Source organism: Salvia miltiorrhiza, chromosome 5 (genome assembly GCF_028751815.1).
Source record: "Salvia miltiorrhiza cultivar Shanhuang (shh) chromosome 5, IMPLAD_Smil_shh, whole genome shotgun sequence".
NCBI classification, from domain to species: domain Eukaryota; kingdom Viridiplantae; phylum Streptophyta; class Magnoliopsida; order Lamiales; family Lamiaceae; genus Salvia; species Salvia miltiorrhiza.
In genome coordinates this window covers 52,075,694-52,129,199 of record NC_080391.1, presented here as the reverse complement: position 1 = coordinate 52,129,199, position 53,506 = coordinate 52,075,694, and the positions used below count along the sequence as shown (strand labels likewise).

The 53,506-nt window shown below is 36.3% G+C and overlaps 5 protein-coding genes across 9 annotated transcripts; 3 read left to right on the top strand and 2 right to left on the bottom strand.

Annotated features, from left to right (window-relative positions):
• Positions 1-6,552: 6,552 nt before the first annotated feature.
• LOC131024907 (probable 1-deoxy-D-xylulose-5-phosphate synthase, chloroplastic) lies at positions 6,553-14,088 on the top strand. 3 transcript variants are annotated; one of them, XM_057954460.1, is made up of 10 exons: positions 6,553-6,823; positions 8,558-8,677; positions 8,778-8,939; positions 10,986-11,130; positions 11,256-11,524; positions 11,618-11,900; positions 12,113-12,405; positions 12,502-12,780; positions 12,868-13,152; positions 13,705-14,088. In XM_057954460.1, exons 2-10 carry the CDS (start codon positions 8,636-8,638, stop codon positions 13,852-13,854), a joined length of 1,908 nt encoding a protein of 635 aa, XP_057810443.1. In that variant the 5' UTR covers positions 6,553-6,823; positions 8,558-8,635; the 3' UTR covers positions 13,855-14,088. The 3 variants fall into 3 exon arrangements, with proteins under 3 accessions (XP_057810443.1, XP_057810442.1, XP_057810444.1); XM_057954459.1 differs by lacking the exon at positions 6,553-6,823 and adding an exon at positions 7,183-7,566; XM_057954461.1 differs by lacking the exon at positions 6,553-6,823 and adding an exon at positions 7,427-7,561.
• A 991-nt stretch (positions 14,089-15,079) lies between these two features.
• On the top strand, positions 15,080-19,618 carry LOC131024911 (boron transporter 4-like). 3 transcript variants are annotated; one of them, XM_057954468.1, is made up of 14 exons: positions 15,080-15,289; positions 16,107-16,218; positions 16,309-16,391; positions 16,474-16,660; positions 16,743-16,881; positions 16,953-17,118; positions 17,202-17,368; positions 17,501-17,674; positions 17,767-17,862; positions 17,952-18,068; positions 18,154-18,467; positions 18,601-18,877; positions 18,959-19,096; positions 19,217-19,618. In XM_057954468.1, the coding sequence occupies exons 2-14, from the start codon at positions 16,115-16,117 to the stop codon at positions 19,244-19,246; spliced, it is 1,992 nt and encodes a 663-aa protein (XP_057810451.1). In that variant the 5' UTR covers positions 15,080-15,289; positions 16,107-16,114; the 3' UTR covers positions 19,247-19,618. The 3 variants fall into 3 exon arrangements, with proteins under 3 accessions (XP_057810451.1, XP_057810450.1, XP_057810452.1); XM_057954467.1 differs by having other exon boundaries at positions 15,081-15,301; XM_057954469.1 differs by having other exon boundaries at positions 15,082-15,301; positions 18,962-19,096; positions 19,217-19,617.
• A 323-nt stretch (positions 19,619-19,941) lies between these two features.
• Positions 19,942-24,025, bottom strand: LOC131024902 (potassium channel AKT1-like). The gene is made up of 12 exons (XM_057954450.1): positions 23,584-24,025; positions 22,944-23,300; positions 22,808-22,865; positions 22,404-22,721; positions 22,077-22,322; positions 21,887-21,985; positions 21,775-21,807; positions 21,470-21,655; positions 21,186-21,380; positions 21,029-21,104; positions 20,368-20,946; positions 19,942-20,295 (listed from the first exon to the last, which is right to left on the bottom strand). Exons 1-12 carry the CDS (start codon positions 23,793-23,795, stop codon positions 20,042-20,044), a joined length of 2,613 nt encoding a protein of 870 aa, XP_057810433.1. The 5' UTR covers positions 23,796-24,025; the 3' UTR covers positions 19,942-20,041.
• Positions 24,026-31,252: 7,227 nt separating this feature from the next.
• On the top strand, positions 31,253-33,518 carry LOC131024998 (cytochrome b-c1 complex subunit 7). The gene is made up of 4 exons (XM_057954597.1): positions 31,253-31,540; positions 31,615-31,772; positions 32,336-32,383; positions 33,102-33,518. Exons 1-4 carry the CDS (start codon positions 31,444-31,446, stop codon positions 33,168-33,170), a joined length of 372 nt encoding a protein of 123 aa, XP_057810580.1. The 5' UTR covers positions 31,253-31,443; the 3' UTR covers positions 33,171-33,518.
• Positions 33,519-33,917: 399 nt separating this feature from the next.
• LOC131026101 (transcription factor PIF1-like) lies at positions 33,918-38,225 on the bottom strand. The gene is made up of 5 exons (XM_057955874.1): positions 38,049-38,225; positions 37,864-37,965; positions 34,602-34,667; positions 34,458-34,523; positions 33,918-34,385 (listed from the first exon to the last, which is right to left on the bottom strand). The coding sequence occupies exons 1-5, from the start codon at positions 38,223-38,225 to the stop codon at positions 33,918-33,920; spliced, it is 879 nt and encodes a 292-aa protein (XP_057811857.1).
• Between the last annotated feature and the right edge of the window lie 15,281 nt (positions 38,226-53,506).

The following is a 53,506-nucleotide window of genomic DNA, read 5'->3' as shown; positions in this document are numbered from 1 at the left end:
AAATTCTTTTTTGTCGTAATCAATTGTGGCAATCACGACATTCAATGATGAAGCCCATTCATCGATGAGACCCTCCTATTCTTTGAAACTGGCTTCGTCGAGGTTGAGAATCAATCCATATGGATGGATTGGTTCTAGTGTGACCTTTCCTACAGGAGTATCCTGCATATGAGGCCTCCGTCTTTTGGTCCGCCTGAACTGGCTAGTATTGTAACACCCCACATTTTTTTTTCCTTATTATAAGTACCTTGTGTTTTAAGAGTACTGAGATATAAAAATAAGCTATTGATGAGATGAGATTTCTAATGGTTGAGCTATTATATTTTCGATGATGGAATTAGAGAATGAAATACTTTGAGGAAATAAAGATGTATAGAGATGATGGTTGAACGAGGATGAAGTTAATGATATCTTTTCTTTTGATAGTATGTTAGCCGAGTTCTGGCCTTGGAGATCTGTTTTGGCCTAGGAGTTTTGCTGTGGCTTGCGAGCTCTGCTCGGGATGCGGGCTCTGGAATGCCATAGGTGAGGCCATTCCTCTGGAATGCCATAGGTGAGGCCATTCCCTATGGAATGCCATAGGTGAGGCCATTCCCTATGGAATGCCATAGGTGAGGCAATTCCTATGGAAATGCCAGAGGTGAGGCAATTCCTCTGGAATGCCATAGGTGAGGTCATTCCTCTGGAATGCCATAGGTGAGGCAATTCCTCTGGAATGCCATAGGTGAGGTCATTCCCTATGGAATGCCATAGGTGAGGCCATTCCCTATGGAATGCCATAGGTGAGGCAATTCCTATGGAAATGCCAGAGGTGAGGCAATTCCTCTGGAATGCCATAGGTGAGGTCATTCCTCTGGAATGTCATAGGTGAAGCGATTCCTATGGAATTGCCATAGGTGAAGCCATTCCTCTGCATTGGTAGAGAAATCACCATTTCTCTGCTCTGGTGCGGAACTAACTTTAGAGAGAGAGAAGTCAAAGCAAGTGGATAAGCATAGTTATCGGATAAGATATTTTATGCAAGTGGATAATCAAGCATGTGTTATTTATCCAATACTTGTTGGCTAAGTAAATGGTGTTATATATATATATATAACACCTTTCTCTTTCATCCCCCATAACAGACGTCCCTTTCCTCTCTCTCCTCTCTCTTCTCTCTCTCCTCTCTCGACTGTCATTACCAACGCCATTGATGAGCTGGTAAAAAGCTTCGTAAGCTACGTGTATCCCATAACCACCGATTAAATCTAGCTAAAAACACTCGTAAATCCATAGAACAAGAGCTCGGGTGAAGGTTCGAGCTAGGAGTCAAGGAAGAGGAGTTATACTTTTTGTTACAGATCATAAGAGTAAGCTTCTAAACACATGAATTTACTTATATCTAAGCTTTATGAGCATGTATATAGATGAGTGAAGCATGAAACCAACTCCTAATTCGAGCTGGTAATTTTCGAAGATCACTAGGGTTGGAAGTCTTATAAAATTTTGTCGTCTTCTAACTTTAAAATGGAGCGTATATGCATGCTATTAAGATGTTATTTATTGGTCTTTGTATGAAAAGCATGATTTGATTTTGAGATATGGTTTATAAAGGTGTTAGGTGGTGTGATGTTGGAGTTGAGTATGAAAATGAGCCTATGAGATTGTAGTTATGATGGTTGATGGATTTAAATGATGATTAGAATTGTTTGATAACGATAATGATGAATTGGTTTGACAAGAAAATAGAGTATGCTTGGATATATGTTTAGGATGGACTAGTTGATGATTTAATTGGCTAGCTTTTAAGCTACTGACTTGATGGTTTTTGAAGGGGTTTTTGATACCCAAAAATCGTGAAAATTTTATGGTAATTATATATAAGTGTTAGGAAAGTTCATGTAAAATTTGAGGTCATTTGAGCATCGTCTGATAACCTTTTAAATTATGAGTCTCCAACTGCAACTGTCTACCGAAAGGGTGGAGGAAACAGATACTAGAATCACTTTTCTAGTAGTTTTTCGTGAGTTTATGGTTTCCAAATTTTTATATGAACAAGATGAACATGTTAGCTAGCTACCCATAAAAGTTTAAGTCTTTTTGACAAGATCTACTATTTTTATAAAATCAAAACTTTCAGTTGCACAAAACTGTCGAATATGGTAGATTGTAGGAAAATGATCGTATCTCCTAAACCACATAGAGTTTTGCAACCTACTTTTTTTTAAATGAAACTAGACGTTAAGAGGTTTCAAATGATATGAGTCCCAAACCCAGGAGAGTTCCGAGGTAAAGCAGTTTATTACTTGAAGTTGGGACAGAGTATATGAAGTCAAGTATGGTCTTTCACTAATTACACCTACCTTGATCTAGTAAATTGCATGTGTTAATGGTGATAACTATACACCTTAGTAATTCATAAAAAGGCTAAAGGAGTATATATGTATGTTAATATATGTATATAGATGTAATACTTTTCCGTGATAAATGTACTTAACCGAATTTTGGTTCTCTTGAGAGATTTAACCACATGGTGAAGTTATTAAGCATTATGTGAATTATCATATATATGTTAAAGAATGTGTTATAACCCCACAACTTTAGTATGTGATTGTTAGATGGGTTTGAGTATTTAGGAGTCGTTCCTTAATGGACTGATTAGACTTAAAATTTGGTGATGCATTGGAAATAAAAATGATGAATATTTAGGATTTGTTATAAGAGAGTTTTGTTACGAAGAGTGATTAGTTACAAGGGAGCAAAGGAAGACTAGTACTTAGATAAGAATAGTAAACCTAATGAGGATTTGTCTAATTGACGTTATTTTATTACATGACCGTCTATGCCAACGATGATATCTGAAGATACGAGTCAAGGGCATAAGTAGGATTTCTCTGAAGTACGAGGACTAAAGCTAAGATTTCCAGGTGGGCATTATTTTCTAATACCCCTATTACTGGTTTTCTAAATGATGATTATGATGATGTCTATAAGTTTTTAAGATGATTTGAGATAAATTGATGTTTGAACTAATTAACTTGCCGAGTTTTGATGACGATGAGCCTGTACGTTACCCTCTACGGATGAAACGATTTCGGGTCCTGCCAAAGGCGGGATTGTGTACACGGAGGTAACCGTGAGCTGTATACCGGGTTGGCCGGTCAAAAATGACTGTGAGCCGACTGTCAGGTCGGCCGGTTACGGTGCTTGAGAAGGAGGCCTACTTCTCAGTACCATGATGATGATGATGAGTTGTAGAAGTGGTACTACATGCTAATTATTTATGACTGCAGTCTATTTTTTTGACTTTATGATGCTTATAATTTATCAATTGCTTACACAGGTTCTTTTTAAGTAAAACCCCTGCGTGATGTATAAATGGCAAGTTAAATGTATAGCTCTAAGAGCGAGATTGTTTATTTTCGGCTTATGTCCACTGAGTATTTTATACTCAGCCCTGCATATATTTCTAAATGTGCAGGATGAGCAAGGAGAGAGATTGGGGGATCGCTGGAGGGCTGTTGTTCATAGACGAACCTTTTGAGTACCGTATTTTACTTCTATACGGTTGTACGAATAGTTGAAGACTATGTTCTTGAAACTTAATTAGGAATGTCACTCTCAGCTATATGTCTTCATACATATAGTCTGATCACGTTTTGCTGTGCTACCCTGAACAATATGAATCGTTGTAAATATTTAGCTGTACTCCCTTTGTGTTCATTGACTAGAACCTTGATACACTTGAATAAATGAAGGCGATAATATTTCTATTAAGTTTGATGATAATTTATTTGTTTTAACTTAATTATTAGTAGCTTCCGCTTAACGAGTCTTTCAGATTCTCTTGTTCAACCCTATCATTTTATTAGTCGTATCGATACCCAATCTACGCTATCACTGGCTAGATGTCGGGCTGCGACAAGTATCTTCTTGAGCCGGTCCCTTCTTTGACGGTTCTCCTTCTTGAGGCTCGGTTTTAGGCACCTCATCTCCTTGGTTCATCTTTAGATCAACCATATTGAGGTTAGCAAAAGATTCTGCTAACTCCTGTAGATCTTCTAATCCGATTCTGTCAAGGCTTTTCATGATATTTGCCTTTCATGATTCGGATTATGTCATTCGGCTGCAACTCCTTGGGTGCTGCATCGAATAGAGGTAGATACGTTGGGTCTTTGGACCATTGATTCCGAATTTTTCCGGAACATGGTTTTCGCCTTTCGATCTCCTCCACTCTTTTCTGGATATCACGCAAGAGGATTAGTATTTCCTCTTGTTTGAGTGATATTTTACTCATCTCCATCGGTAGCTCATACAGCTTGTTGCCGTAATACTCCACCGTCTTTTGAATCTCCCGCAAGTTGACATTGTCGGAAGAGTCTGGCTCGATCTTGTGGTAGCTTGGATAAGCTACTCCCGCCTTATTTTTTGGTTCCATCAATCGTGCGACTGATGGGCCTCGTCTCTGGTTCGTTCAATCACCGTCCTGGTTGCGGCGAGTCCCATGAGGTTCTCATGGTAGAATTGGATACTCGTGATAATATCACGAATAATCTCGACATCTTCTCCTCGTCGTAAGTTAGTAACGAGGGCTCGATTGTTCCAGTTGAGTCCATCTAGTAGACGGGTGATTTCGCTCTCCAAATGTTGGAGAGAATTCCTGTAGGGTACACATCTCGGACACTTGTCCGGATCCATAATTTTCATGGAGTCTCCTCCCACATAGGTTAATTATAAAATAAATTAAAAATTACATAATTCCTCTATAAAAACCCGCTCTGATACCATTTTCAACAAGGATCTTTTAAACTATTTTTTGCTCGAAAGTACGTGGCGTTGTCTCACAGTCCAGACCCAGATTACCAGGTAATCTATCGGGCACGAGGAAAGTTTCCAGCCGATATACCATTCAAGCCCAATCTTATACATGTTTTAGGTATAAATTGTCTTTTAGTTAACAAACAAAAGTTTCTGGGGTGAATCTACAAAATTTCATTCAAGGGGGGGTTAATCTAAATATTCAAGACATGGAAAAGTGCAATTTGAGACAAATCTCAAAGTTGGTATATTTTTTCGCAACTATGGAAAGGTTAGAGGCAAAATGAGAATTGAGTTAAAGTTGGTATATTTTGAGGCCAATTACCCATTTTCAACAAGGATCTTTTAAACTGTTTTTTGCTCGAAAGTACGTGGCGTTGTCTCACAGTCCAGACCCAGATTACCAGGTAATCTATCGGGCACGAGGAAAGTTTCCAGCCGATATACCATTCAAGCCCAATCTTATACATGTTTTAGGTATAAATTGTCTTTTAGTTAACAAACAAAAGTTTTGGGGTGAATCTACAAAATTTCATTCAAGGGGGGGTTAATCTAAATATTCAAGACATGGAAAAGTGCAATTTGAGACAAATCTCAAAGTTGGTATATTTTTTCGCAACTATGGAAAGCTGCGAGGCAAAACAAGAATTGGAGCAAAGTTCATATATTTTGGGGCTAACATCCCTAAGAATAATATTGTTCTTTTAAGCTCAAAATGAGCAGTTTTTAGATTTTTTTGGGTATTTTTGTTTTTTTCACCTTTTGTCTTTGATAATGAATGGATAAAATCAGTCATTGACCCTTTTTTATATATAAAAATTAGATAGATTTTACGTGTTTCTTTTATGATTGACAATTTTGTTTTTAGTTTATTAAAATATGTACAATCCAAACTTAACTCTATTGCTTAACCCATATTATATTTGACAGGTATTTATGAATTTATGTTATATTTGACAGCGTATATTCAATAATCTGGATTTTTTATGTTATAATTATGAATGATGTAGTACTCTAGATAAGATAATATAATAAATTAATTGAATTGAATCATTATGTATTACTCCCATCATTTTTTATTAAGTGTCCATAGCTATCAAAATACACATACCAATAAAATAAGACACTTATTAAAAAACAAGGAAAATATTAAAATAGGACACTTTAATAAAAAAACGGAGGGAGTATGCGATATTGGTGTGTTCTTTTTAACTGTAAATTCCTATCATCAATTTGAATACTTCTGACTCATTTTTTAAATTGAGTATTGATGATGAAGTTGAATAAAACCTTCATTTCCCATGTGTTTTGTTATATGCAGGGGCGGATTCATAATTTTTTTTGGATATAATATATAATAATTAATAAATAGTAATTATTTTTTTGTCATTAGTTCAACCATAATAATAAAAACGTACAACTTCATTTGTTTCAGTAGCGGGTGTAACTGAATCACATAAAGATTGACCTCTACGTTTTTAAGAAGAAAAAAAAAACATTCCATTTGCTATAAAAATAAATTAATCCAATTTAGCATTCATAAACAACAAATCACAAATATAGTTCTTAATTATCCATTCACACGAATTCACACAATTAAAATTTGACAAATAGTAGCATTCTAAATTAACATATGTATTATTCCACTGGAAATCGGCTAAATTAACAAATGTATTCAAATTTCACAAATATCAATCTCCTCCTTTCACTAAAAAATGGGCTGCCCTGCCCCTACACTCACAATTTCACAATATTATAATCTAATCTCTAGCTACTGCTCTACAAAAAGAAGAAAATTGCAAATTCTAATCTAATTGGAAAACAGAGGAAAAATTGCATCTTCACAAAAAGAAAAAATTGCAAACTCACTGCGACGAGTCTGCAAGCAGCCGACGGAGTAGACTCTAGCTTCCTCGACTCGGCGCCGGCGGTAGTGCCCAGTCTCTTCGACGCGGTGGCGGTGGTGTGGCCGGATAGCGGGCGGCGGGGAACGGCGCAAGAAGGGTTTGAAATTTGAAATGTTTAGGTCTGTTCCGTTGCGTTTCATTTACAGCATATTTAGTTTTATATATATATATATATATATATATTTTTAAAAAAAAATTCAAAATTTGAGGCCCCCTGGATCCGCTGGTTATATGTTTTCTCCATAGGCATTTCCCATGACATCTTCTGCTATATATATATATATTGATTGACTATGAATCTTATAATATATGTATATTTTGTTATTCAAAAGAAAGTCTATTTCTATATTACTGAAAAGGTAAATAAAAGCGCTCCATTGGGCCCATAAAATTGACCAAAATAAAATATATTTTGGATCAAAATTGGAATGCCCAAATATGTTTGTAAAGAGCCCATGAAAGGCCCATTTTTTTTTTCATCTTCAACTCCATATCTCAGCATCACGATATCACTCTTGCAAGAAATGCGCACTTTGTCATTTTGCTCACATCGTTGTGTTCATATTCAACAACGACTCTGTAAAAAATTGGAGTGATTCTTTCTCCAGAACTTTCTGGGCTTTTCTGATCGTCTAAATTTGTACAGCAAGAATTTGTTCTTGAACTTTTTGATTGTGTTTGGTGCGAAATTTCTTGCTCTTGCTCAATGGCTGCTTCTTCTTGTCAAAACCCTTTTAGGATTAGTGCTAATCTTGTTGGGAGTTCAAGATTTTTGCTTCCGAAAGTAGAATTATCAGTAGTTAATTTCCCTCCAAATGTAGAATTTTCAAGACTCGGTTTTTACCGAAGTTTGACGTGTAAGGTGAATTCTTGTTTTTGTTATTGTATTTTGAGAAATTAATGTTTTTAGCTCGTGAATGGATCAAAATTTTTCCGTCTAGGTTGATAAGGTTTATTGACTTTTTCATTGCTGTGGAGTGTGTGCGCGCGCGCGCGCGCGTGTGCTTGTATCATAATTTTGGGTTTTTGATGTATCTGAATTATCATTCACCTCTATTTTTTATGTGTATATATGTTTTTTTGATCGAGATGACTAAGAGTAATGAATTCCAGATTATTCCTTTGTTAGTTTTTTATTTCCATGTGATGATGCTATGTTGGGTACTTGGCTTCGAAAGGAAAAGGAATTCTATATATAGTCGAATTTCCATACATTTTGAAGAGCTAAGAGATATAGGAATGCGGTCAATGCTAGTAAAATTGATAATGGATCAAGTTAGAGGGGGTACAATCACAACCCCATAATCATATTCCCTTGTCAGCATTGCAATTGCTTGCTTGAGTAGTTAGTATTAGGGTTAGGGTTGAAAACTCATAGCGTTCATTAGGGAGGAATGGATGGTGTTAAACGATGCAGAATGAGTTTGTTTTTTCGTCATGAATAACAAGATCATTGGAAGATGTTTATTGTTATATGTTGTATTTCCTTAATTCGTGCAGCAATTCTGTTGCAAGTCTTTTCAATTGGTGTGCGAGTCGCTAGGTTTTTCTGCCCATAAATCCTTTATTTACGTTGAGTTAAGAAAGAGATTCTCTGCGAGTTGGGTGTCAATGACTCTTCTCACCCTACTTATTTTTTGTTTGAGCTTCCACGTGGCTGCGTTTGCTTTCAGATTCTACAAAATTAATGAAATTGACTTATTTGAGATACCATCTTATATTGCTGTTTCTTGAGCTATTCTACGAAATATGGTATTTATTGGCGTGAGAGTACCCTCAGCATATGTTGTTGTTTTGGTTTTCATGTGTTTTTTTTAAGAACTTGTCGTGAAATATGCTACTTGTTGATGTAGGAGTATGGCGGTCATGTACATTGCTCATCGAACACTGATGGTGCCGTGAACGAGGAGGCCCTAACACCGATTCTTGATATGGTTGACAATCCCATGAATTTGAAAAATTTAAGTTTGAAGGTTTGGTCAGCTTTCAGATATCTTTTCATTTGTACTACCGATAAACTCTTGGAATTTGAATCTATAATAGACCTCTGCTAACATAAGCAACTGTGTGCAGGAGCTGAAGCAGCTGGCTGATGATATTCGAACAGAATTATCCATCATGTCAAAAACTAACAAATCTTTTCGACCGAGCCTATCCGTGGTAGAACTAGCAGTTGCTATTCATCACGTTTTTCATGCCCCAGTGGACAAGATACTCTGGGATATGGAAGACCAAGTAAGATATCTATTTGTAGATATAAACATCAATTTTACACTTATTGTGTGATAGCGTGTAGATCAGCTGCAGCCTGTAGATTTAGGATTATCTTTATTTTATTAGTTTTTGTTAGTTTCATAGTTATCTTTTATTTTTCGCAGTAGTTCAATTATTTAGGGTTAAGTTATTTAGGTCAGACTCATGGGCTCCAAGTCATTTAATTGGGCCTCAAGTCATTAGGTCTATATATAGTTCTTTACGACTTAGGGTTAAGGATATCAGGGCATCATTGTTTAGGGACAGCAATAGCTGTAGGGCAGAGATATTTTTCTCTGAGGGCCTCGCAGGAGGAGTTTATATATCGTATTTTTATTTTCTTTCTTCTTTCTTCATCTTCACACGCCTTTACTCTATCAAATTGGTGCGGTGAACGATGGTTACTACGCGAAGTACCGAATCTCGTTTGGAGGATGTAGAGAAGGCGATTGGGGAATTGTCTGGCGTCATTCGGGAGTTGCGGACTTTCCAAGCGTCAACAGAAGCCCGCCACTCATCCATGGAGACCAAACTTGATGCCTTGATGAAGAAGTTTTCCATCTCTGTTGATACTCCACACGACGAGGAATCAGGCGGGAGTCACCACAACGAGGAGGAGATTTTACCACCCATGCACAAGATGGACCTTCCAGGTTTTGATGGGTCCGATGCACACTCTTGGTTGGCTCGTGCTGAACAATATTTTTTAGTGCACGCTACGCCCACTGATCAACGCGTTAAAATTGCACTCATTGCTATGTCCGGTTCTGCCATGCCATGGATACAGATGTTGCTGCGACGCTGCCCTACTTTGACTTGGTCGCGTTTTACTCGCGAGTTATTGATTCGTTTCGGGGATGGGTCTGCTATTAATGGCTTTGAAGCTTTAGTTACTACAAAGCAGACGGGGACTCTGGAGGAGTATATTTCTGCTTTCGAAGCTCGAGTATCCCAGCTGCCGGAATTCTCGGATGAGCAATACTTGGGTTTTTTCCTCGGGGGATTGAAGAAGGAACTTCGCATGATGATTCAGGACCCGACTATTACAGACTATTCTGCTGCTGTCCAGATGGCAAGAAAGCTCGACTCGGTTTGTACTCCACAAACGAGTTCTCCCTCTTTTCGGGTTACCACTACCCCGACACCTCCATCACGGTTTAGTTTCCAGCCGCATTCTTCCCCAGTCAGACATCACAGCCCTCCACCCACGACGAACACATCATCGGTTGTCTCCCACACGTCGTCCGCTTCTCCGACTGCATCCCTCACTTCGTCTGCCCCTCCCCGTAATTTTCGCAACATCTCCACTGAGGAGTACATGAAACATCGTGCAGCTGGCACTTGTTTTCGTTGCAGCCTGAAATTTGGGCCGTTGCACCGCTGCCCACCTAAAACACTACAGGTTTTAATCGGTGACATGGAAGATTACCCGGGCAGGGACCTAGAGAATTCTGAGGATACCGGGCTGAAGGAGGAAGTCCCATGGGGTCATGTGAATCAGCAACCGCCTTGAGGACAAGGCTGTTTCGACAGGCGGGCAATTGATAGCGTGTAGATCAGCTGCAGCCTGTAGATTTAGGATTATCTTTATTTTATTAGTTTTTGTTAGTTTCATAGTTATCTTTTATTTTTCGCAGTAGTTCAATTATTTAGGGTTAAGTTATTTAGGTCAGACTCATGGGCTCCAAGTCATTTAATTGGGCCTCAAGTCATTAGGTCTGTATATAGTTCTTTACGACTTAGGGTTAAGGATATCAGGGGATCATTGTTTAGGGACAGCAATAGCTGTAGGGCAGAGATATTTTTCTCTGAGGGCCTCGCAGGAGGAGTTTATATATCGTATTTTTATTTTCTTTCTTCTTTCTTCATCTTCACACGCCTTTACTCTATCATTGTGCCTTTACTTTTTATTCATGAATTATTTGATGATGAGCGTGTAACTTGTGACGGAGATCAAGCAGATTGTATTGCTTACTGTAAATTTACCTCGGGGCTTCATTCACTCTCCTCTGCTATTGACTTGAACAGACATATCCTCACAAGCTTCTCACAGGGAGAAGGGCTTGCCTGAATAAATCAGGGCAGGTTGACGATCTTTCCAGCTATGCATGTCGTAATGAGTATGACCCGTTTGGAGCTGGGCATGGATGTAGCAGCATATCTTCTGGACTTGGTAACCTAGTCGAAGTTACCTTTATTTGGTTTGCCTTTTCAGATATCTAATAATGGCTTTCTTTGATTGGTGTCGTGATATCATAAATTGAGTATTTCAACTCCAGTTTTGTGTTTTTTATCCAGGAATGGCTGTTGCACGAGATATTAAGGGAAAAAGAGATCGTATAGTTTCAGTAATCAGCAATGAAACGACCATGGCCGGCCAGGTGTATGAGGCTATGAGCAATGCAGGTTATTTGGATTCAAATATGGTAGTGATATTAAACGACCGTCATCACTCATCAAATCCTAAGCTCGATCAAGCCCCAAAGGCATCGATCAATGCTGTATCTAGTACTCTTAGCAAGCTGCAATCTAGTCAGTTTTTCCGCAAATTTAGAGAAGTTGCCAAGGTATTCATGATCATCCCTTGACAAGAAAACAATCATAACTTCGAGGAGATTTCTTCCTTTTAACACATCAGAGCACTTGCTGCGTTATTTCAGGTTCTTACTAAGAGAATTGGCCGTGGGATGCACGAATGGGCTGCCAAAATCGATGAGTATGCACGAGGGATGGTGGGTCCTCCGGGATCAACTCTATTTGAGGAGCTCGGGTTGTATTATATTGGCCCTGTTGATGGGCATAACATTGAAGACCTACTTTGTGTTTTGCACGAAGTGGCTTCATTGGATTCGATGGGACCGGTTCTTGTTCATGTCGTAACGAAGGAGGAGTATGCAGTAGAAGATAACCAGATGGGTAAAGTATCGGAAGAATGTGTCGAAGGTTTGCTCCATTTCTGGTAGTTCCTGTTAATAGTTCTGTTTCTATGATTACTTCTTGCTAAAATAACGATCTTGCTCTCGTTCTGTGAAGAGAGGCTTACACTAGTAGGTTTCAATTTATATATAATGATGGCATTCGTGAAGCTACTGTGTTGGATCGATATTTATTTTCTCTCTTTATTTCTTTCCTCTTCTAATGATGTTGGCAATCAGGTCCCTTTACCATTGAAGCAGCGCCCTTCAGGTCTCGACCTCAAACATATAGCGACCACTTTGCAAAGGCTTTGATCACAGAGGCGGAGATAGACGAAGATATTGTGGTGGTCCATGCAGGGATGGGAATGGAGACATCATTTCGAGCATTAAAAGATAAATTGCGTGACAGATTTTTCGACGTTGGTATGGCCGAGCAGCATGCAGTAACTTTCTCTGCTGGGCTTGCTTGTGGAGGATTGAAGCCTTTCTGTATAATTCCTGCGTCGTTCCTGCAGAGAGCATACGATCAGGTTCCAACTTTCCTCCCCGAGCTTCGACCTAAAGGATCTTGAATTTGGATTTTGAATACATTTTTATGTGTCTGAAACTTTTTCCTAATGCGTTAGGTAGTTCACGACGTAGACAGGCAGAAGATTCCTGTGCGTTTTGTTCTCACAAGTGCCGGACTAGTCGGGTCCGATGGTGCCACGCATTCAGGAGCCTTTGACATAACATTCATGTCGTGCCTGCCTAACATGATCGTGATGGCACCATCTGACGAGATTGAGCTTGCTCGTATGGTGAGCACTGCTGCGGACATTGAGGACCGACCAGTTTGCTTTCGCTATCCTAGAGGTGCCATTGCTAGTATGGACCCTAACTTGCATCTTCGTGAACCGATTGAGGTAGTATATCGCCTCGTATATTTTGATCCGTTCGCACCATCTTGCTTTATATGAAAGTTTCTAATACCTATGATCGTATGTCGTTAGGTTGGTAGAGGAAGGTTACTCGTAGAGGGTAAAGATATCGCTCTGCTCGGCTTTGGTTCCATGGTACAAAATTGTCTTCGGGCGCATGCCATTCTCTCGAATATGGGTATAGATGTCACCGTTGCTGACGCGAGATTTTGCAAGCCGCTCGACATAAAGCTGGTGAGGATGCTATGCAAGAACCACAAGTTCCTCATCACAGTCGAGGAAGGTTCTATCGGAGGTTTTGGAGCACACGTCGCTCAGTTCATTTCTCTCGACGGCCTTCTCGATGCTGGAATTAAGGTACATGTTTTCGTATTTTACGCGTTAAATAGAGTAAACGTGCTTATGATCGTAATATATGTCGAGAGTCGACTATCGTGTGAGAACTCGTGTTTTCCGGATATAGAAATGGAATTATAGCATGAATCCTTGTTTATGTCGCATCCTTTGAGCGGTTTTCAATAACGTCCCGATGTTAAATAAATGGTTAAATTGCATATAAATTACTGGGCTTTATATAGTCTGATATTTCACATTGCTCCAAAATGATAGCACGCCACATGAGATTTTAGGAGCTGCAAATATCACCTCGAAACCTAATTGTGAAAATGTTGAAAGGTCGTGTATAGAATTGTAATTTATGAAATATTGGGACATTGTTGAAAAACTCTCGATCAGGTAGGTGGGGACGTAAACTGATATTTACCCTTGAAAATATCTAGGCTCTTGTAGAGAAGTCGACAAACTATTTATACACGTGTTTTTCTCCCGTGGTTTTGTCGCGAACGTAGAAACGAGTCGCTCTCGTTCGTGTCTAACCGGGTGCTTCATTGCCGTTTTTTCTTGTTGCAGTGGCGCCCCATCACGCTGCCCGACAACTACATCGAGGGGGCACAGCCTAACGATCAGCTTGCGGCTGCAGGGCTGACCGGAAACCACATTGCTGCGACGGCGTTGAATCTCCTCGGCCGCACCCGCGACGCTCTTCTCTTGATGTGCTAGTGTATGCTACCCGCCACAAGTAAATGTAAAATACATTAGGGTTAACATCAACAATGTATAGAGTCTTTGTGCATATGTAACAAAAAGTGCGACTCTATTTTTGGTTGGGAAGGTTTTTTTTTTTTTTTGGAAAAAAAAGGAATTTAAAGAAAGAAAGACACTCATACTCTAGTCTTTTAAATTAAATTTTGTGAAACTTATTCTTACATTTTTATTTTTATTTTTTTTGTGGAACTCATATTTTTATTAAAATTCGAATCAGTACAGTAGTATTTTTCCATATACCACTTGGAAACAAAAGTTCATTAATTGTAGGACTTTTTTCTATGTAATTTCAAGAAAATGACTTAGCATTCCCTCAACAATAAAAAATAAAAAGGATTAAGCAAGGAAAAAATCAAAGATTTGACTCAAAGGCCCATCCCCATATTAATACCAATGGAATAAAGTGAAAATAACATTTAATAGCATTTTCTCACTTTTAGTTTGAGAATACCAATATTATGACGTAAAATCACAAAGTGATTGCCACAATAAAATATCAAGTCCCACCTTTTCTTTAATTTATGCACTTGACATTAACAAATTCAATTTTTTTTACTGGAATATTGTATAAGAGACAAATATATAAAATATCTGAATTTGAAAAAACATCCTTAGCTACAAACTTAAAATACCTCTTTGCTGTTTTGTCCTACAAAAAATTAAAATAAATTAGAAACAGTAACCTATACTTTCGAAATCATCAATAATCTTTCTTATGTAAGTTGGAGGAGTTATTTCGTGGGTTAATTGCTTATAAATTATTAATTTTTTAATCAAATTCTAATTTTGTATATTAATTTTAAATTTTCTACCTGCAATAATATTTCAATCTTAAAATGTTGTGTACGCGCTGATGTACGGTGTATTTACTTTAATTAAAATTTATTACTCTAATAAAAGTTGATTAATTATAATTATAATTTAATTAGAATATATGTATAGTGCATCTGAACACACCAAAAATGTACCTTGTTTATGAAATGAACAATCAAGGGGCAATTATATCCTTTATTTAAAAAAAAAACACTCTTTAATTTTATAAAAACACAAGATTACATACGATTTAGAATAAAGAATTTCCCTGAAAATTAGAAGAAAGTATGACCGAGTAATTTTATTTAGTAACACTACCGCCGCTTTTCACGATACAAGAAAATTTAATTAAAAAAAAAGGAAGAAAAAAAGAAACAAAGTTTCTCATGTCACATTAATGCATGCATTCGTTTGTTTCTATATCTGTATCTATTTCTTTCTGTATCTTCCTCTCTCTAAATTAAAGCTTCATGCATTGCTGCATTTCTCCTGAATAATATCTGGGAAATAAAGAAAATAGGAGGGGAATTGGAAACGAGCTTAATTACACACAGCAAACTGAGTGTGTGTGTGAGAGGTAGAGAGAGAGGTGAAGAGTTTTTATTTTTATTTTTTATTTTTGGTTTCTCTCTATTTTTTGCAAATTCTCTCACATCTTCGACGGCGGCGCTTAGAAAGATTGAATCTTGACGACAACCCTCTTCTTGTTTTTCGTCGTCTAAGATTCTTACCGCCGCCATCGATTTCTTTCTTGAAACTTGATCGAGCCCTCGTGTTCCAAATCTTTACAAGTTTCATCGTTATTTTTTAATTTGTGCATTTTCCTAGAGCATGCATATGATATATGTGGAGCTGGTTTATTGAATCTTGAATTTGAGTTTGAGTTGTATGAATTTCACCTGTCTTGATCAAGACAACGGGGCTTCATATGTATGATATATGCATATTTGTGATTGTTTGAAATCATAGACAATTCGTGTACATTGTTCGGAACATATGGCTAATTTCATGTTCTTCATTCAAGAATTTGGTGTAAAAGTTGTGTTGATGATCATGATCTTGACTGAGACTGTTTTTGGAAATGTATCCATTGAAAATGTGTTTCTGATGTCTGATTCCCATTGTTTTATTGATGTTTTCCATGATAATTCATGCAGAAATCTTCTGAAAAACCTTTGGTATGAATGGAGGGATAATACATTACATGTAAAATTGTGTTTATCTCCATTGATTCTGCTAATTCTCTACTGCTTCACTCACTGCAGTTTGTGGTAAAAGCATATTAGTTTTGAGTGAATGTTATGATCACATTATCCTTTTATAGAAATCTTTATTCATGGATATATAAATGCATTAATCAATCCATTCACTAGTTTACTCATCTCGATTGCTAGCCTGTGAAATGGATAGCCTTAAGACTCCTCTCAAAGGAGTAACCAGAGATTTCAAAGGAAGGCTTGCATGCTACAAAAAAGATTGGCTCGATTCATGTAGTTCCGGTCCAAGGTGCAAATCCTCCCTATTTTCTTGCTCGAAAGAATCACTTTTTAAAGAAAGAATGTGGTTGCTTATCTTTGCTTCCATTCACCATTTCAGGATTTTGGCTCCAGCAGCATACATTTTCTTCGCTTCTGCTCTCCCTGTAGTCGCCTTTGGGGAGCAATTGAGTCGAGAAACAGGTCGCTTTTCTAGGACTTTGTGGTGTCCGATGTTTTTATGAAACAATGTCATTGAAAAGTTTGTGTTGTTTTTCATGTTAAGACGCGAGCTTGAGCACAGATGAGACTCTCCTGTCTACTGCCATCTGTGGTGTCATCCACTCGATTTTTGGTGGGCAGCCATTGCTAATCCTAGGCGTTGCAGAGCCTACCATAATCATGTACTCATACTTGTACAGTTTTGCCAAGAGCAATATAGGAAAAGAGTTGTATTTAGCCTGGGCTGCATGGTGAGAGATCTACGGACTATCTGAGATTTGTGTTGCCAAAATTTGTTCATGATGAATTGATGTTTCCCTTTTATGTGAGCAGGGTGTGTGTGTGGACTGCATTGCTGCTGTTTCTTCTTGCTATATTCAATGCTTGCACGATAATTACTCGTTTCACGAGGGTGGCAGGGGAGCTCTTTGGCATGCTGATATCTGTGCTTTTCTTGCAAGAAGCCATCAAAGTATACTGCATTTCTTCATATTCCTCAATTTTCTTTTTCAATGTTTGTAACTATTAGTAATCGAACCACAGGGCGTTGTGAGTGAGTTTCACGTCCCACAAGGTGAAGATGGTGGAGAAGAACAAAACCAGTTTGAATGGCTTTATATTAACGGATTACTCTCAGTCGTGTTCATGTTTGGCGTGCTTATCACTTGCTTGAAGACGAGAGAGGCTAGGTCATGGCGTTATGGTACAGGTATTGGGAAATCTATGGATAATTCAAACTCGGTGCAGTCTAACTTCATCTAAATCTTGAACTTTTGTGCGTTTTTTTTGCAGCCATGATGAGGAGTTTCATTGCAGACTACGGTGTTCCATTGATGGTTGTGGTGTGGACTGCCTTATCGTATAGTGCACCGGGCAGACTTCCCTCTGGAGTTCCAAGGAGGCTGATTGGTTCGCCTCCCTGGAAGAAACAATCGTTGCAACATTGGACCGTGATCAAGGTACTACTCAGACATTCTTAGGACTCAAGAATCTTTCTAGTGTTTTGTTGCTTCCATGATGTTAGTAAACGGATATGTGATTGTTAGAAAGCGATAGCACATCAAGATTGGCTCGACTCTTGAAATTTGCAGGACATGGGGAAGATATCGGTAGGCTATGTGTTTGCCGCCTTGATACCAGCAGTGATGATTGCGGGACTATACTTCTTCGACCACAGTGTGGCCTCACAAATGGCACAACCAAAGGAATTCAATCTGCAGAATCCTTCGGCTTACCATTATGACATCATGTTGCTTGGCGTCATGGTATGTGTGTTTTAAGGTTGTCGTTAGCTTCTTTAGCGTTGTGGATTAGGCTGGGAGCGTCGTCTGAAATTGACTGCAACTTGTGTTTGCAGACTTTGCTCTGTGGGTTGATCGGACTTCCTCCTTCGAATGGGGTGCTGCCACAATCTCCTATGCATACGAGGAGTCTTGCAGTCCTCAAAAAGCAGGTGGGAACATGTTTAAAATCCATTTGTTTTGCGTCTTCTTGAATTAGAACATGTTTTGACTAGAAAATATACTCTCTTATCTGTTGCAGGAAATGCAGAAAAAAATGATGAAGCGTGCAAAGGAGGGGATGAAGCTAAACGCGAGCCAGTTGGAGATATACGGAAGAATGCATGCTGTGTTCGTTGAAATGGACAGCACGCCTCCTGTAACGTCTCCCCCCCCTCTCTTGCTCTCGTTGATTTTGTGGTGTTTGGATTATAGTTAGGCATATATTTTTCATGTTTCTGCAGCACACTGTAGACAGAGATTTGGCAAATCTGAGAGAAGCTGTGTTGAAACATGATGATGAAGATCATGAAGAAAAATTTGATCCTGAGAAGTGTCTTGATCTCCACTTGCCAATCCGAGTCAACGAGCAAAGGCTGAGCAACTTGCTCCAATCTGTGCTCGTTGGGGTCGCCCTGTGTGCCATGCCCGTGATCAAGATGATACCAACCTCCGTCTTGTGGGGGTACTTCGCCTACATGGCCATCGAGAGCCTTCCTGGTAACCAGTTCTGGGAGAGGCTGCTGCTGCTGTTTGTTCCTCCACGTCGTCGTTTCAAGTAAGCCCCCGAGCCTAGTCTCATCTTCAAATGAATCAATACAAGTTTTTATTTTTTTTTGGTGAAAAAATGAATCTGTGCAAGTAGTATAAGATTTTCAATACCTAACTAGTGCAACTTCTTTCTTTGGCAGAGTCATTGAAGAGTTCCACGTCTCATTTTTGGAGTCGGTGCCATTCAAATACATCGCGTTGTTCACACTCTTCCAATTTGCATATCTCCTTGTCTGCTTTGGGATCACGTGGATACCTATTGCCGGAATACTCTTCCCCCTGCCGTTTTTCCTTCTGATAAGCATAAGGGAGCACGTCCTGCCCAAGATGTTCCCACCTTACTATCTGCAGCAACTGGATGCAGCTGAGTATGAAGAAGTCGTGGGGCACCCATTCAGTTCTAGGAGGCCACACGAGGTACTACGTGTGAAACAATGTTTTTTTAACTTATTGGAAACACATTGTAAGGCACTGAGCATGAGTTATGCTGTGGTAAAGCAGGATGAAGGACTCACTGACACCGATGATGAAGGATTCTCCCCTGATGTAACATCTGCTGAACTGTTAGACGAGATGCTGACGCATAGGGGTGAGATAAGGCACCGGTCGTTGAGCTTCAACGACCGGCATGCTGAGGTCAGTAAAACTCATAACTTACAACAGACAGCCAAAAAATAAGAAAAAAGTGAGTGAGAGAGAGAGAGAGAGACAACATATCAGTTGGTTATGATTGTGTGATGCATTGTGTTATTGCAGGTTTTTCACGAAGGATCTTCGAGGAGGTGAGGAGAGTTGGACACGGAACGTCTAATTTTTGTCGTGGAATCATGGATTCCTCCTTCTTCTATCATCTACACTGTCGTAGCATAGTATGTGCAAGTATAATGAGGCTGGGGTGGAAGAGCGCGGGTGATGATAGACGAGGATTCTTTTCTCGACTGGGATTAGTCCTGCAGAAAGCTGCATATGCCTTGCAGTGTTGCTTCAACTAGAGGAAGATGGAATCATGGAGGGAAAAAGAAAAGAAAGAAGAAAGACAGCTTCTGTGTTCCTCCTTTATACTGATGATTTTTCTCCTTGTTCATGAAGTTAGGAAATTCTATTAAAGGATATTGGTTATTTGATTCATTGTTTTTTTTTTTAACTGATGTAACAGACTGAGATGCTATCATTTCTCTTAAAATAGAAATGATTTTATTCTGACTTAATTCTTTTTAGGTGAGTAGTCATTCAATATATATATATATCTACATGAATAATCATTTCTAAACTGAAGAGTGTTGTGCAGTTTGAATTTCCCACTTGTGATATTTTGGTGAAGCATAAGAAAATTCTTCTCATGATCATAACTGAGATGCGCAAAAAGGTTTGGTATTTTTGCATCACATTTAAATCATCGAAAGAGATTTATATTTAACTCTTTCATACTAATCAAAAAAGCTTATCTCATGAGAACAAAATAGATTTCTCGAGGCCAAAAATGAAGAGAACAATTAGTAGTATGTTTTGTGATGATTGCTCAAAATTATTTTGCCGTTTCTGCTACAAAAATATTGCTATTCTATTTCATGAAAATCTAGCTTAACTAGACAAAAAGAGATGATCACCATCTCTTATTACAGCCAAATCTTCAATCACAGCTCCATCTTCTGTAAGAATTCTTGTAGGATAGAAGCCAAACTTCTGATAGCCCCATTCCATGAGCTCTTGGAGAGATCCTGGCATAATCATGACGCTACCTTCCACGTCGTCTCCACTCCCTGCACGCTTTACAAACACTCTGATGGGTTTGCGAGGCGTAGCAGGAGGCGCAGGAGTTGAAAGGATCATTCCTCCTGCACGATACAAAGATATGAGTGAAATCTCCAAAGTTGTGTACATAAATGTAGAGATTCTCCCAAACTTACCATCACTAGGCCTACCCTGACTTGTTATGATCCCTGCAAGAGACTTCTGAAAGTCATTGATGCTGTATTTTAGGTGCGAGGATACATTCGAAGGTGAGCTCTGCTCCTCTTCTTTGAGACGAGGCAATGAGGATTCACTGGAATGTTTCTTAAGGTAAGGTGGTTCCGCTGGGTGAAGAGGAGGTAGAGACATGGTTTTCTTGAGGTGTTGGATTGTCTGAAACAAGGCCATCATCTCTTTGTGGCCTTGGTGATGAGCTAAGGCGCGTGATGTCCATCCATGGGAGTCTGGCTTGTCTATGTTCGCCCCCTGCTCGATCAGAAACTTGACGACTTCAAGCTTATCCTGGGACACAGCAGTGTGCAGAGCTGTGGTGCCACTACTGCTGAGGGACGTCACATCCCCTCCAAATTTGGTGATTTCTTTCAGTAGCTCTATGTTGTCTTGCTCCGCTGCATAGCAAGCAAACTCGCCTATATCACCGGAGGCTAATGTAGCCCCATTGTCAACGAGTGCTTTGATCACAACCTCATGCCTCCCCAAAATTGCATCCCACAGAGGTACTTTTCCTTCAGAATCTGCAGGTAGAACACACAGTTATTTTTCCTAGTATATAGTGCATTTTTCTAGCAATCTAGACCTAGTATAGAACATAGATACCTCTTATGTTAGGATCTGCTCCATGATCTAAAAGAAGCAACACGCATTCTATGCTTCCATTTGATGCTGCAAGATGCTGCATAGACCAACAATAAATGAGGCCTATCACATACATATGATGGTTAAAAAACGAGCGGTATTATTAGGTTGTGCTTACCAAAGGATTGCGCCCGTCTCTGTCAAGTTCATTCGGATCCAAGCCTCGTTTGAGCATACGCTGCAGCAGTAGGTCATCTTTCCTTGCTGCTGCGAAGCATAAGGTGAGAGGCATATCCACTCTACCTTGAGTTAGCATGTGCTCTGTGTCAGCCAAGATCTCTTGCATCACCGGATCATCTTGTTCTTTCAGATGCTACATTCGATGAAATACAAACCAGATAGTTAAGAATCGGCAAGAATTGTATCATCTGATAAGCTAAACACAGAACCAAAATGTCAAACCTGAACAAGATTGTTCATGATTATAGTCCCATCTCCTATGTTAGCTTGAAGCATATTGAGAAGTGAAGAACGACTCAAGCGGAGAAGCTGGCTCAACCGTTTTGTACGAACAGTGCAAACTTGAGGCCTGTAGCAGAGAACGCCTACTTCACCACAAACACCTCCTCTCTTGAGCTCTTCAAACACCTTATGTTGTAGACATAAATCATCATCAAACCTTATCATAAACCTTTTCTTCTTTTTCTTTTTTGGCATTCCTACCTCGTAAATAAGGATAGAATCTCATCAAATACAGACTTACTTACCACTTCCGCTCCATTTTTGTGGGTGATAAGCTCCTGTCACCAAGGAATAGCATCAGAGGAGAAAGAGAGAGAGAGAGAGAGAGAGAGAGAGAGAGAGAGAATGTGTGTGTACCACTGCACCAGTAACCAAAATGTACAAATCTGTAGGTGCTTCATTGTGCAATATTATATCTTCTCTAGGAGGAAAATACTCAGCCTTCATCTCAGAGACCTTTGCAAGATTGACTTATCAAGATCAAGAACATGAAAATCTAGCTCAAAGAAATTCAAAATGAAATGAGGCCATCAATCCTAATCATTACCAGCTGAAAGAGCAGATCATTCGACACCCCTTTAAACAAATACACCTTATCAACAAGGGAGTAAAATAGAAAATGCAAAATGCTTGAGCGAATCGCCTTCGGAAGAGCATCAAGAGTTTCTTGCTGCTGCAGTCCTTCTGAATCAGTTCTATACCTCAAACTCAAGTGAGCTATCATCTGATCCTGCAAGCGTTTAGGCAGTCCGTTCCTCTTCGCAAAGCTTGAGGCCGCCCCAACCGTCTCTCTCTAGAAACATAGGAATCCTTTTTCACTTGAAGCCCACAAGCAAAAGATTAAAAAAAAAAATTGAAACAAATGCATACTCACAAACTTCCTAGTTCTGAATGTTGCTTGAACAATCAAGTTGGTCATGTTTCCTATGATGTATGAGTTCAATCCAAGATTGAGAAACACATAGAAAATGGTGAAGATCATCTCATCTTTGTTCACAGGATGATAATCACCATAGCCAACAGTTGTGGCAGTGATGATCGACCAGTACATCGATATTACATATCGCTCAAACAAAGGCTCTTGTCTGAAATTTTCTCTCACGGATCCAATCCACGTCTTCGTTGGATCAGGATATCTATCAGCAAGGAGATAGAAGAAGCAACCAGCACAATGAATCTCAAAAAGAACTACCTACAAGGGCAAGCATAGCTCTGAAATGTGAATTCCAAATCCTGAAATCACCACAAATACATAACCTAAATCCCCTAAACACTCACACATGTAAGCTTTGCAATTCGAACAAAGTAATAGTTATAGTTCCTGTCTTTCTCCAATCTGCGCCAAAGTATAAATCAATGCATCAGTAAAGCAAGCAACATGTCTCAAAAAACTCGGTGCAGCACATTTCTTCACCTCTGAAACATAGCACTGGCTCGTCTGAGACGCCAGAGGCGAAGTATACTAACATAGTCATACGAATCAGGCAAGACTTTCTGAGCAAGCTGCCTGGGAATTGTGGAGATCACATCAAAGATGAGCCATGTTTGAGCATATCGCAATGCAATCAGCTTATGATTATCGACTAGGAGGTACGTTGTCTTGTCGAGGTAGGCCACGAAGAACGTTAGAACTATGTCAATGGCGAAGAATCCATTGACAACGTTGTCTGTGATGGCCAAAGGCCCATGATACCCTATATTGAAACCGAATTCAAAAGGGGAGACCCACGCTGTGTAGAAAACTAGTATGATCAGAAAGTTCACCCATACTCTGCAACCATCATTATTTCAACTCATCAGCAAAGGAACGAAGCACGATCTCCAACAATCCAGATTTGGCCAAATCATGAGCAAGGAAACAAATCTAGCTAAGACAATGGGAAATCACTGCCAAAAACACACCAATTTGAAAAGCATAATAAAAATAAAATTAAAAATAAAAAACAAAAAAAACAGATGAAGTCAAGTGAAGCATAACTAACATTAGCAGTCGAAATTAGGTCAAAATCAAATCAGGAGCAAGGAAAGCAAAATGGAGATGAAATAAAGCAAACCTATAGCGTGGGTCGAGGGAGGAGATGATAAAGGAGCGGAGCTTGGGCTTTCGAGGGGAGTGGACGCCGAGGGCGGGGAGGATGTCGCTGGAGACGCTGTGGCAGCTCCGATCATCTCTCGACGCCTTTTCGATCTCGCTCTCTATCTCCGTAATTCGGCTCATTGATCCCTTCTTCGCCTCCCAGCTATGTCGAATCTTCTCCTGCACCATCTCTTCCAAACTCTCTCGGATTATGGAGAGCTTCTTGATAAATTCAGTCGCGTTCGAATTCTGCAGCTAATTTCCTCATGGAAACAACGGTGCATGCATGAAAACAGAAAGAGAGTTTGTCGATCATGCTTTTTTTGGAGCTCTCTATATTAAGACGCACATTAATTTCTATTTTCCTTGGGTCAAGATTAGTAAACAAATTTTTCTCAAAGAATTTACTTGAATTGAATTGAATTTTTTCTATCCTACAATATGCGAATTAATATATACTCAATGACTAAATCGACTTTTCTAAAATTGGACATGTATTGCAATAAGGTCCATCGTTCTACATGTGCGCCACCTGACTCGGGCTAGAAATTTTTTAGTCTAACTCTAAATTTTCAATTTTTTATTCGTAGCAATAACAATCCAAAGTAAATATTTAATGATAAATTATTATGAATCTTAGTACAAGAGTTTAACACTCCTCTGAACTATCAAACTAATAGCATAAAAAACAGATAATAAAGAAGTAAAACATCAATCACCAAATTTACGTGGTTTGATAAAGATAATCTACATGCATAGGATTGCTCTCAACTTTACTAATCAACTTCAAGGATCAACACTTTACAACAGTTACAAGAATAAGAAAATGACATACTTTAAGCCTACTTTAAAGGCACTGCAATCTCACGATTTTATCTCCTCTATGCTGTCACGTATCCTCACTCACAGAGATCGATGATAACAGAATATATGTTAGAAACTGAAAAATACTGACCTTCTTCTCCCACCCAACCAAATAATCCACTTTAATCAAGCGTTTAATTTATATGATTAGGTCTGTGATACTTCCGATTATACCCAAAATCATCCCCTGCATCTATTAGTTATCACATGCCTTATTGTTAAATAATATATCAAACTAGTGTGTAACCCATCGAATTTCTACGGGTAATTATTTTAATTATATTTATAATTATAATAAATAAAATATTATTTATATTAAAGTAATGAATTTGTTATGTAAATAACGATTTTACTATTTATTCTGATCACAAAAATGTATAGTAACATATATTAAATATGCACACATATTTACGTACATTTATAAATATAACTTATCACAATAATTGATTATCTGTCTCAATAAAGACTCAAATATTAAAGAATAAACAATCATATACAAATTTAAGAGATTATAAATTAGAAAAAAAAAAATTATGTAAACATGTTGATAAAATGTACGTACCCGTCAAGAATGTATGTTACTCATACATAGATAATTTGAATAACAAAACACTTAAAATTAGAGAAAATTCCACAAAGACATGTTGATAAATGTTCTTACCCGTCTAAAATGTATATACTCGTACTCGTCCCAATTTTGATTAGTTACATGAACTCATTTAATTTTATAAATATAAGTTGTTACAAATTTATATATTTGTTCCCGTTTATTATATGCTCATATTAATCTCAAATTCAATTAAAAAATATTTTTGTACTCATTCATGTCTCAATCTCTTATAGTAATATCCACTACTTAAATAAGTATACTCCTTCCGTCCTTCAAATAACTTCATATTTTTCTTTTTTGGGTCGTCTCCCATGTAACTTTCTGTTATTCTTATTTTTCATCTTTTAACCACTTTCAATATTAATTATAAGATTATCTTTATCAACAACCCATCTTAACCTAACTTTTTAATAAAAAATATTTTCTACTATATTTTATCAATAACATACTTCAACCTAAAATATATTTTATTATACTATTATTTATTATTAATAAGAGAGAGAATGAATTGTTTAAGGTTGACCTGTGCACTATGCACATGACCAGATCATTATATTTTATTTTGTCTTTTTATTTCTACATTTTTTTTATCTTTTAGTTACAACTTTTGACAACTAATTGTGAATAATCATAGTATAACAATTTTTTACCACTTTCAATACACTCAACAACTTTGTCTTAAAATCGTACATTTTTCTCTTAGGAAGTTATTTGGGGGACAGAGAGGGAGTATTAATAATTTCAACAGTTACTACCACAAGATTGGAAATGTACTACAATATTATACGAAGTATTAAAACAATATTATTATATATTATTATATTGCATGTAATATGTATTAATAACACGCAATTATGTAAAATATTTTTATATCCATGTTCAATCTCAATAGTAATATTTAGTATTTAAATAATATCTTAATAATCTAAACATTTACTACCACCAAAATCGAAAAGGTATTACAATGTTATATTAATACAAAATAGTTTATTTAATTTGATGTTTATATTAAATAACATCTTAATAATTCTAAACATTTATTATCACAAAAAATTATTTATTTTCAAAACCTTATTTATTTGTCAAACTTAATAAATAGTGTAAATCAAAATACATGTGATATTCTAAATTATTTATGATTTGCAATTAGAATAAAAAGGCTAGAGTTCAACTACCCAAAACCCGTCTAGATTATATAAATATACATGTACATGTCATAAACAACTTAAAAGTGATTTTACTATTAATTCTAATCTCAAACATGTATATTATACTCACTATTGAACCTATTTGAATTTATGAAAATATATTGTTACACTAATTGATTGACAAATCGACATTACAAAGTAAATATTAATATAAATAAACTAAGTAACAAAATTAAGATTAAAAAAGTAAAAAAAAAATTATGTAGTCATATCGATTAATGTTTGAACCAATTTCCAATTTATAAACTCATACCAATCTCAAATATAATAAAAAAAATGATTTTACAACTCGTTCTCTTCCCGAACTCGTATAATAATACCCACTTACTACCCCAAGCTCATTTATAATCATTTTTCTAATTTAGATTAAAAGTTAAGATCGTGAATATCATTGAAACATAAAAATCGTAATGTATGTTTAAAGAATATAGAATTAAGTCAATAAATTCTCAAATCCCCACATATACTTTTGAATAGTTTTATTGATTTTATTTCACCAAGTATTAGAATTTCATGAATTAAATAATTACATGTATATATAATATATTTAAATACAATAAAAATTATATTGTCTAAAAATGTTAGGTCCCTTGGGGTCTCGAATAGGTGTATGGGGGGGGGGAGAAATACACCTATAGGATATTTTTCAAACGAAAACAAACTTTCACAACCTTTTTCAGTAAATAGAGTTTTGGTAATGGTGAAACATAAGAGGGTGGGTGTCTATCTAATCGGTGAATTGTGAATGGATCGTGAGTTATACCTAGTTTCGATTGATCGGAGAAGACAAAGGAAGTAATCGGAATGCTAGAACGAGAGAAAAGCTGCTGTTGTATTGAGAGTAAAAGATAGCGTAAGTTACAAAGGAGCACGTATGCTGATATTTATAGATTACATATAAGGGGTAAAATAGTAAAATCAGCACTGGAGCATGCGTCTTGCGTGATCGGGAGGGCATAATCGTAAAATCGCCTTCACGCGGGAGATTTCTCCGCGTTCCTGGTGATTCCTCTGGCGAAGGACATTCCTCTGGCGAGAGCGGTCTCTCTGGCGAAGGTGGTCCCTCTGGCGAGTGTGATTCCTCTGGCGAGTATGATTTCTCTGGCGAGTGTGATTCCTCTGGCGAGTGTGATTCCTCTGGCGAGTATGATTCCTCTGGCGAAAACCATCTCGCTGTTCCCCGTGATTCCCTTGGTAACGTCATTCCTCTGTTCCGCATATATTACTCCTCATCAGGTAAAGCTTAGGTTGTCGACTGATACTGAATACTCTTCAATGAAGAGTTATCAGTTAAGTCAAAGACTGTAACTGATACACGTTAGGCTTCAGTCGAGTTTGTAAAAAAGATGAGTAATATGAATCTTACTGACTATTCAGAGATTTATCAGTTAGATTAATATTACTGGCAGCGAAAAACTTTTCTTTCGAAATAGCCGTTGTGATTAAACAAGTTGTCAAGGTTTATGTTTCACTTTGCTATTAATCAGTTTCAGTTGATAAAACGTTTGGGCACAGATAAGGAAAGTAAATACTGAAAGCGATAAACAACAAAGAGATTTTTACGTGGTTCAGAAAACACTTCTTACATCCACAGGCAGTTGATCAGACTGACAACTTCATTGGGCTTGTGCTTACGGGTGCACAGCAAGCCTAAACAACCGAAGATCTAATCTTCAGTACCAACACACTGGGTTGGATTTCTCACTCTTAGCTTCACTGAGACAAAACTATGCATTTCCGCAAAAACTAAGATCTCTTGGAGTCAGAACACTGGTCTGAACTCCTCTCGGCTCAAACTCTCGATTCGGTCGGTTGAAAAGAGGTTCGAAAACTTGCCAACTAGATTACAAAGAACAGGTTCTCTGTAATCAGTTATACCTAGGCTTTGGATATACAATATTTGCCTAAGTTCTAAGAGAATATATGTAATCAGCAGTGACTGATTTTTGGCTTTGTGATTCTCTTCTTCGATTTAAACTTTGGAATGACTTTGAATTGCTGAGTAACGAATACGGCGGCATTTCAGCTTGTGTAGTTGAATCGGTGAAGATTGATGTGATATTCGAGCTCTATTTATAGGAGAGGTCTTGAACAGATCCGTTGGCTAAAATGGTCTTCAAGAATTCATCCGTTGGTGATAGATTTGAACTTTGCTGAGGCTTCAATCTTCGAGGTTCATTTGTTTGGTGAGAACGACTACTTTGAGAGCAGAAGATACGACGTCTCTGAAAAGGTAATCACCAAAAAGGAAGGCTCTGCAGAGAAAGAACGATCCTCGAAATCTCTGCATTTAATGCGGCTGTACTTCTGGAGTGTGTGGCTTCCTTTAAGCTTTGGAGCTTCAGTCCGAGGAAGAATGTTTAACTGATACTTGATTTTAGTATCAGTCCGCTGAATCCACGTGGCTCGCATTAAGTAATCAATCGTAACTGATTCTTGGACTGGTCAGTCAAATACCAGTATTTGACTCTGCCTTAATCGTTACATCAGTCGGCAACTTCAGTCTTCAGTCTTCAGAACAACACCTAAACTAGAAAAGAACTCTAACACTTGAGTTCGAACAGTTCTAGTCTATTACAAGGAAAACCTACTGATTTTGGTATTATCAAAACAAGGATTATAACATTTCATAAAGTTCCCAACAAAAAATGAGAGAGATGAGAGAAAAATGTTTGGGGTAATTGCCCCTAAATACATTATCTTTTCCCATTTTTTGGAATTGCACATCACCTTTAAAATCCGCCTCATAATACATAACCTTTCTTTTTCTTCTGGAATTTCACATGGTCAGCCAATCACCAACCGAAAAAATAACGTGGATGCCGGAAACGCCACATATACACGCCGAAAAAAAAAATTAATTGATGTGGCAGCCATGTAGGATTTTATTTTTATTTTTTATTTGCTATTAAATTCAAATTTCAAAAATATAGAATTAAGGCATTAATTTCTCAAATCCCCAATTTTCTCCTAAATCCCCTAGTTTTACAATTTCCCCATTCGCAACAAATTGTCGAACGAACGGATCTTTATCGGCTTGCGCCGAACCCGATGGTTGGCCTCTTGACATCGCTGATCGCAACCTTCCCTCACTAGATCCCACGGAAACAACAATTTCTCATCATTCATGCAGTTCTACCATAATCAACAACACGACAACAATAAATGCATTTAAACCAGCCAAAAAATGATTATATCAACTAAGTTTTCAACATAGTAGGTCCTAGATAAAGAAAGCAACCCACGCCAAATGCATAATGAATAATTCAAATAGCCGGCTTGTTCGCTTTAATTGAGTTTGTGGAATCTATGCAAATTAGCAATTGATGTTAGGGGAAATATCGCAATCTAAGTTAAATCAACGGCGACACGTTCGTCTCCCTGCCTGGTTCGTCCCGTGCGCCAGAGTTGGTCGCCGATTCGTCGCGTGCGCCGAAGCCTTCGCCGCTGGTTCGTGTTGGTGTAATCGCTAGAGCAAGTGTAATCGACGGAGTTGAAGCCTTTCTTGGTGTTGGTGTAATCGCTGCAACTAGGGCAATGTGGAGCAAATCGTTGGACGCTAGGGCAATTGTGGAGCAGATCGAAATTCAAGTCTGGACGCTAGGACAATTGTAAAAAGTGGAAAATTGTAAAACTAGGGAATTTAGGGGAAAATTGGAGATTTGAGAAATTAATGCTTTAATTCTATATTCTGAAAATTCGAATTTAATAGAAAAAAAAATAAAAAATCCTACTTGGCTGCCACATCAATTATTTTTTTTTCGGCGTGCATATGTGGCGTTTCCGGCATCCACGTCATTTTTCCGGTTGGTGATTGGCTGACCATGTGCAATTCCAGAAGAAAAAGAAAGGTTATGTATTATCAGGTGGATTTTAAAGGTGATGTGCAATTCCAAAAAATGGGAAAAAATAATGTATTTAGGAGCAATTACCCCAAAATGTTTTATTTTAAAACTTCTAGCATGTATGAATTTCTAAGTTTAAATCTTTTATTTACATATTATATATCAAATTAAAGCTTTTTCCATGATCTTTAATGTGATATGTATATTGAATATTTTTTTATTAATTAAAAAATATTTTTTTAGAAAAAAAAGAAAGATAAAAATAAGAATAAAAAGAAAAAGTAAAAAAAAAATAAAGAAAGTATGATAATTATAAATGAAGTTTCTACGTTTAGTTTGAGATTTCCATACTGAATAGATTTCCATGTTTAAATTTATACTAAAGGCTCTAGAATTGCAGAGATTTAAAATAAAGCTCCCTGATCATGAAGCTACGTAGGACCTAAGATTAAGAAGAAACTAAGAATCTCAAACCGTATTATATAATGACAAGTATATAACCGGTTGAAATTTGACGGGTATATATTTTATATTACTACTCCTATTATTTATTTATATGATACTCTATTCGTCTCGCTCCAAATGTCTCATTTCTTTTGGGCACGGAGATTAAGAAATGTGTATAAAATAGATAAAGTAGATAAAGTGGATTGGTGGAAATGATTTAAATATTAAGTACATAGAGAGAGTGTATTGCTAAAAAAAGAAATGAGACATTTGAAGTGAAACAACCCAAAATAGAAAATGGAACATTTGAAGTGGGACGGAGGGAGTATTATTTTTATATAAACAATTATTTATATACTCCATCCGTCCACGAAAGAACTTCCTATCTTTCCTTTTTGGGACGTTCATAAAAAAAATTTCTACCTATTTTTGAACTATACCCACGACTTATAATTACTCTTACTTTTCACTTTTCACAACTCTCAATATTAATTATAACATATTTTCATCATTTACAATACACTCAACTACCTTTCCTCCATTCTCAATAATATTTTTTCTTAAAAACTGTGCCAAACCGTATTACATAATGATGTCTAAATAAGGTAAGATTATTTATTTATCTTGTCTTATCGGGGTGCCAGTGCCATTGTATTGTAAAAACTGTAGAAAATTTACCTGCATTCCTCTTCAGTTCGCGTTTCTACGGTTCTACACAATTTCATAGTAGGTCGCTTCCACATAATATCCCTAAAATATCGCTGGAAATGTTGCAAAATTCTGTTCACAAATCATCAAAGCGGAAAAACTCAACGCACAAATCAAATTAAAAAGAAAATCAGCAGAGAGAGAGAGAGAGGAAAATGGCGTCGACCTTGTCCAAATGGCTCGTAGATCCAAAGCGCAACCCCCTGGCTGCACTGCACATGAAAACCCTGAAGACTCGCCTTAGCAGATACGGTACCAATTATTGTTTGTACACATGTATTGCGTGTGTTTGGGGGCGTTGATGAGTTTTTGATGTGGAAACCTAGGGCTACGGTATGATGATTTGCACGATCCGATGTACGACCTGGATGTGAAGCAGGCGCTGGATCGTCTCCCGAAGCAGGTTGTGGACGCCAGGAATCAACGCCTCAAGCGCGCCATGGATCTCTCCATGAAGCACCAGTATCTCCCGGAAGATCTTCAGGTGAATTGTTTTATTGGATTGAGCTTGTTTTGATTTCTATTCGATGATTCCTTGATACTTTGCGCGTCTGTGTTTGTGTGTGCCCATTGCTGTTATTGGAGCTGGCTCTAATCGCTACGGGGATGCGAATATATGAAATAAGTTTGTTATTTTCTATGCATGTGCATTCATATTGGGTATCTGGAAATATAAGTTCAATGTTATGAAAACAAAATTGTTTACTTTTCGTTTTTAAAATGTGATATTTAGCCTTAGAATCTTCAGCCTTCTTTGTTGATATTCATGTGCGCCTTTTTGATTGGGTAAGTGATTGATTGATTGTATATTTTCATTGCATAGTGGGTCGTGGTGCGGCAATGTAATCCTGTATAACAAGCCGCCGTGCCCACATTAGCCCGATTCTCTAATGAATTCATGAATTTTTATAGAAAGATCCTTGTGTAACATTGCTCTAGCAGATGCTTGTCAATGTTCTTCATACTCAATCGTATTTTGCATTGATGAAAGTTTAGTGTTATGAGCAAATGTTTGATTAACTTATCTTGTTTATTTTTCTTTCACAGGCTATGCAAACTCCATTTAGGTCCTATCTACAGGAGATGCTGGCTCTTGTAAGTGTCTCTTATTACTTTTTTGGGTGATGAATGTGGTATTTTTCTGAAAGGTCCACAGTTTTCTAGATTTTTCATGGGGTTTTAGATATATGACTTCTATTCTATGTACCACTTCAATGCTCCACCTTATGCTAATTTTGAATGGTTTTCTACAATGCCCAGTTTGTTTTGCACTTTTCACTTTGTTAGTATAATATAATGGTCGTACTTCTCTATGATGGACTATATTATGTTATCCCACTTCAGTATACCATCAGTAAGGTTGTTGATTGCCATGCAAAATTGTTTCCAAAACCCAGTGCCACTCAGCCATTACTGAGAAATTAGTTTTGCTTCAATCATGCTGTTCCTTGTTTGTGCCTTTTAGTTTTGTAATCTGCTGATGTCATCATCTTACTTCTTGTTTGTATCTTTCTGATCACGGCTGAACTTGCCTGAGATTATTTATGGAATAGTCTTAAAATTCTTATATTGTCTGACTAGTAAATAGATGACATCGAGGCAGGAACTGCCTTATCAAAGTTGCACACTTGCACTATAGATTCCCCATTATGTTTTCTTGGAAAATGAAATGGTTAGGAAGTTTATGGAAGGTGGCTTATCAAAGTTGTACTATGAATTCCCCATTCTGGCCTCTAATTTTTCATGTTCTTGTTTCCATTTACTTCTGTTATGGTGTTTTCTTGTAGAAAGTATTTGACCCTTGAATCTGCAGGTTCAGAGAGAGACAGCTGAGCGTGAAGCACTCGGTGCCTTACCTCTCTATCAGCGCACACTTCCCTGAGTTTATATCTCACCTTCCTGGGGGCGGCCTGCGACTGAACAACACACTTCATTTGATCAAATAAGGACCAGTCGTCCCAGTCCTTTTCTGGGAATTAACAGACTGCGAAGATTTGAACGGATTCTTCTTTCAATTGATACCCAGTGAGCAATAATACTCCCTCATTTTGAAAATTTTCGGTTCACATTTGCAGTTTAATTTCTGCACACAAGAATTAGGGCTTGATGCTTTTTTTACCCAATTTCTGGGAATTTGGATATCTGAAACAAATTCCATTCAATCCTCTGTTGGTGTTGGATTTAGTTGTTGTCGTAAATTGATGAAATGAAAATGCATAGATGTTCATAATGTTCATGAAACATAGAGCTAAACTAATAAACTGACAAATTCTCTGGCTATGTTTGGATGGTTTCCCTCTAAACATGCATATATTCATGTTCTTGAGCCAAATCAATCTTACACTGCCATTGGAAAATACCATACCCGTTCCTCGTCAAACCGCTGATGAACATCAGAGCATTTGCTGCAGGCAGAGAAGATCAGTGGCAAACTAGGGCTTCTGATTTCCAATTTTCTGTGGCAAGAAAAGAATTTGAACTTGAGATATGAAAATAGCTCATATGTCAGATATTTGAAGATGCCTAATCATGGATAACCAGGTAAGAATACTTGAATCGTCCCAAAAGAGCTAGGGAAAAAGATGTAGCATATTACTATTCTTCCTTGCAGTGATGAGGCTGAACTATTTTACTCGGCAGCACCCTCGCAGTCGACTCCCTCTTCGTCGCACTCGATTGCTGGAATTTCCAAATAAAGAATAGTAGTAAAAAAGGAATAGTTGCTCATGAAGAGTTTGGAGTGGGAAAAACGGACCTCACTCGTGGTCCCTTGTGAGGAAGGGCTCGTCACGGATCTTGATCCGTGAGAGTCTAAGCTGGTGGGGCACAAAGTGAAGTCCAATGGACTTTGAGTTGCTGAGAATCCATCCGGTGCAGGCAATCCCAAGCCAGCTGGCGACGGCAAGAAATATGGATTGGGAACTTTGACGTGGCTCGTCGGGAAATCCAACGTGGCCGTTGTTTCCATTCCCATTCTCATTCTATTCTCGTGTAATATTCCAGTCATGGGAGGGCAGGTTTGTAGGAATGGTGCAGGGCTTGAAATCATGGTCTGTGGAGAATTGAATGTTGAGTAACCTCCTCCCCTTGCCATCTCCTATCATGCCAAAACAGACAGGAACGTGTGTGAAAACCTTAGAGAGAGACAGAGAGAGAGAGAGAGAGTTACCTGAACTTGATTTTGCAGTGTCTTGATGTATTTTATAGCATCATCGAATGTGGATGATTTGTCTCTCTTGAAATCGAGAATAGTATCAGAACATGTCAAGTAAAATGACACACATACACGCACAATTAGAACTCACAATTCTACCTTACTACAATTGGGGATGAGTTCTTGAAGAGCCTTCATTTTTTCCTTCAGTCTCTGCCTCCTCAACTGTCATACACATTGTACCCAAATATTTTTGAAATCAAATATTCTGATATGGATATCCATATTAAACATAATTAGTTTATCTAGAAATATTCTGAGTACACCAAGTCTCTTTAATTTACTTATATCGAGTTTAAAATGCTTGTTTTCGTCTTTAAAAAGTGTTCTACCTCCATTTAGAAAATTTCAAATCCCTCAACCTCCACAACACAAATACTCATTTGCAACTGGTTGCACCGTGCAACTGTTGCCAGAATGACACTATTTCATTCGGGAAATGACACTTGTTTCGAATGACACTACTTCAACATACAAATAACACTTAAAGATCTTTAAGTGTTATTTGTATGTTGAAGTAGTGTCATTCAGAAACCAATTGTACGGTGCAACCGATTGCACAGGAGAGTGCTTCGTCTCACAAAAGTCAAAATCTTTATATATATAAAAAGCAAAGTAAATATAATTTAATTCAATTGCAAGGATATAATTGGAATTGGAGTGAAAATTACCCACTAACAAATTAAAACTGTCAAAATTGGTTACCCATTAATCTCTTTAAAAGTTAAAACTGTCGAGAATTAGCATATTTATTATCTATTTAGTTTTGTTTTAATCTATTACATAATAAAGTAGTTATTCTTCTTCAAACTATATATTGTATTTCAAACTTCAACAAATTTCTATTCTTGTATAATTCTAATATTTTAATTTTTTAAATGATGTATTTCTATTTATTTTATACTATTAAAAATTATTAATAGGACATTATGTAATTATTAACGTTACGATTTCTTATGAACCGATAACTCAATAATCTCATCCAACTAATTAGATATATTAATTATTTTTAAAATTATAAATTATAATTGCATGTACATGTATTTTCCCAAACACTTATTTCAATTTTGTGTTGGGAAGCCCCAATTGTAAATATTAAAAACTTAGTATTTATTTGGAAATATTTAAAATTGAGGATGTAATTGAAAAATAAGTATACAACTTCATGAGTTCGAAATAAGTGGGACTCAATTCATAATTTATTTTGCAATTATCCTTTCTAATTATAATCATTGAATTTATGTAGAATTATTGTTGGTTTTTAAATAAAACATTTTTACTTTTAATGCATGCTATATTTAAAAAATCATAACAATTATTTTGGCGAATATGTAAATAAATTTATATATCTTTTGATTAATAATATTTCAAAATTATCTAGGTTTATTTCATTAATTGTTTTGAATACACACATATATATATGGTTAACGTTCTTTAAATAATGATAGTGTATCTATTTTTATTGAAGTAATTAATCATTTATATAAATTAAATAATATTAAAATAATTATAGATTAAAATCTAGCAACAAATAAATAACGTGGAGTAAATTAACCAAAACAGGAAAATTAGTTATTACTTATTATGTAGTTAGGTTTTCTAAATATGTTGAAATTTAATGAAATTAAAAGTTAAATGGAAAAAATTATGCATAAGTTACAAAAAATTTTAAACATTCAAATTAGAATTAATTGTTCTTTTTTTAAGAAGGGATTATAATCAATTGTTCTAAAAAAATTACAACATAAATCATGAATTTATATTCATTTTGTAATTTCGATCTCATTTTTATACATTTTTAAATAAAAAATCGAATCTTTTTAAATTTTGCAATTGAGGCTTCTCCAATTTCTTTATTTTTTATTAATGTATGTATTTTTTTGTATCTATACAATTATCTTTGATAGGTATTAAATTAAGTTCAAATATCTTTACGTGTTTATTAATATCTCAAAAATATGTGTTGAGATATAGTCTGTCAATGAGCAATATGCTTAATAGCAACAATTTTCATCTCTTAAATTATACATGAAGATTTTTGGTGAAATTATAGCTTTGCTGAATGAATTTTTGGTCTAGAGTTTGAATTTCATAGGGTGATTTTTTTTTAATTCATCATTTTCACACCAAATCCATAATGTTACATAACAAATTCATATAAAACTTATTTTATACGATAAATCTGGTTTAATTTGTATAATTATAGAATCTCCCTATATAAGTGATACAATATCTATTATATAGACGCATGTTATATTTTTGTATAAATTACATTGATTATATTAAAATATTAAATCACTTTGCAGAAATAATTTTGGTATCATTTTATTATATTAAAATATTAAATCACTTTGCAGAAATAATTTTGGTATCATTTTATTAGTTTATATTAATATCACAAAATAAATATAGGCACATTTTACGCAAGTGTAAATTCACATTCACCGCGCATAGCGCGGGAGGTACACTAGTGATATATAACTACCAATCCGATGTCCAAAAATGCTTTAAGAACACACTAATTTGCTTGGACTCGATGGTCACGGGAGATAAGAACCTACAATAAATTTATAACACCCTAGTATCTTATTTGCTTCAAATTACAAGGCTCTTTACCAAATAAATGATCGATATGTATTTATACAAATTTATGTGATCATGTGTGCCACATCTCACATGGGATACAAACTACCCAAGACAACTATAATAGATGCAATCACGAAACATCTTTCTCATTTAAGGGGATACGGATTTTAAACAATGTTAGCTATATATTACTATTTTTTTTTTACTTAGAAAAGAGCAGAGCGATGAAATTTAAACCTTAGACTTAGCTATTTACAAATTGAAGTCTATATTGTTTGGATGTGTCTTTTAAGAGAAACGGTTCAATGAATTAGAAAAAATAGTGATAATTAGTGGGTTTATGGGTCCATTACCATTAATGACAATATTAGGTAAAGATGTGGAATTTTAAGGGTTATTGTTACTGAGATTATATCTAAAAAAAATACTTCTTCCGTCTCACAAACATTTTCCTAAAAAAAAATGACACGAATTTTAATAAAAATTAATTGTATGGAGTACTTGATAAGTGGAGAATGAGTCCCATAAAAAGTGAAATGGTAAGAGTAATAGTTAGTGAAAGTGAAGAATGAGTCCCACAAAAAGCGAAATTATAATTAAGAGCAATAATTAATAAAATTATTTTTAAAAATATGTTAGGAAGATGTTTGAGGGACGGACCAAAATAGAAAAAGAGGAAGATGTTTGAGGGTCGGAGGGAGTAGAACGATATTTTGTGGACGGACGAAAATAAAAAACTAAGAAGATGACTAGAAACAAATTAAAGGAGGCTCACCCTTTCATTGTGGTTATGTAACTTAGTAGACCGAATTCTCTTCTGCTGTTTGCTTTTATCATCACTCGAATCAGAATCTTCCTTCACTTCATCTTCCTCCAACTGCAATTCACACAATTCAATGACAAAAGATAAAAACGAATCTACATATATATCCTAGCTAGATTCTATTCTGAGTAGCTCACCTCGCCACGTGGCGTTTCCTTATTCTCCTCTAAACTACTAGAAGTAGTATCTTCACTATGTGATGGAAATGAGGGGCCTTCAACTTCAAACTTGTTATAATTGGATTCTCCTGTACAAAATATTGGGGAAGTTGGTGTATTTGGATCATGACATGATCTTTGCTCTTCATTGCTCATTTCTTCTAATTTGTGTGTCACATCACATGCAAGAAAAATCACTCTCAAACTTGGCCTTTTATTTAGTTTATTTCTTGATGATTCTTGACACATAGCAAACAATATTTTTACAGCTGTGAGACTGTCAGTTGAAGGCGGTTTTGCTGTCTAGTAATATATAGATTAGATATGCTTGTATATGTGCGTGACTGCACTTCCACTTCGCTTCATTGGTGGTAGAGATGTTAAGATGGGCCCGGCCCGACTTTGGATCAGACTGGCCCATGACATTTGGGCCTACTGAAATTTTTGGGCTTCAATCAGTTCAGTCAGTCAGTTAAAAAGATTAACTAAGAGGTAGTTTAGCTATATTTATTTTAAAGAGTTTATAATTAAGCTTCACCACCTTATAAGATGTTTCAAAAATATATACGATGTAGGTTTTAAAAAGGTTATAAGTTTTTTAAGTGTTTCGATAATTAAGCTTATAAGCTAGAAAGAGAAAATGGAACAGAAATGAACTTAAAATGGTATATGATGAAAATAACAAATTGTAGTTGAATAATATTTGTAAAATGATTGTTGCATATAAGATTATGAAAAAATAAGTTGTGGTAGAAGAATTTAATTTTTGGGAGCTCATAAGCTTTTGAAACTTATTTTTAGAGCTTATAAACTGTTTATGAGCTTATTTTGTCAAATACTTTGAAGGAGGTTATAAGTTCCCAAACGACTTATAAGTTATTTTGAAGAGCTTATAAGCTCAATCAAACAACCTCTAAGTCAGCCGGTTGATTGAGTTAGTCAGCAGATAGGATCAACTTATGTCAGATAGATAGCTGATGGAGTTTGTTAACTTATGACAATTATATACTCCCTATGCCCCACTAAGCATGACTCCTTACTTTTGGCATGGTTATTAAGAAGAAGAATGATTAAAGACGAAAAGTGATAAAAAGTGGTGGAGCCCACAACTTTTTGTGAGATAAAAGAATTTCCTTTTTTGAAAATGACCATTTGTAATGGGACAACTCAAAATGACAAAGAGACCATATTAAATGGAACTGATGAAATCTATTTCCGTAAATAATTATAGTCATATTTCGTACAGAAAAATAGATTTACGCAGAAAGTAAAATAAGATTAGGAGATTGATAGCGGGGATCTAAGACCTTGTATTGTAATATATTCTTATTCATAAAGAATTTCGATTAACCTTCTACAAACGTAGATTCTTTTGAATCAAACTATGTAATTCTTGTTGTTTTACATTTTGTATTCCCAATTAGCTTAATCGAGCTCATCAGACAATCGTCGTTCTTCAACATTGTTTGAATAACGATTGACTTCATCTATGGAAAGTAGAAGAGGATCGTGACGAAGCTGGTCATCTTGACGGCATCCGCTAAGGGTGAGCATTCGGTTTTTGGTAATTTTTTTTATTAAAACAAAACCAAATCAAATTTATATTTAATTTTTAAAAAATCGAATTAAATCGAAATAATTGATTTTTTTCAAATTAAAACCAAACCAAACCAAAAAAAACCAAACAAACAAACAACAAAAAACCATACAAACTGAAAAAGATATATATAAAAATAAAATATAGAATGTGGAAATTGGAATTGTGCGGTGCATATTTTACTTTTAGAGTTAGAACTTAGAAAATTATCATGTTTTATATATATATATATATATATATATATATATATATAAAATTCGATTTTAAAACATTCAAATAGAATCGAACCGAAAAATTGATTTTTTATGAAAAATAAAATTAAATCGAACTATATTTTATAATTTCGATTCGATTATTCGGTTATGATCTTTTGCTCACTTCTAACAATGGCGAAATATTAAATCGAGAAATTTTTATAATATACAAAAGATGAGTTTTTCCCACCATTTTTCTCTGTCTTCTTTCACTAATATTTTTTTACTATTTTTCTCTCTATTTTTTTCTTTAATTTTTTTTTCTGAACATCATCAAATTTAATTGATGAGAAAATACTTAATATACTACATCTTAAATTTAAGTTCGTGAAAAGATCTTTAATATGGTAGAAAAAAAATCATCAAAAATGAATTTAAACTGAATAAATTATGAAAAAATTAAAATAAAAAATATTTTATTTTTTTCTATCTTCAATAATATTTTACAATTTTTTATTTATATTTGTGTATAAAAATATTTATTTATTTATTATGACACTTAATACTCTATAATAATAATAATGTTTAATGTCAATTTTCATTATCAAATAATTTAAATTTATTTAATAACTATAATTATCATTACACTTTATACAAAGTTGAAAATATACGTTTCAAATTCAAGATTTTGTTAAGTAATTGATGTGGATTATTTTATTTTATTATTAAAATATATTTTTCATTTGTTTATATTTTAGTTTTATTTAATATTTTTTTTATTTAAATATGTAATTTAATTTCAATGTTTGCCGTGCATCGGACGAATGGATGTTCTAGTTCAATAGAAAGAATGAGTTTTTTTTTTTTATGGTACGTAAAGATGAAGGGAATCTTGACTCAACATTACTTTTTTTTTTCGGGGGGTGGGGGGGGGGGTTAATATGCAAAAACACCCCTAACGTTACCACCCCAATTACCCTTAAGCCCCTAACCTAACGTTGATAGCAACTAACACTCCAAAGTTCATTAAGTACTACAATTAAACCCATAAACAAATAATTTCTTTCACAAAATTAAGAAATTCATTTTTTTAAATCTATATCTATATAATATATAAAAGATTAATTTTCTCCCTCCATTTTTCCCACCATTTTTTCTCTCTCTTCTCCCATCAATTTTTTCATTATTTTTCATCTCTTTTTCTTTTACAATTTTAATACTTTTCTAAATAATATCAAATTTAATTTATGAAGAAATATTTAATAAGCATCTTATGTTTAAGTTTGTAACACAATATTTAATATGGTGTAAAAATTATTAAAACTAAATTTAAAATAAATAAGTTATTAAAATTTTAAAATATTCTATTTTCTTTCTCTTTGTTAAAATTTTACAATTCTTTTATTTATGTCCGTGTATGAAAATATTTATTTATATGAAAAAATTGATGGGAGAAGATAGAGAAAAAATGGTGGGAAAAAATGGAGGGAGAAAACTCCCCTTTTATGTATTATATAAATTTAAAAAAAAAATGAAATTCATAATTTTGTGAAAGAAATTTTGTTTATGAATTTAATTGTAATACTTAATAAACTTTGGGGTATTAGTTGCTATCAACGTTAACTTAGAGGCTTAAATATAATTGTGGTGACAACGTTAGGAGTGTTTTTGCATATTAACCTTTTTTTTTTTTTAACCAGCTCAACATTATTTATATGATTGATTTGAAGGCCGAGAAATTGTTGACACTATTTGGGAAATGACTGTTAATCTTAGAAAAGAAAGCTCGTATACTCCACGCGGCACAAAAAATTACAACTTGAATCTTTTTCCATATTTTTTTATAAGAAATCTCGTATTCCTATACAAGTTGTTCATATTTGGTGAAAAGATTGTACCTTGGAATTCAAATATTGCTCATGTCCACGTGGTACGATGTCCCAGTGGCTGTCTTTTTCTTTACCTATTACTATTTCCTTTTTTCTTTTTTTTTTCCAAAAAAATAAATAAATTGAAAAGGAACAATATAAATTTTAATAAAAATAATTAAATATATTATAAATAAAAAAGAGATTTAATTTAAAAAATAGTGTTAATGATAATAATAATTAATTATATTGTTAATGAAAAAATAAATCTATTCGAAAATTTTCAAAAATGAAAATAGATTAATTTTTATGAGTATTTCAAAATGACAAAAATAATTAAATTATTTTTTTATAGAAAGAGCGAGTACTATACTTTATCTTATAGGCTAATATATATTGTTCGTGCACTCACTTATATGAGTATATACTAAAATATTTATATACACACTTGTCTAGCAAAATTTTGAGCTCTTCAAAACATTTTTTTTATGAGATTATTATATGAAGATTTTGGGGAGAAAGACACAAGTAACCAAAATGAGATAGTTTAGGACTTATATAGCCACCACACATAAAACATGACTTTAGGGGTCAAAAGCTATTGAAAAGATAAAACAACCCTTACTAATTATTGAATAAAAATAAAAGAAAACTAAAGCCTAAATAAGTACATGATTTGAATTGCAGTCGTTGTCACTCTTTCTCTCTCTCTCTTCGCGGTTCATCTTCTCCAACTCTCTCCCTCCCAGAAATCGCCTCTCTCTCGCGATCGCCCGTCGCCTCTCTCTCTCGCCACTCGCCGCTCGCCTCTCTCTCTCGCCGCTCGCCTCTCTCTCACGTCTGGGCTCTCTCGCCGCTCGCCTCTCTCTGGGTAAAGATGGTTGAGCACACCACCACCGCGACATCTGCTCCATCGGAGCACACCACCACATCCCAGGCGGCGGCAACATTTGCTCCATCAGAGCACCCCAGCGCCGCCGTTGAAGCACCATTGATGTGTGTATTTTAGCTACCTAGTTTAGTGTGCGTTTTGTCGTGGTTTCATGTGATATTACATGTTTTGCTATGTTTTGGCGCAGGAATGAGAAGAATTGGAGATGGAGTTGCTAATTGGAAGAAAGTGGAGAAAGACGAATTTGCGATGAGATTTGACGTGAAGATGGAAGAAAGTAGAGATTGGGCTTTTAATTTAATTGTTATATTTTTATAAAGCTCAAAACTCTTAGTTTTATTTTATTTTGGATATTAATTAAGTTTAGGGTCGAAGCCCATGTTATTAAGGTTAAGCGGCCTAGAAGGGATTTATTTCCTTATTTTTGGTGTCAAGGCCGCGTAGATAGAGACATATATATTAGTTTAGGGTTTTAATTAGACATACACTTTTACATACACTTGATACAGCCACAATATTGGAATTAGTTTTAGGAGTTGACCTTATTTTCATGCAATTGATTACTTTCCATGCAATTTCTCGATTCCATAGTTTTTAGCACCTTAATTCCATAGTTTTCAATTTTAATTCTTGCTTTTGGATTCATCATAGCGGCTGGAATTCGAAGGAGGCAGACGAGTATTGGGTTAATTCAAGTTTGATTTATTTCTTGCAATTTATTTCTCAGTTTTATTCGCATATTTTATTATGTTTTATTTTATTTATTTGATTGTTTTTAATTTAAGCATTAGTAGCTAATTCTTTTAATTCGGCGATAATAATGAAACTCTAATTTAATGATCTGTGAGACCTAATTGGTTTAAAATTGATTCCTATTGATTCCGATTAATTCCTAGGTTCCAAGATAATTCTGATTTTATTTAAGCCTGATCAACTTAAGTTTAATTGGATTACAGTCAATTAGTTCCTGCCAATCCGTAATTGTTGGAATTGGACTAATTAGTGATACAACTACCGTGTTTGTAGGGGGAATTAATTGGTATATTAATTATTACTAGCGTCTCTAGGATAATTGATATAAATTGGGTTCCTTCATCGTAATGCTGTTAGAATATTAAATCTAGGTCTGGCGTCTCCAGCTAGGTTATATTTTAATAAGGGAAATAAGCAGGTCTGGCGTCTCCAGCTGTTTATCGACACAGTAAGTAGGAATTGGGGTACGTCCGTTGCGTTTCACGGTATCCTATAACTGGTTGGTTGATAGGAATTGATTAATTATTGCGTCGAGAATCAGAGTTGAATTAGAGTGGATTTATTTGAGCCGAATTACCCTTTTATTTGATTATCTTCAAAAGTATTTTATTTGATTTAATTCTGCGTTCTTAGTTTAATTAATTCCTCTTAAATTTAAGGCGTGGTGGCATCACCGTTTTTATAGATTTAGGGATTTGAATGAATTTTAACTGCTCTCTGTGGGATCGACCCTGCTTGCCATTGTATTAATTTATTTTGGTAATTCTGCAGGAATTATTTGGTGGTATATGACGTCCACCAACCATCCACGACGGCGACGACATCTGCTCCATCGGAGCAGCCCACCACCGCTGTTGAAGCACCATCCACGACGGCGACGGCATCTGCTCCATCGGAGCAACAATCAGAAGAGCAAACGGCCATTGGAGAAGTGAGTTTCAATTTTTATTGGTTTTTATTTTCAGTTCGAATTTGACTATTTGAGAGTTGTAATATGAGGATTTGGTGTTGTTTAGATGATTTGTGTTACAATGCATGTGGTGTTTGAAGAGATATTGCAATTGATTTAATGACATTGGTTCTACACAATTGATACATTAGGGCACAATTGAATAGGGTAATTGATTTGGGGTAATTGTGAGGCAATGTATGTGATTATACTTGATTTTGTGGACAATTGAATCGAATAATGAACAATTTATTACTTGTACACAGTTGAATCAAATTAGGGCACAATCAATACTTAGTAATGAACAATTTATTACTTGTACACAGTTGCACTTTTAATACACAGTTGAATAGGGTAATTTATTTGGGGGTAATTTTGAAGCAATGTATGTGATTATGCTTGATTTTGTGGACAATTGAATCGAATAATGAACAATTTATTACTTGTACACAATTGAAATTTGTACACAGTTGAACTTGTGAGTACATAGTTACACATTTTCGTACACAGTTGAAGTGATTATGCTTAATTGTTGTTATTTTTTCATTGCAGCGCCGATTTCGATGGGTTATGCAACAAATGCAAGGATACCAAGCGCGCATAAATCTTTATGTGCGAGTTGAGGTGGTCAATCGAATTAGGAAAAAACTCTACGACGTTGGTGGTCATGCCTTAGAAGAAAGGTTTCTAGAGGGCGTATTTGGACGGCTGGTCCAGTTGAGGCGCTCGGGTAGCGCCAATAATGCGCTGTCCGAGCTTATTGCTCGGGAAATAACTGACGAAAGCTTCTCAGAGTTCGAGAAGCGATATTTTGTGGGTGGACGTGAGATTATCTTCACCGCCCAGGAGTACGCCTTGGTCACGGGTCTTAGGTTCGGCCCTTCCGACTTCGAACATAAAGATGACCATGTCGCCCCCGAGAGCAGCCTCTACACGCGCCATTTTAAAGGCAAAAAAGTGAGGGTTAGCGGCCTGGAATTTAACTTCAATGCCGGATTATTGAAGGATCCGGAGGATTTGTTGAAGGCTGCCAACATACTATGCCTATATAACCTTTTGATTTGTCGTGGAGATAGCATATGGATTGATGACTGGGTATGGGCCTTAGTAGAGGACGAAGATGGTTGGGCGAGTTTTCCTTGGGGATCCTACACTTTCTCTATTTTATGCCATCAATTGAGTGTGGTGGTGTGTTTAGCCCTATTTTGTGATAAATCGCTGGGTGTTTACGTGTTATATTGACTTTTATTTTGGTCTCTTTCACTTAAGAGTTGAATGATTTGAGCTTTTGTGCTAATTTTGTTGTCTCAGGATTTTGTGCTCACATTGATTGATATGTGAACAAAATTAAAGTCAGAATTTAGTTGAATGGTCTGATGAAGAATCAAAGTTCGTCTCGATACGAGTTCGTAGGCGAAAACGGATCTAAAATCCGACTTGAAACGAGGGAGAACGGACCAAAACAAAAACACCGCGCGCACGGCGTCCGCCTAGCCTCGCCGCTCGCCTACTTTGGATTTTCGAAAGGGGTAGTAGGCGGCCGCCTACTTCTCTAGGCCACCGCCTACTTCTAGGCCACCGCCTTCTCTAGGCCACCGCCTACTTCTAGGCCACCGCCTTCTCTAGGCGGCCACCTACTGCGTGATCTGGCAGTTACGAATTTTTTAGTTTAAAACCCATCTCTAGGGTTTCACTTTATATTCTCGTCTCCAGCAGCCTCCATAGGCGATTTTCACCTCTTTCTTAAGGTTTTTAGAGTTCCACAACACTTACTTTCAATCTTGGATTCATTGGATTGCTTTGGATGTCAATTAACACTTCATTGGATTGGTTTTCCTTGGATTGCTATGTTTTGTAAGAACTCCCTTTGATTCTCTTTGTTTATGAATCCCTTGGTTATTTAAGTCTTTGTTTCTTGTCTTTAATGAATATGATGATTGAAGATTATTGTTGTTGATTCTATATTCTCTTGGTTTTATGAATCTTTTGGTTAATTGAGTTTTGTGTTTTATGTATTTGATGAATGTGAAGATTGAAGTTCATTGTTGTTGATTCTAGATTCTCTTGGTTTTCTAAATCCTTTGGTTTATTTGAATCTTTATTTTGTGTTTTGATTAATATGATGATTGGAGATAATTGTTGTTGAGTTTAGATAATCTACGTGATTCGTAGTTTGTTGCGATTGTTTACCCTTTTCCTTTCTTGTTGATGAATATTTAGAGATTTCTTTTATGGAGATTAAGATTTTCTTGCATTCGAATCTTATGCTTGATTGAGTTTCTTGCCTAGGTAGTTATTAATCTTAGATGTTTACGAGTTTATGATCGTTTGGTTTAGTGTTTGAGTTTGAAACTCTAGTTGATTTCGTTAATGTTCAAATGCCATGTTCTAATTAGTTTGTCCATGTGTGTTTGCTTAACATTCATTTGATTAAATGTTAATATGTTATTTCGCCTAGATAATCGTTGTTTATGGTGTTGAATTGATGATTGCTTTCTAGATTGCTAGTTTAGAACCCTAGCTTTGTTTGCCTTCTTGCATTCTTATTGGCTTTCTATCTTTTGCCTAGTTAACTTTATATGCTTTATTTTAATTACGCATTAGTTAATCGGAGAGAAAGTGTCAGACCCAAACTTCTGATTAGAGTGTTTAGGTTTATTTCATGTTTTCTGTGCGTAGCATGATCAAAGCCCTGTTTAGCCTTCCTTGAGAGACGACTTGGGTTAGCTTATTACACTAGGACGACCTCGTACGATTGCGAGTCAATCCATTAGGTGTTTTGGGTTGAGTCATGGTGAAACATCCAAACTACATCAAGAATAGTAGAAAGACGTATCATATCTTCGGTCCTGTGTGGGCATTGCAGATATGGTCCTATGAGGTGATACCAAAATTGGGAAACACTTGTGGGAAGCGTGACAGCGAGATGGGCATTCCTCGTTGTCTGCATTGGGACACACATGCTGCTCCTTCCGATGATTTTTTTGAGTTTTTCGATCGTCAGGTAACCTTTCTTAAAGTTGTTTTATTGGTATTGAGTTTTTGTTATGTTTTTCGATAGTGATACACGGTTGCACAGTTGAATACATTTACAAAATTGATTACACTGTTACACAGTTGATTACTTGATACACAGTTGATAATTGTTACACATTTGATTACTTGATACACAGTTGATTACACTGTTACACAGTGACACAAAATTGATTACACTGTTACACAGTTGATTACTTGATACACAGTTGATAATTGTTAACACATTTCATTGATTTTGTGTAGCTGACGATTGAGCCTATGGTTCCTACTCCTATGGAGGAAGCCCAGGAGTTCTATGTGAGCGTTAGGAGAGATGATCACATGGCGGTTACCTTTGAGCCCTCGAAGAGGCATCCAGCAAAGAAACAACTTGTTGATGAAAACATTGAAATCATTGAGAGGTCTGAAGAAGAGCCACCGAATAGGAAGAGAAGAAAGGAGCCAGGGCATAAGACTGCACGTAAGTCCACCCGCCGACTCAGCGATTCTTCACGCCGTAGTGCAGCAGCCGAGAAGCGGCAGAGGAGACGTTCTCCAGAGCCACCACAACCATCTACTTCTTGTTGCTTGCATGGATTGCCATGCAAGCATGCAGATGACGAGGAGGCTCACTTGGACCGCTTGGCTAGAAGAGTAGCTCCTCGCATACCGTTGGATGACTTGGAGAGTGGTTGGATTGCCCGTCTCGCGCATAAATTGCTTGACATTGTGGCGAAGAGATCTGATGAGTCACCCTCCATCAGTGCGACTCAATCAGTGAGTCGAGCTATTCCAACTGCAGACAATCCTCTTGTGGACGTGGAGGTAGAGCAGGCTGCCGAGGTCGAGGTGGAGGTGGAGCAGGCTGCCGAGGTCGAGGTCGATGTGGAGCAGGTTGTGGAGAATGAGCGTCTGGAGGTTGATTTGGAGAAGCCCGTGGAGAAGGTTGTGGAGGAGCAGGCCGAGAACGAGCCTGAGACGCCTTCGGTTCCAACTCGTGAGCATTCCCCTGATCCAGAGGAAGTTATGCTTCCCACGGATGAGGATGTGTCTTGCGGAGTACCCACTTTGGCTCCACGAGTGCGATTGCCCTCTGCTGCGTTGAGGAGCCCGTACATGTCGGGTGCGATTGGTCGTGCTCCTACTACCCCTGTTGCGTTGAAAAGGCTATACAAAGAATTTCGATCAAAGGATGCCGATGAAACTGTTATGGTTATCTCTACTGGGCATGAGCTGAGTAATTCCACATTTGATGTCATTGAGGATAGCTCCGCCGAGTTCACCGGGACGGTATTATTTTAATTTTATCTACTGTGCACATTCTAATTCTATAAGATGATTTTGAAAGGCGTGAATAGACTGTCCAAGAGCTAAAAACATGTAGCGGAACTCACCCGTCTGAGTAGTCTGAACATCATATATGGTCCCAGTATTACGCTCCCCAACAAGTATAGATAAGTCGGGAGCCTCTGATAAGACTGCTCGAACCCACCATACATCATCTCTAGAGCAATATCCCTGGACCGCAAAGCAAACTTGTAGCCCATCTGAATGCCAAATAGCCTAAGCATTTCATTCATCATCTCTTTCGGTTTTAGAACAATCCTCTCCACCGATAATTTTCGTGAAAAGTATGCAGCAACTACTCTAGACGGCACCATTCTCGGAGCAGTGCGAGTCAAATTCGAACGACAAGTGTGGTTTGGAATGAACTTAATGATTCTCCAAAGTCCAACTTCCTGTACTGCACGCAACATGAAAGGGCATTCGTCGTCATGTTTGCAGATATAACCCAAACGTTCGGTGGTGGATCGATCCACCGCGTACTCCACTTTTTTCTCCATGTGATAAAGCCCTACAACAATTGCCAACTCATCCTTAGACCGAAATGTGGCATTCACCGCAAGTTGGTCTTTATCTGGAAACGATGGTTCATCCCAATTCAATGGCAAGGCACTATCAAAATCTGGGATAACAATCAAACAATTGCGGAGTTCATTACTTGAATGAGGAACGTCATCTTCAGCAGGCGCATCTTTGTTACCATGATCATCAGAAGAAAATTTACGATTCCCAATCATCTTCTCGAGGTGACCAGGTTGACGAATCCAACCTGTAAATTCATGGATTGCCGCCAACACTATCTCTTCACGACGCTTGTCGACGACCTCATCATCTGAAGACTCATCATCGGAAGACACTATCTGAGCATGCGCGTCGACTGTTTGACGCTTGCCGTCACCAAAACACCTTGACTCTGTGCGATTTTCTACATCTCTAGTTGGCTGCTTGCCTTTCTTGACAACATAGACTAATGGATAGTCATTCTGTTCCAAAAGCAGTCGAAAAAAATCTGTATCACTTTTCAAGGCAACTTTTGTTCTCCTACCATCGCTCATGCTCGTCAGATAATGAAACAAATAATCAGAGGCGCTTTCATCACAATGTAGTTGCTCGTTAATCCCTCGTACTAGATTATCATAGGATAACAAACCCACATGCATGTATAAAAGAACCTCGTCCCCACCTATGTAATTGGATCTCTCCCAATGACCACTATGGCGAATTGCTACACGTCTTGACGACATATCTGCAAAAGAAGTGCATATAAATTAGTAAATGTGTTTTCAACTGTGCACAACAATTAAAATCAACTGTGTACGCATTTTAGTCAAGTGTGCGCAAAATAAATATTATAACAATAATAAATAAATATATAAATTAATTAATAAAAAATTAAATAATAAGCTCAATTAGTATTTTAATTAAGTATCCAAATTAACAAAATTAAATATTAATTAATTTTAATAAGAAATAATTAAGCTAATTTATAAATAATATGTCAACTGTGTATATTGTTCAACTATGCACACATTTATACGGTTGATTTTGATCAAACGTGTACAAATTGAATCAACTGTGTACGCATTATAGTCAAGTGTGCTCAAAATGAATATAATAATAATAATAAATAAATATGTAACTTAATTAATTAAAAATTAAATAATATGATTAATTACTAATTTAATTAACTAGATAAATTAACAAATTTAAATATTGATTAATTTCTAATAAGAAATATTTAAGCTAATTCATAAATAATATCTCAACTGTGTATGTTGTTCAACTATGCACACATTTACACGGTTGATTTATATCAAACGTGTACAAATAGAATCATTTATTGTGCACGTATTAATTTAATTAACTAGCTAAATTAAATAAATTAAATAGTATTGATTAGTGAATTTAATTATTATACAACTGTTTAAGTATTACAGTCAACTGTGTATATTATTCAACTGTGCATATTATTTACACTGTTGATTGACTTTGTACATAGTTGATGTTTTACAACTGTGTCGTTGTGGATGCAACTGTGTTTATGTTTATTTTATATTTTTCACACTCAATGTGGTCTTAGACGTGAAAAAAACAAAATTTTATCATACAAGACAATAAATCTCATTTTGATATCAATATATTCTTAACTGTGTCATTTACATATACAACACAGTCAACATAAACACACTGCACAATTTAGCTCAACTGTGTAACTAAGAACACCTTCATATCTCCCAACTGTGTCTTCAAAATCAAGCATTTATTTTATATTTTTCACATTCAACGATGTCTTAGACGTGAAAAAACTAAATTTTATCATTACGCAACAACAAATCTCGATTTTGATTCCAATACAGTCTTAACTGTGTCATTTACGCAGAAACTACTGTGTACTGAAATTTTCTCACCAAAATCAGAAAATAAAACATACAATTGATACATTTGCTATGAATTTAACATACATACCTAAATAAAATCAGAATGCCCAAAGAATTTCGTCCGACCCAAGGTTTTTTGTATAAAAAATCGTTAATTTTTTCAGAATTTTCGTGGGTTTTCGTCGAGAGAAAAACAAAGAGATGAAGAATGAATTTTTTCAGAATTTTCGTGGGTTTTCAGCACCAACCTACCTTGTATTTACATTTACTATCACATTAATTGATTTGTACGGTGAATCCTTAACATGTGAAATTCTCATTGTTGAGGAAGATAGCTTCATTTATGAGAAGAAGCTGCAATTCGAAAATGAGCAAGTTTGAGAGAGAGAGAGAGTCAATTAGAGAAGAGAGAGAAAGAGTTGTTGGGTGGTTGGCTGATTTGGAAGAGAGAGAAACTCATTTAGAAAAGAGAGAGTCAATTTCATTTTTCTTTTATTTTTATTCTCTAATTAGTAAGGGTATGTTTGTTTTTTCAATGCCTTTTGACCCCTAAAGTCATCTTTTATGTGTGGTGGCTATATAAGTCACAAACTATCTCATTTTGGTTACTTGTGGGAATTCTGACAAGATTTTGATGCGCCGAACACATGGTTCGAGAGTCGACGACAGTGTGTGCGAATTTGTATGTCAAATCTGTCGGTCTTTTTTATTTTTTATTTTGTGAGACTATGATTGTATAAATAACCCTAATTTTTGAAGAGTGTGTGAAAATTAATAACTTTTTTTGTTCTTTTTTTTAAGAACTGTGGCATCAGCTCACTGACAATTGGCCCCTCGGCTAGCACAAGAGTTGTTGCTCCGAGAGTCGATTTACAAATAATTGAAATTGACAAGTTTTTCTTGCCACAAAATCACTAATTTTGTATAGTGAGGTGTCAAAAAGTATAGTGAGGTGAAAAGAAAAAATAGTTTAGGATAGTGAAAGACAAAATATATTCATTAGTGTAAACTAATTCTTTTTTCTTTTTCACTCATTATCTAGTAAAGTCTAGATAATTATAGAGTTAAATAATGAATATAAATTAACATTATGTAGCATTAACATGAATCATATTTGATAATTATTTTTAAACTTTGATAGATACCTTTTAGTAGCTATCTTTTTGGCTTGAACCGCTTAATATTGTAACTAATGGTATCAGTGGGTCCATCCGGGGGGACAGCAAGAATCCTCTGGAGTACAGACGCCGTTGGGATCTGATGGAGTGCAGATGATTAAGCCTATGACAGCGGAGGTTTATGCTAAAAAGGTGGCGGCCTTGGAGAACCAAATAAAAATTGACCGTTTGCAAAGAAATTTGGGGCAGACTAGTACCGAAACCACGGGGAAACGGGGTCGTGGGAGGCCTCCGAAGCATGAGCAGATTCAGGTGGCGCGCAATCACAACATTTCTCTAAAACAACAGGAAGAAAGTATCAAGCAGCGGCTTAGGAAGTCGGTGGAGGCGGGACACAAGCCAAACCCTTATGTGGTTGATCGCAGCAATCGCGAGAGTTTGCGAGTGATGGATTCTGTTGCTAATAAACGTTGGGCAGACGAAGTGGAGCTGGCTGACAACCAGTCCACGCATTCTTCCACATTTTGATGAATATGCTCGTTTGGAACGTCCGGGGTCTTACGGACGAGTCTAAGCGTTTGATGAAGGAGTATTGTCATTCCTTTGCTCCTATTGTGCTGGGTATTATTGAGCCGAAATCTAAATTTCAAAAAATCCAGCAGAATTGTTGGTTATCTTTGAACATGGTACCTTGTCATCAGAATTGCAGGATGCCTCGTCGTTCTAATATTTGGTTTCTGACGCACCCTTCGGTCCAGACTAGTGTTGTCTTCTCCTCTTCTCAGGCTGTAGTGGTGGATTGTTATTGGCAGAACCGTAATTTTCGCGTGGCTGTTATTCATGGTTCGAATGATGCTGGGGAGCGTCGTATTTTGTGGGCTGATTTACTCTCGGTTATTTGCAGAAATACTGTGTTTATTGGGGATTTTAATGCGGTGAAAGGATCTAATGAGAGGATTAGTTCGGTTCTCCCGTACAGGCGCGCTTGTCAGGACTTCTGTGATTTCATTGAAGCTTCTGGTTTTGGCGAGCCCACCACTTCTGGTCTGCGCTTCACTTGGTCGGGTCGTCGATTTTTGCCTAGGCATGTGGAATCGGTGCTTGATAGAGCACTGATCTCTGATGGGTTCGCAGATATGTGGGACTCCATTAATTCTCACGCTCTTCCTAGGATTTCTTCGGACCACTCTCCGTTAGTGTTACAATGTAAGCTTGCCATGCCTACTGGTAAGCGTCATTTCAAGTTTGTCAATATGTGGGTTCTTCACCCGGACTTTCAAAACATGGTCGCTGAGTCGTGGAATGATAATGTTGATGCTCATTGCCCTA

Coding starts and splice junctions, on each gene's coding strand:
- LOC131024907 (XM_057954459.1), top strand. CDS start 7,411: ATGGCTGCTTCTTCTTGTCAAAACCCTTTTAGGATTAGTGCTAATCTT. Junction 8,940..10,985: donor TCTGGGATATGGAAGACCAA/GTAAGATATCTA, acceptor TGACTTGAACAG/ACATATCCTCACAAGCTTCT. Junction 12,406..12,501: donor TGCAGAGAGCATACGATCAG/GTTCCAACTTTC, acceptor CTAATGCGTTAG/GTAGTTCACGACGTAGACAG.
- LOC131024911 (XM_057954468.1), top strand. CDS start 16,115: ATGGATAGCCTTAAGACTCCTCTCAAAGGAGTAACCAGAGATTTCAAA. Junction 16,661..16,742: donor TATTTAGCCTGGGCTGCATG/GTGAGAGATCTA, acceptor TTATGTGAGCAG/GGTGTGTGTGTGGACTGCAT. Junction 18,468..18,600: donor CCTCCACGTCGTCGTTTCAA/GTAAGCCCCCGA, acceptor TTTCTTTGGCAG/AGTCATTGAAGAGTTCCACG.
- LOC131024902 (XM_057954450.1), bottom strand. CDS start 23,795: ATGGTGCAGGAGAAGATTCGACATAGCTGGGAGGCGAAGAAGGGATCA. Junction 23,301..23,583: donor TCCCTCGACCCACGCTATAG/GTTTGCTTTATT, acceptor TGATGGTTGCAG/AGTATGGGTGAACTTTCTGA. Junction 21,808..21,886: donor TTTTGGTTACTGGTGCAGTG/GTACACACACAT, acceptor CCTTGGTGACAG/GAGCTTATCACCCACAAAAA.
- LOC131024998 (XM_057954597.1), top strand. CDS start 31,444: ATGGCGTCGACCTTGTCCAAATGGCTCGTAGATCCAAAGCGCAACCCC. Junction 31,541..31,614: donor GACTCGCCTTAGCAGATACG/GTACCAATTATT, acceptor GTGGAAACCTAG/GGCTACGGTATGATGATTTG. Junction 32,384..33,101: donor TACAGGAGATGCTGGCTCTT/GTAAGTGTCTCT, acceptor TTGAATCTGCAG/GTTCAGAGAGAGACAGCTGA.
- LOC131026101 (XM_057955874.1), bottom strand. CDS start 38,225: ATGAGCAATGAAGAGCAAAGATCATGTCATGATCCAAATACACCAACT. Junction 34,524..34,601: donor TCATCCCCAATTGTAGTAAG/GTAGAATTGTGA, acceptor CTCGATTTCAAG/AGAGACAAATCATCCACATT. Junction 34,386..34,457: donor CACTGCAAAATCAAGTTCAG/GTAACTCTCTCT, acceptor TTGGCATGATAG/GAGATGGCAAGGGGAGGAGG.